This window comes from Microtus oregoni, unplaced genomic scaffold (genome assembly GCF_018167655.1).
Source record: "Microtus oregoni isolate MIOR12 unplaced genomic scaffold, Mior012 000006F_ref0000085, whole genome shotgun sequence".
Classification (NCBI taxonomy): Eukaryota; Metazoa; Chordata; class Mammalia; order Rodentia; family Cricetidae; genus Microtus; species Microtus oregoni.
This window is the reverse complement of record NW_024543065.1, coordinates 39,483,361-39,555,449: the sequence shown is the minus strand read 5'-3', so window position 1 is coordinate 39,555,449 and position 72,089 is coordinate 39,483,361. Positions and strand designations below refer to the sequence as shown.

At 38.8% G+C, this 72,089-nt stretch overlaps 2 protein-coding genes and 1 pseudogene across 3 annotated transcripts; 1 reads left to right on the top strand and 2 right to left on the bottom strand.

Annotated features, from left to right (window-relative positions):
* Positions 1–6,288: 6,288 nt before the first annotated feature.
* On the bottom strand, positions 6,289–18,120 carry LOC121449212 (zinc finger protein 708-like). Its single transcript, XM_041653498.1, has 6 exons — positions 17,942–18,120; positions 17,000–17,127; positions 16,683–16,797; positions 11,850–11,929; positions 9,561–9,687; positions 6,289–8,299 (listed from the first exon to the last, which is right to left on the bottom strand). The coding sequence occupies exons 4-6, from the start codon at positions 11,877–11,879 to the stop codon at positions 6,693–6,695; spliced, it is 1,764 nt and encodes a 587-aa protein (XP_041509432.1). The 5' UTR covers positions 11,880–11,929; positions 16,683–16,797; positions 17,000–17,127; positions 17,942–18,120; the 3' UTR covers positions 6,289–6,692.
* Positions 18,121–47,681: 29,561 nt separating this feature from the next.
* LOC121449529 (zinc finger protein 665-like) lies at positions 47,682–67,873 on the top strand. Of its 2 annotated transcripts, none has more exons than XM_041654015.1 (4): positions 47,682–47,771; positions 57,893–57,954; positions 61,066–61,192; positions 63,414–67,873. In XM_041654015.1, exons 2-4 carry the CDS (start codon positions 57,925–57,927, stop codon positions 66,083–66,085), a joined length of 2,829 nt encoding a protein of 942 aa, XP_041509949.1. In that variant the 5' UTR covers positions 47,682–47,771; positions 57,893–57,924; the 3' UTR covers positions 66,086–67,873. The 2 variants fall into 2 exon arrangements, with proteins under 2 accessions (XP_041509949.1, XP_041509950.1); XM_041654016.1 differs by lacking the exon at positions 47,682–47,771 and adding an exon at positions 47,782–47,898.
* On the bottom strand, positions 50,659–51,242 carry LOC121449530 (annotated as a pseudogene).
* Positions 67,874–72,089: the final 4,216 nt, after the last annotated feature.

Genomic DNA, 72,089 nt, shown 5'->3' with positions numbered 1-72,089 from the left:
CTATTTGGATGCACACCTTCCTGAGTCTGGATGGAGGCAGGAGGGCCTTGGACTTCCCACAGGGCAAGGTACCCTGCCCTCTCTTAGGAATGGACAGGGAAGGGGGAGGATGAGTAGGGGAGCAGGAGGGAAATGGGAGTAGGGGAGGAAGTGGAAATTTTGAATGGTATTATTTATAAAGCAATAAAAATAAAATAAATAAAAACAAACAAATAAATAAACAACAGAACAGGAAAGCTAATTGCTAAACCAGTTTAACACCCAACCTCACTGCCTTCCTCAGTTCACAATTCCTATGCTCAGACTCCAGCACAGATGTGAGCCTTCCAAGTAAATATCTGTGCCTTGTTGGGATGTAGGATGTCACATCGATGTCTCATCCCAGGGATTTCAACATGTATTTTTAACAAAATTGATTTTAATAACTAAAAATTTGCATAGATGGTGCAGAGCTTCAATGCATCCTGCACCTAGTAAACACTATCGCTAATTTACTCTTACATGGTGTGAAAAGGCTTGCTTAATTAATTAACCACTATTGATGCATTATTATTAACTAAGTTTATACTTGAGTCAGAATACCTTTTTTTCCATAATGATCTTTGTCCATCCCAGAAGGCTGTACAGATTACCTATTCTGTCATTGTTATCATGTCCTCTTGGTCATAACAGTCTCCGACTTCCCTTGCTTTTGATGGTATTTGTGAACTGCCCTGTAATGGATTTGTCTGTTGCTTTTCTCATGATTAGGCTCTGGCTGTGTGTGTGTGTTTTTTTTTTGGGGGGGGGGTGTCTGTGTTAACCTCATAGCTGTTGGACATAGCTGTTGGCTTAACACATTTAGATGCTCTTAATCTTGAGCACCTGGCTAGAGAATGTTTGTCAGGTTTTCCACAGTAAAGTTACTCAACTTTCCCCTCTTTCTGTCCTGGTCCCTTCCTAAGTTGCCAAGCAGAGACATGAAAAGTCAGGAGACTTTCTGGTCTACCCATCTGTGAGTGGCACCCTCGCACTTCCACCTCCACAACTCCCACAACCGTGCCTTTCCTGCCATGATGACTTACCTCCAGCAATGTATATTATACCACAACTGCCCGTTCCCTGCTGTGATACCATCCCTCCTGTAACATATGCTATGCCTTCTCACTACGATGACATACCTCTGGTAACATACATCCTGCTGGCAAACTGGCCTGTGATATGTGAGCTCGCTGAGAAGCTAGCGCTACAGCATTGTTACCCCACCACTACTGTTTCAGACTCAGCTGTTTGTCTCAATGTCCCCAAACGCCCTTTGTCTGGAAATGGGCTGGACTCACTAACTGTATGACAGAAAAGAGAAAGGGCATAAAAATAATCCAGGAGATAAGACGTTTCCTCGAGATCAGCTAAACAACCAAGTCTTTCTCATTAGGATTGCTACTGTTTGTCATGTACAATAAGATGCCTGCAATAGGAAGAGGAGCTGGGAATACCACCATAAGGCTCTCGTCCATGGAAAGGATGGAACAGACCTTCTCAACTGGGAACTCCAGCTGACTGCTTCTGTGTCCCAATTTGGTTCCTGTTGGGTTTCCTTGGAGCCCAATGACAATTGATGACATTTTCTGTATCTGTTATTTATTCTTTCACTTGGAAGCCTCATTTAAGGGAACAACTCTCTGCTGTGTCCACAACTCTCTATCAGGAACCCCAGCCGCCTGCCTCTCTAGTCAATTTCTGTTGAATGTTTTGAACATCCAATTTGATTATGTTATACTTTCTCTATATTTATTGAATTCTTGTTTTTTTCTTCCTTTTCCTTTGATTTGCTATATACTTCATAAAGTTATTTATTCTCATAGATCAGTCTCCAGGCCATAGAGAAAAATCGAAACTTGTCCAAAATCAATCGTCCCCTACCTAAGAGAGAGAGAGAGAAAGACACACACACAGAGAGAGAGAGAGAGAGAGAGAGAGAGAGAGAGAGAAAGAGAGAGAGAGAGAGAAGAAGAGGAGAGGAGAGGAGAGAGGAGAGGAGAGAGGGAGAGAGGGAGGGAGGGAAGGAGAGGAGAGGAGGGAGGGAGGGAGAGAGGGAAGGAGGGAGGGAGGAAGGGAGGGAGGGAGAGAGATTCTAAGTGGGGCATGCTGGCACACACCTGTAATCTCAGCATGTGGAATGTGCCAACCTTAGTTAATAGCAAGTTCAAAGCCAGCTGGGCTAGATAAGAAGTGATCTCAGAAATCAAAAGAAAATAAATGAGACAAAGGAAGAGCAAGAAGAGGGGGACAGAAAAGGTAGGAAGAGGAGGAGGAGGTAGAGAAGGAGAAGGGAGCTCTGCTTCACTTCCGGAAGTGAACATATATTGGCTATCCTTTAGAAGTAAGGATAGCAATCTGAATCTACACACGCCTGCATTTCCCTGCTCTTGTAAGATTCCCAGTCCTTCGTCTATGGCCCTAGTGTTGCCATCTATGTTGAAGTTGCTCATACTGACCAGCTGGTGTCAAAAGCTCCACCCCAGACTCTCCTCTAATGCTTCCACAGGCAACCCTGAAAACCTGCAAGTTCAGCCATTAGCCAGCCATCTCTTTCTGTTACCAGTACATTCTGTCTTCCACTAAAGAAATATTTGTGTTCGTCTTCTCTCTGGTCTCATGTCTGACCTTATTCCAAGAGGGATTCATTTTGATCAACACCTGCTGTCTCCTGTCTGTACTTCCTACTTAGTACCAAAAATTTCTCCTGAGACACACACACACACACACACACACACACACACACACACACACACACGGCTAATTTGAGTTGGCTTAACCACAATGTTGGGAGAACAGAACAGTTTCTGCTTGCGCAAATAGACATTCTTGTGGTTTCCCAGCATAAAAAAAAATCGTCCTGTTGCTATTTGTTTGTACCCTGTGTGAATATGTGTTGTTTTGATGTGTTGGTTTTAATACAAAGCTGAACAGACAGTAGCTAGGCAGGAGATAGGTGGGATTTTCAGTTAATCCGAGGAACTCTGGGAGTAATCCTAGGTACAGATATCTTACCAGGGAGTCACGGAGGAAGCAGGAACATTGTATGGAGGAGAGGTAATGCGCCACACGGCCAAATGCAGATTATTATAAATGGGTTAATGAAGGAATTCTTTTATTGTTGTATTATTCAGTAAAACTCCAGAGTCAGATATTGGGGTAAGAGACTGATAACTTCAGAGCAATGAAAAAACAATCAACTGAACTTGCATCTCCATGCTTTCTACAGGAAAAAGGCCACAAATATTTCCAAACCCCTCCCTGTTCCTTCCTATGTTTCTATCACAATCTGGGTCCAACAAAACCACTATGGCTAATTCTAGTCAGTCAATCACTAACTCTACACTGATCCAAAGTTAGCTTTATTGGCCATCTTGGAGTATCACAACGTGAACAAAATATCCCACAACCTGTTAATTTTATATGCCTAAGCTAAGGCTGAGGCATTATTTGGGAGCTGGTGGTCCAGTGAAAGTCCAACTACAAAGTCCTTCCTGCATAGCAATTTCAAATTTGGCTCAGCGACTGTGCATCTTGCTAGCAACTAATCAAGAAATCCTTTAAATAACTGGGATTGAGTCTGTGGTCTTTTCTCAGGGATCATAAACTCCATAACACTAGATATTTTCTACTAACCTACAACTGCTCATTGCAATTTGCAATGATGAAAAATTCTGGAGTCCCTCAAACCTTTTCTCAAGAAGTGACTGATCTGGGAGTGTGACTATACTGATACTGGAGATAGTTTTCTCTTTATTTAGTAAAAATAACACCTTCCCTTGCCGCCTTCTTCTATCAGTATTGAGGCAATCCTTTTCCTGAGCTGTGAGTTTGTGAGACTATCATTTAAAACTTCACTCTTACCTCATGATGGCATATGAGTTGTTCATTCATTATGGACTCCTATCTCAAGGTTGCATCGCGCTTTTGAGGCTATCCTTCCTCTAAATCTCATTCCATGAGGGTAACTATTATTACCTGCCTTTCATTACACAACCACTGAAAATACTCTACATACACATTTCACACAATGCTTAATAAAAGTTTAGTCAGGGAGGCATGTGATGTTCCCCTTCAGTAAAACATGTAGATTAATGCTGGAAACCTTGAAATGAGGAAATACTTTATATAACAATTGATCAATATATATGGCTGTGAGCATGAAGCCACAGGCAACCCAGCCAGTCCATCAAAAGAGGTTGATGAATAAATGATACAATCAGAAGAATGTGTGAATGTCTTTTTCCTAACCCCCTCAGACTGAAAAGCTCTTAGCTTCACCAGTAACACAGCTAGCCCCCGAACATTGAGCTGCCTAGAGGCTGGTCCTCAAAGCAGCAAGACTATTGAAAATATATTTTCCTATATCTTAGGCAACCCCTGTGAAATGGTCTTTTAATTCCAAAGAAGTCATGGCCTACAGGTTGAGAACTCTAGTATCAAGTTCCTGTTTATAAGTTCAGAGAAAGAAGCGAGTTAAGCACATGTTTATGAGACACATTTTGTGGGGAGATGCAACATGCATATGCATCTACTCACCCTAACTGGAAACTCAAAACACAACCAAGTCCAACCTTTTTAATCAAAGAGTTTTATTGGAATTGCTTACAGAAATAAGGGGAGGCAGTTAATTACAGGAGCACGAGAGACTCAAACACAGTTCCTATGATAAAACTCAAAACCTGCACGTGATACAGCTTATGCACAATGCACACCTGGAGCACACTACACATCAGAAGGCAAACCAACAAGTTAAAGAGCATCCTATCTTAATGACCAAAATCCTCTTCAAAGGGACACAACTTCCTGAGTTTCTTCATTTGAGTTAAGAACACAGAATCCTATCAGTTTCAGAGATGTATTGAAGTTGTTTTGAGTGGTGTATTTCCTGCCTTAATCAGCTTCCCTCCAGAATGGATCATTCCGATGTCCAGAAATTTGTTACACAACTACATAAAATTAACATTTATCCATTTGGTCTTTATTATAAAACATTTGAGACTGAACAAGTAAAAGGTTTTGTTGAAACTTGTTCTACATTTTCCCATTTTTCTCTGCATTAACTCCTGATGTTTTCTAAGATTTGAAATTAACTTAAAGGCTTTCCCAAATATCTCATGCTCACAATGATTCTCTAGTGTGGAGTCTCAAGGGTAGCTAAGAACAGACTTGGTTTAAGAACATCCCAAATGATTTTCCATGGTAACTTGTCTCACTGGTATAAATTTTCAGATGTTCTCTTAGACCTGAGAGGCTGGTAAAGACTTTTGCATATACATTACATTTTTAAGTTTTCTCTACCACATGAATACTATGATCTGTTCTCAGGGTGATTTTATAGATAAAAGGATTCTCATATCCACTACTATGGTTGTTTGAATAGGAATGGCCCCAATGTGAATGATTGGCCCATAAGGAATGGCTCTATTAGGAGGGACGGCCTTCTTTGAGTTGGGGTGAACTTGTTGGAAGAAGTGTGTCACTGTTAAGGTAGGCATTGAAGTCTCACATATGCTCAAGCCACACCTAGTACATAGCTTACTTCCTGCTACCCAAGGATCGTGCCACAGACGTCTCAGTTCATTCTCTTGCACTATGTCTGCATACATGTCACTATGTTTCCCACCATGATGTCAATGGACTAAATCTCTGAAATTGTAGCCGGCCTCAGTTAAAAGTTTTTCTTTAAGAGAATTGCTTCATTGCAAAAAAGCCTAATGAAGACAACTACACTTGCAAGGTTTATCTCCTGAACGAATTCTCTAATATACTCTTAAAAATGAGCAAACAGTAAAGGATTTCTCACATTCACTGCATTTATAATGTTTCTCTTTAGTATCTATTCTGATGTGTTCAAGTTGTTTTCCTGTCAGCAAAGCAGTTATACCTGACTATAGTCCTATGGCCCTGCATTAAAAACACTGTTGCTTGGGCTGTGGTTTGGTGGGATTTCTGACTCTGCTAGTACTGGCTGTGGTATAGCCAACAAATGTAGCTTTTACCTAAGTCTCTATTGTTCTATTTACCAATAAGGGCTCAGGACTCAGACATTGGGGTGAAAACATGTGTTGGAGGAGGCCGCTTGTTTGTTCCTGGCTGATCAGCCCCGAAATAACCACACAGAGATTGTATTAATTAAATCACTGCATGGTCTATTAGCTCTAGCTTCTTATTAGCTAGGTTTTATACATTTTAATTTAACCAATTTCTATTAATCTGCATATAGCCATGTGGCAGTGGCTTACCAGCAAGGTTCTGACTTGTCTGTTCTCCAAGCATTCAGTTTTGTTTTCCCGGCCTACCTCTATTCTGCCCTGCCAGGCCCAAGACAGATACTTTATTCATTCATTAACCAATAAAAGCAATACATGTACAGAAGGACTTCCCACAATAAACATGCTGGTTCAGAGAGGCCTAGAGACTCAGCAACAGAGTGTCTCCCCAACCATCTCCAACTGAAAAGACTGTGAAATTCCAAATTGCTCATCTATTCATTATTGTTCATCTCTGCATCTTACCTTCAATTGCTAATTCCTGTTAAATAGTTCTCGGTTTCAGTCCCTGATCCAAGATTAATACTATTAAAACTCGGGCTTCACAGTGTAATCAAATATCCCGGAACGTATTCTAAGAGTTGAACCAACAGTAAAGGATTTCTCACATTCGCTACATTTCTAAAGTTTCTCTAATGTATGTATTCTCTGATGACCTCTAAGATTGGCTTTCCTGGTAAAGAATTTGTTACACTCACTACATTTATAAGGTTTCTCTCCTGTATGAGTTCTCTGGTGAGTCATAAGCTGGACTTTCTGGGCAAAAGATTTGTCGCAATCACTACATTTGTAAGGTTTCTCTCCAGTGTGGATTCTCTGATGAGTTCTAAGACCGTCTTTTGTGGTAAAGGATTTGTCACATTCACTACATTTGAAAGGTTTCTCACTTGTATGAGTTTTCAGATGTGTTCTAAGATTTGAGCCGTATGAAAACGATTTGTCACATTCACTACATTGGTAAGGTTTCTCATCTGAATGACTTTTCAGATGTGTTTTAAGATTTGAGCTACTGGAAAAGGATTTGCCACATTCACTACATTTGTAAGGTTTCTCCCCTGTGTGGAGTCTCTGATGAGTTCTAAGACTGCTTTTTGTGGTAAAGAATTTGTCACATTCACTACACCTGTAAGGTTTTGCACCTATATGACTTTTCAGATGTGTTCTAAGACTTGGGCTACCTCTAAAAGATTTGCCACATTCACTACATTTGTAAGGTTTCTCTCCTGTGTGGAGCCTCTGATGAATTCTAAGATAGTCTTTTGAGGTAAAGGATTTCTCACATTCATTGCATTTGTAAGGTTTCTCTCCTGTGTGGATTCTCTGATGAGTTCTAAGATTGTCTTTTGTGGTAAAGGATTTTTCACATTCGCTACATTTGTAAGGTTTCTCACCTCTATGTCTTTTCAGATGATTTCTAAGATTGGGGTCACTTCTAAAAGATTTGCCACACTCATTACATTTGTATGGTTTCTCTCCTGTGTGGATTCTCTGATGAATTCTAAGATTTTGTTTTGCGGAAAATGATTTGTCACATTCACTACATTTGTAAGGTTTCCCTCGAATGTGGATCCTGTAATGTCTTTCAAAGTCTGATGTGTGACAGAAGCACTTACCACATTCTGAACATTTATAAGGTTTTTCCAGACAGTGGGTTTTGTAATGGACATTGAGTTGTGAAAAATGCAAAAAAGAATTACTACATTTTGTACATTTATAGGTTTTTTCTTTAGTATGGGCTCTCTGATGGCTAACAAGGCTTGAGTAAGTCTTGAAGAATTTTCCACATTTCCTGCAATGGTGTGGTTTCTTCCCATTATCAGTTTGTTTCAATATAATTTCTCTATTAGAGTGAAACGATGGACCATACTTTGTATTATTCTGTTCTTTCTTTCTTTTCTGAGTACTCTGATTTTGGCTAATGATGAAACACAAATTTAAACAACTTACATAGCCTTCATATTTGCAAAGTTCGTCTCCAGCGTCTCCACTTTTGTGTCTATTGAGGATTGTGGTTTCAACACAGGCAGGAATGTGGTTACCAAAACTGTACTTGTAATTTTCTGCATTATTCCTTGTACCATAAGGTGTACATTGGCAGGGTTCATGAATCACTTGGCCAAGCTCAAAACATTTATAAGGTTTCTCTTGAATATTTTCATGATCATGGACAAAAGTCTTTGTGCCTTGGTGCAGGACCTTCTCACATTTATCACATAAATGATGCTTTTCTGAAAAATTAGTACAGTTATGGATAATAGCAATTAATGCACAAATAAAAGATTCAATACCTGATGTTTTCTTAGGTATGACATATAAACTAGTAATCAGAAACAGAAATCTTAACCAAGGAATTTTCTGTTTCACAATCATTAAATGGATGCTCAAAGAATCTCCAATCTGATCTATATCACACTATGGGGACCAATAATAGCTTACTCATTTTTTTTCTTTTAATTTTTTTTTCATTTATTTGACATCCTAATGGCAGTTTCTCTCCCCTCTCTTCTCTCCTGTTTCTTCTGCTCCCCTCCCCTCTGTCCTCCTATCAATTTTTCTTCAGTTTCTGTTCTGAAAATGGCAGGCCTCCCATGGATGTCAAGAAAGCATGGCATATTAAGTTGCAGTAGGACTAAGTTCCTTCCGTTATATTAAGGCTGGGCAAAGCAACCCACTATGAGGAATAAATTCCCAATAGCAAGCCAAAAATTAAGGTAAAGGCAGTGATGTTAGGAGTTCCACAAATAGCTCAAGCTAACAACTGTAATATATGTAGACATCTTAGGTCAGTCCCCTATATAGCCTTCTCATTCTTATCTAAACTCTGTACTTTGAGCCCATAAGACAAACAGGTGTTTGAGCAGTAAAGAACTTTGAGAAAGAAGCTCTGTGAAGGATCATATGAAGAATGTTTCCCTATTTCTTATCTTTTTGAAACAGAGTCACACAGTACAGCTTTCATCAACTAGAAACTCATAAAATAGTTCAGCAGGGAACTCAACATGTTCTCCTGATTCAGCCTCCAAAGTGCAAATATTAAACACATGCTGTGCCAGTATGAAACATAGCAACTCCACATCAAAAAAACAAAACAAAAACAACACTCTTACAAGCAACAGCTCTTTCTCTAAAACCTTTTGCATTGTTTATAATCAGAAATAGGTGGAGAGTTTAAGCCAAAACAAAATTAAAATATTGTCATTATTAAGAGTACTGTACTATTCTTCCTTGCTTTGAATATTCAATATTCTTTGAATATTTAAATTTTCTTTATATATTAGATAGGAGGGCTGAAGATCTCACAGTGAATATAGCATTGGTTACTCTTCCAGAGAATACAGAAAATTGACAATGAAGCACCATTAAATAGTTATGCTGGTAAAGAGAATTTCCCTCATTTCTGGGATTCTCTAGGTTCGGAGAGTTTACATAGATACAAAGTAGGTAAATAAGACGAATGAATAAGTAATTCTATAAGAAGAACATTCTTACCCACAAAGAGTAGATTGTTATAATTCTCCAACATCACATCCATGTACAAAGCTCTCTGAGCACAGTCTAGACATTCCCATTCCTCCTGTGAGAGGTCCACTGTCACATCCCTGAATGTTAACAGACCCTGCAATGAGAAATTACCCATTTACCATGCACTGCTTGACAAAAGACCTACAGATTTAGAGACATGTTCATGATATAGATTAGCCATGGCAATTTTTAAAGGACCAGAGTTTTCTAGAAGTTCTATATTGCTACTTTCAGAGACAATATATAGACTGATGTTGTACACTGCTTATATCCATTAGGTCTCTCACCTCCAAGAATTTACTGGTGATTTCTAAGATCCGAGTAGCAAATAAGAGACTTCCCACAATCACTAAATTTGAACAATTTGTTTCGAGTTAACAGTCTATAATTTCTTAAAGTTCTTGAAAATGAGGTTTGATTCTCAGCACACTTGGGGGCAATACAAAACAACTTAATCTCAGATCCTTGAAATCCAATGTTCTCTGCTGAAGCATAAATATTGGATCTGCCACCAGAGACAGACATGCTGAAACTTTGCCAGTAAGCAACAATGATGTGGTGATACACGGCTTAATGGAGATGGGTTAGTTTAGGATATAAGAGTTACCCAGAAATACACTTAAGCTATTGGCCAAACAGTATTTCAAATAATATAGTTTCTGTGTGGTTATTTTAAGTCTGAGCAACCAGGCACAAACAAGCAGCCTTCTACTACGTGTATGTATGTATAATTGGAATTTTAATTTTTTAAAAAAATACTTTATCAAATATTTGTCTTGATTGTATTTACAATCTCTGTGAACATTTTGATGTAATATTCTATTATATTCTAGATAAATTTTAAGTCACTCATCTAACAGGATTTTACCATAGATAAGTATCATTTATGATTACATCTTCATTTTACAAAAACTAGAATACACAGGGTCATACACTGTCACAAGTGTGCACCGGAAATGTTAATCCGGAGCCTGAAGACGCGGCTCAGAGGGAAAGATACTTTCTGCTCCTGCAGAAAAACCTATTTTAATTCTTTCTAAACACATGGCAACTACTACAATGTCTGACTTCAGGGATCCAGGGGCATAATTCATCATATAGTGTACATAAACATATGCAGTAAACCCTCATGTACTTAAATAAAATATTACTGTAAACAAGGAAATAGAAACATTAAGATAATTCTTCAGAATTTTCACCCTATGTAATACAAATCTCCAGGGAGAGAAAAAAAGAAAAATAAAACATAGGCTGGAGAGGGCCTTCTTTAACCAAAAAAAAAAAAAAAAAAAAAAAAAAGAACAGAGTAAAGTCATTAAAAGAGAATGTCGTTTGTGCTTCAAAACTGATGACAGTCAGTCTTCTATAGAAAATTCTTACTAATATATTCTACCTGATGACATACAAAAGGAGGGACAGCAGTGCTCATGCCCCTTCTAAAAATGAGATAAAAAATAGAGAAAATAAGATTTTTCTTAAGAGAATTAACTGCTGAACTTTGAAGAGAATTTTTCCTGAGATAAGTAAATTTCAGGTATCAACGCACATCACTGTATGACAGAATACGGCAAAAAGACAAACCAGAATACCATAACCTTCTTATCTTCACAGACATATCAACTTTCTGGTAAGAGCAAGCCTTATATTACTTCTATCATCTACACTCCCTATGGTGCTAAAATATTTACTATTAAGGTTCAAGACAATAAGTCTCTTCTAGCCCTACTTTTCTGTAAGTTGCTCAGTGATATCCGTTAAAAGGTCCATGTAATGGCATGTCCATGTCCATAAGCCTGTTCCTGGAAAACTGACCATTACAGATACACAACTATCTGGCACATGAGACCATCTTTCCTAATATAAAAGGATCCAAGTCCATTCTATGTGGAAAATGGCCATCAACATATTTCTTTGAGCGTCATTTACAATAGCTTATGTTTTAGAGCTTCAAGTTTTAAGTCCACAGAAATTCATGGCCTCACAGTATAAAACCACGTGAAAATATAATGGGACCAGTCTCTGCTATACAGTTAAAATATATAAAGACATAAACTTGAATGTAAATGTAATGGGACCAAGTCTCTGCTATACAGTTAAAATATATAAAGACATAAACTTGAATGTAAAAGAAGAAAAAGACAAGTAAATTAGGCAAAAGAAACACTTTCAATAACATTGCCACTGACAGGGAATTTAAAAATTAAGTGGTTTCAATAATAAAAACAATTTTCAAAGAAATGTGAACATGGCACTGACCTGGGGAGCATTTACCACAGACGCATTCATTCTTCTTGTTGTTGTTTCTGACTCTCTCTCAGAAAACAAAGACTGGAATTCTTGTCGAAATTTCCATCAAGGTATCAAAAATACAAAACTAAAATTAATACAACTATATTAAGGTCAATGCCAAACCACATAAAAAAGACTGAAAAAACCCCAAATGATACTAAAAATTTGTCAACATTACTACAGAGAGGAAAGCATGGAAGAATATATTTCGGGTGGTGAAAGGAAATGGCTATGAGCCTGATCATTGCAACCAGAAACATGGGTTCTTAAAATTCATGGAGAAGTGAAGGCATATGAAGAAGGTTATAAATGACATTCAAAATGCACTATAGATCATAATTCGGAAGAAACAAAACAGAACAGTCAGAGATTTTAGCCATAAAAACCCCAGAAAATATGATATTTTACAAAAGTAACACATGAATAGGAAAGCTGGGAGTCAGATTATTTTCAATACAGATATCAGCAGGAGGAAGAAAATTACTATCCCTAATTTTACTCATAAAAATATTTTCCGAACAACCTGCTACTCAAAGGGAGGATCAAGGGTGGAACTCAGAAAAAAAGCCTGCTACAATACAGAGAGGATCAAGAGATGAGTGACCAGCCACCCAGCAGGATACCTGCTCTCTAGGTCCTTAACACGGGGACAAAACCCTGGGCCCCTCCCCCAACTACCCTCAGCTTCTCAAGCCAGGCAGGAGGAGAGTTTCCTCCAGGTAGGCTATCCCAATAACCCACACCATCCATCAACTCTGCAAGCTACAAGCCATATACCCAAACTTGCCTATCCTCCTGCAACCTCGGTAGAACTGTGAAACACAGCTTGCTAAAATGCAGAGAGGACCAAGAAGTGAGTGACCTGGCAGGACATACCACTCTCTAGGTCCTCCATAGTAGGGCACAACCCGGGCCAATTCCCCACCGGCCTCAGCTTCTCCAGTTAGCCAGGAGAATTACCTGCAGATAGGCTGCCCCAATACACCCACATTCACCAGACCCTGCAAGCTACAAATCCGCCACTCTGCACCGGAACCCTCCAATATGCCCCCATGTGTCACAAGCTCAGAGGAATACTGAAACACAAGCAGCAACTACATAGAGAGGACCACGAGAGAAGACCAAAAGAGGAACTCTAAAGCACAAGCAGGAACTGCACAGAGTGGAGTAAGAGGGCGCAGCAGTAGAACAGACCAAGACAGCAGGCTAAGAGAGACCTCAGTGCCTCCATGAGACACAGACATTGACAGTACACAGCAGACCAAGAACACTTCCAAAAGATGCTGACAGCCACTGCAAGGATTGAACCAAGATAGAAAGACACTGCTGGCATCAGCATCAATTGAAGAAAGACATGGGTAAGCGCCAATACAAGAATTCATCCAACAACCTAAAAAGCAACATGGTAACATCAGAACCCAGGGGTCATACAACAGGAAGACTTGATCATCCTAACCCAGAAGAAGCAGAAGAAAACAATTTTATACATAACTTTATGAAGATGATGGAGACTTTTAAAGAGAAAATGAAAAACTCCCTTAAAGATAATGTAGAAAAGACAAACAAAAGTTTGGGGGAAATTAATAAATCCCTCAAAGAAACCCAAGAGAACCAAGAAAAAACAAGTAAAGCAAACAGTTCAAGACATGAAGAATGAAATAGAGGCAATAAAGAAAACACAAACCAAGGGAATTCTGGATGTGGAAAATCTGGGTAAACAAACAGGAACTACAGAGGAAAGCATAGCAAACAGAATACATGGGATGGAAGAGAGAATCTCAGGCATTAAAGATGTTATAGAGGAAATTGATTCTTTGGTCGAAGAAAGCATTAAATCCAACAAATTCTTAACACAAAACATCCAAGAAATCTAGGACACCATGAAGACCAAACGTAAGAATAATAGGGATAGCAGAAGAGAAGAACTCAAGCTTAAAGGCACAGAAAATATATTAAAAAAAAAAAGACCAAAACTTTTCCAACTTAAAGAAGGATATCCCTATGAAGGTACAAGAAACTTACAGAAGGCCAAATAGACTGGATAAAAATTACAATAAAAATTAAAAAGTCCCCTCGCCATTTAATAATCAAAATGCAAAACATATAGAATAAAGAAAGAATATTAAGAGTTACAAAGATAAGAGGTCAAATAGCATATAAAGGCAGACCAATCAAAACTATACTGACTTCTCAATGGAAACCATGAAAATCAGAAGGTCCCAGACAGGTGTACTACAGACACTAAGAGATCACAGATGCAAGTCAAACTATTATACCTAGCAAAGCTTTCGATCACCATCGATATATAAACAAGATATTCCATGACAAAAGCAGATTTAAACAATACCTATTAACCCTACAGAAAGTACTAGAAGGAAAACCCCAACACAAAAATCCTCAGAGTGCAGAGCAAACAAAGACACACAGAGCAAAGCTTGAGTCATCCGAGCTGTGATTTCAAGATGACACCACAGACTGACAGGAACAACAGCACCATGACAGTGGCAGAAGAGCAGATACCTAAAGCAATAAGAGCAGCAGAAAAAGGAAAGTACACACAATAGAGAAAAATTAATAAAATGGTATATGTTTAAATTTTCCTTCAGTGATGTTTGGTAACGTATAAGGATAATATTCCCCAACTCAAACATGAAGATAGGATACAGACTAAAAAGGAGAGAAAAGACACCCTTAAATCAAAATATATACTTTTTATCTATAAAAAGTATTTCCTTCAAATGTAAGGATACAAAGTACTTAGAGTGGAGGAATTCTTTTTCTTTCTGTGAAGAGGGTTGGTAATAATTATGGTGGGTAAAAGAAACGCTAAATCTATAAAAATACAAAAGAAATATTAACAAGTGATCAAATGGTCAATTTCCCAATAGATATAAACCAAAAGAATACATAAGAGACATGTAATTACTGACTCATGGATAGCATGTTCTTGGTGTAGGAGGTCTTTCTGTTTATGTGTTGCTTTCATTGGTTGAATAAAGAAACTGCCTTGGCTTTTTGATAGGGCAGAAGTTAGGTAGGCAGAGTAGACAGAACTAAATTCTAGGAGGAAGAAAGCAGGGTCAGGGATTGCTACCATGGAGCCAGCCACCAGGTCAGACATGCTGAATCTTTCCCAGTAAGATACGTTCTCATGGTGAACACAGATTATTAGAAATGGGTTAAATCAAGATGTGAGAGTTAGCCAATAACAGGCTAGGAATAATGGGCCAGGCAGTGTTTAAATGAATACAGTTTCTGTGTAATTATTTGGGGGCTAAGCTAGCCAGGCGGCGGGACACAGCCCACTGCTCATCCTACAACATGTTCTCATTCAAACATGTGAAGAAATATAAAAGGATATTTGTGCTCTGCAAAGATTCTAAGTAATTTGTACCCAGATCACACAGGCATTTTTATGTAAATGGAGAAAATGTTACTAAGATTTAAAAAATTATGAGAAAACTATGAGAGCAGGATCAAATCTAAAGGCAATTTCAAAACAAAAATTATAGCAATGCTTCCTTTATCCCAATTGGATAGGGGAGCAGGGAAGCACATATCTCAATTAAGGGAGCCATCTTAGGGTTGACAAGAGACATGGACCTAGAGGGGCTCCCAGGTGCCCAGGGCGATGTCCCCAGTTAGTTCCTGGGGCAGCTGAGGAGAGGGAACCTGAAATGACCCTATCCTATAGCCACACTGATGAATATCTTGCATATCACCATAGAACCTTCATCTGGCGATGGATGGAGATAGAGACAGAGACCCACACTGGAGCACCGGACTGAGCTCCCAAAGTCCCAATGAGGAGCAGAACGAAGGAGAACATGAGCAAAGAAGTCAGGACCACAAGGGGTGCACCCACCCACGGAAACAGTGGGGCTGATCTATTGGGAGCTCACTAAGGCCAGCTGGACTGTGACTGAAAAAGCATGGGATAAAACCGGACTCTCTGAATATGGCGGACAATGAGGGCTGATGAGAAGCCAAGGACAATGGCACTGGGTTTTGATCCTACTTCATGTTCTGGCTTTGTGAGAGCCTAGCCAGTTTGGATATTCACCTTCCTAGACCAGGTTGGAGGGGGTAGGACTTTGGATTTCCACAGGTCAAGGAACCCTGACTGCTCTTCAGAATGGAGAGGGAGGGGGAGAGGAGTGGGGGGAGGGGGAGAGGAGGGGGAGGAAGGGGAGGGAAATGGGAGGCTGGGAGGAGGCGGAAATTTTTTTTCAATAAAAAAAATTATAGCAATGCAACCTGTGGAGTGTTGAAGACAGACAATAAGAACATATCAAGACGTAGACAATGTAGATGGAGTCTGTTACTTGGCAAAGATATTAAGCAAATCTTATCAAAATCTTGCTGGGAATTAACTCTATATATAGTCACGAATCCTGAAGGAATGCAAAAATGCTACAAAACCCAGCATCCAGGACAAAGAGGCTTCAATGGCTCTAACTAATCACTGTATTAAAATTATAGTAGTAAACTCACATAATATTGGTATAAAAACATAATCAGTGATGAAAATAGAGGAAGGGCAGCATCATTCTCATGCAAAGAAAAATAAATTTAACTCTAAGGTTTAGTACTTAATAAAGAGTGTCAAACACCTAGAATTGGGCAATCCTGAAATTATTCTCAGTGGAATTCTCTAGAATCATTTCTATAATGAATAATAAATGATAATAGTAATTAAAATAATAAACAGAATGAGGCAAATCCAATCCCACGTCCTCTTTCTACTGTCACTTGAGCCCTTTCCATCCCTTCACACCTTCCTCAATCGCTGTAACATACCTGGATCCTCTCTCTTCACATCCAGGGCTCTTTGTTCTGGCTCACAGGTGAGCAGGACTTATTGACAATGTGAGATCTGCATATGGGAAAGAGACTCCTCAGAAAGCACCTGGACCTTTTCTTGGAGCAACAACAAAAGGTGTTAACATATGCTAAACATGAAGGAGAGAGAAAATATAAAGAACACAGTCTCCTTCTCTTTGGATTTCACTTTATTCTCAAAGATGTGAGACTCATTCACACACGTCTCACACATGTGCGGTTTTCTCAGGAACGCTGAGGAAGAGCAAGGGAGACTGCATGAAAACTATTCTCACCCTCCGAATCCACGCTGCTATACTTCTCCCAATAGAAGGTCTCTGCAAAACGCCCTATGAGCAGGCTATAGGCATTCCCATGCCTCCTGCAAGAAGTCCACAGTCACAGAGATGAATGTCAACAAACCCTGAAACAAACAAGCAAAGCACTTTCGCCATGTGTATGCACATGGGCAGAGAGCTTTTCTTCAACCAAGGAGGTATATTTCTGATACAGGTGTGTAGTCATAATTATTCAAAAGATGCTTTCTAATTTTCTTTTAATCTGAAGGGACTTTGCTAACTATGAAACAGTATATCAGTGTGATCTGATATACTTTAACAGCATGTATGTTGGGCTTGCCTGGACCTAAGGTGTAGCACAAGAACACAGCATATGAGGACGCAATTCTGAATGCTGTATTTACATCCCACACTGCATATATTTCACACGGAAAATTAATAGTAAGTAAAGGGTTTACAACCATATCTGTGGAACTCCATAAAATACATGTTCTCCACAATATATAATCATATGTGCTTGGTTCCTAGTGTGATTATTATCTATATACATCTTTGGCTAGTCTAAAGGGCAAGGGATACTCTCTTAAATAAGCAAGTGGTAAAACAGGGGAGTTAGAAATCATGGATGATTTTAAATTTCAGGAGCGTTGAAATGGCCACAATAGCAAAGAAAACCCTGTTTGCAAACAAAAACAGAATGCAAATGTTTTTCCAGATTATTCTAGGAATTATTTTATGAGAAAATAGTCTTATTTTATGGTTCATAAGGCAAGTGGAAAAAAATACTAATATTAAGACCCACTACATAGGATCTCAAATTTACCGACAACGGAAAGATATCCACAACAAATTTTGAAAGCTGTGTCCTTCTCGGCCGCCTCGGCGAGCACAACCCCTGGTCCCTCCCCTCCCGGGTCCCAGCCCCGCAGCTCCTCTGACCTGGGCCGCCGGGCTGCGGTTCCCCCACTGCTGACTTTCCCAGGCCGCCCCGCGACCACTGCGGCTCCAGGGAGTTTTCAGGTCCCGAGCCGGGTCTTCCTCGCCCAGTTCCGGACAATGCGGCTTCCCAAACCCAACAGGGTCTAGCGGGTTCCCATGTCCCTTCAGCCAGGTTCTTGGAGCGGCTCCTCCTGGCCACGCCCACTACACCGCGCTTCCGGTTACGTGATTCCTGTAAACCCGTCTGCCAGAAGCTCTATTTTTTTTTTTTTTAGTTTTCCAAGTCCACCTCACTCTTTCTTTACCCCTAAATTCCGCTAAAGACGCAGGTGTCCCCACCCCGCCGGACACTCGTCCCTCCACTGGGTGTCAGCTGCCCTGGACCCGCTTTGCGCAGCCTCCCCTCATGCTTGCTGCCAGCCAAGAGCAGATCTGGATCTAGGAGGACGCTGCACCGTGGTATCTGACCCCAACTCTGAGTTCTGAAACTTTTGGATATGTCGCCATTAAAAAGGCAGATGCACGTAGTTAGTATAACAAAAGTTACGTTTTATTGTGCTGGTTCCTTTATTTCTTTAATATTTTGCCATTTACCGTGATATATGACTCCGGGTTTTTATTATTAAGGCCAATTAGATTTATGCTACAATAGAGGTAAAGCCAATGCTTTTCCAGATAGTTCAGTGAATATCCTGGCAACTACAAGACAAATGAAAGGGACCCTGATAAGCCCCGGTCGGTATTAATTAAAGTTTACTGACGGGAGAGAGGTATCCACAATAGAATTCTGAGAGCATGTGTCCTCCTCCTCAAAAACATAGAAACTGATCACCCCTCTGGTCCAGTCTGTTTCACAGTCCTGTTTTTCCTCTATTGGGTTTGTAGTTCCCCAAAGCACAGAATACTCATAATTTCACCTCATTGTCCCACAGGGTGTGCTGCAGCTGATGGGAGTTTTCCAGGACTCCCATCTAAGTTCTGTTTTGTTCCTAAAAATGTAGGCCCTGGATATCACATTGGAAATTCCCATCAGTCTCCTGTGATCTGGCTTTTACCATGCTCTTCCAACAAAGGCTGCTTCCAAGCCCACAAACTGCTTCATTTGCCATCACCCTTCATATATGGTATTTTCCCTGCCCCGCTGATTTGTATATGACTCTCTCTGTCCACGCTCACTTCCACAAAGCTCCAGGCTGTCAGGGTACCTTGACTGGCTTTATTCAGCCCTGCCACATGCTTGCTACCATTGAAGACAAGAACTATGTTTATACATAATTACCAAGTAAAGAAAACAATGTTGTTAGGGGGTACAACATGAGATGCCTTTTCATTGTGTACGAGTTTAAAATTTTACCATGATACTGGCAATCTGTAGAGATGTAGAATAATGCTTTCAAGATCATCAAGCAGAGGTCCCTATCCATTGAACACCTAAAATTGGAATCTCCAGAGTCTATCCAGCCAGCTGCAAACCCAGATGGTTAGGACCAGTCCAGAAACTGAACTCTCCATTGTCTGCTCTCTCAGGCCGAACATCCCTGATGCAGCACCAACTGACAGAAATAGCTTTGAACATTTGGAAAGAAGAGCCTGAATTTATTCAAAATTGTACTAACTGTAGGAGCCAGCCATGATAAACTAAATATGAACAGATCACCCAAAGCAAGTTCTTTACTTCCAACCATTATCACCTGCAAAAGTAGGATTCAACCATCAATAAATTTAATAGAGGCCTAAATCTCAGTAATTTACCCCAAAGCAATACCTGGTTGCAGGAAGAACCACAAGCTGATGTCTACTTAGGTTTGAGATGATCTTGAAGCACTTTCCAAATTTCCTCCATTGGTGTGATTTCCTTCCACTATTGGTTTGTTTTAGCTTGAGTTTATGTTCAAAATCATACTCCATATTTTTGTGTTCTTTTTTTCCTGTGTGGATTCTTTGATGTTGACTAATTATGGAACACAAATTGAAACTGCTTACCTAGTCATTATATTTGCAAGGTTCTTCTCCAGTGTTCCCACTTTTATATCTGTTTAGGTTTAGTGATTCAATATATGCATCTCTGTCATTATCCGATCTGTTTTCTACAGTATCACTTGTGTTGGGAAGTGTACACTGGGAGGATTTGTGAGTCACTTTGCCAAATACATCACTTCTCTTGGATATTCTTATGATTGTGCAGAATATGCTTTGTGCCTTGATCTAAGATCTTCTCATATTTATCATACATGAGGTAGTTCTCTGAAAATTTCAGAGAATTCAGGGAATACTGCACAAGTAAAAGATTCAACAACTGATATTTTCTTAAATTTAATTAGACAAGTAAGTTATAAATTCTCAGAATAGTAGACTTAGTGAAGGCCTTTTTTGTTGCACAATCATTAATTGGATGCTCAGAGGAACCCCCAATTTGATCTATACCAAACCACAGGGACCAGTAATATCCTTCTCATTTTTATCTAAACAGTGTACCTTGCATAAGGTAGGCCAATAGGTGATACAGCAATAATGAAAGGTCCTCTCTGAAGGATCATATAAAGAATAGTTCTCTATTTTCTTATTCATGTTCTTGGGAGTTATACTGTGTAGTCATAGCTTGGAACTAACCCAGACTGACATGGAACTCACCATATTCTCTTGCTTCATCTCCCTACTGCTAGGATTAAAATCATGCTGCTCAAAGACTAAACATAGAGACTCCTAGGCCTTCATTCTTATCTCCTAGGTAAATGCAGAGATCTGCCTTCCTCCAATTATCTTTATCAGCAGGCATTTGGTCCGTGCTTAGGGACCAGGAAAGAGCATTTTATTTAAGATATTCACAGAACTCCAAAGACATAGAATTACTGCCCAAGCTGTTGCTTTGCTTTTATCTCACTCAAAAGATTCCTAACTCCTTATGCTCACTTTCACATCAGTTTACTGATGATTTTAGTTCAGGAAATTTACCACTCATATTTTACTCTCCAGGACAGCAGAGGAAATCATTAACTGCAACCCAGAGAAAGACCCACAACACCCCTGATTAGAATGACTGATAACAGCATAGGCCAGAAATGATCGTTTAGACCCAGAACATTGTCTCTTATTTGCTTAGAGCAGCAAGTCTAACTCCAGACCTAGGCCCATAGAAATTGCAGCTTCTGATATATGTGCTAATCAGACCAAGAGACATGGCCTCCCTAACTATTTATGTAGGTTGCTTGGTTACCTGATTCTATGCATGATGTAAGAGGAAAAAACTGGTGCACTGATTTAAAAAATCTGCACCCTATTCATAATTTTACTGAACAAAAACCTTTTGTCTACCACCTAAAAATGTGCACTAACTTCCCCCTCTAGGATCCCCTGATGATTTTATTCCTTTCTTAACTAACTTTCTCCATTAAGGAGTTCACTAGACATGTGTTTCTCTCTCTCTCTCTCTCTCTCTCTCTCTCTCTCTCTCTCTCTCAAAGAATTTTAGACTTGAAACCTGGAGGGCTGGGCTTTAAGGATATATATGACTAGAAACACTTGTAACAGATAAAAAAAGGAGCAACAAGAGAGAACAAAGGAGAACAAGACAGAACAAGAGAGAACTTAAAGAACAGCTCCAAAGCCACAGAGAAACCCTGTCTCGAAAAAGAAAAAAAAAAAGAAATGAGAAGGAAGAATAAAGAAATAGGGATAGAGGGAAGCTGTTTTCAGTAGATTTCTTACCCCTGAGATCTTAACCCTCAGATTTTTTTAGACCCCCTTTAGCTTATCATGGCATCTTTAATTGAGCCTAGAAAGGAAGTCTTAGAGGCTGGAACTTTAAGGCTGCCATTATTCGACAGAGTCACTACATTTACAAGTTTTCCCCCAGGTTCAGATTCTGTAATGTCTGTTAAAATGCTGCTCAGTTCCTAGCACCCTCATGGCACTACACAACAGATTTTAACTCTAGTTCCATGGGATCCAATGTAGCATACAGAGCACTCAAGTATCCATTTAAGCAAATATACTCACACACATAAAATGAAAGTAAAATTTAATTTCAATAAAAGATACTTTCTATGGGCAGTGATGGCTCACACTTTAATCCCAGCACTCAGGAGGCAGAGGCAATAAATCTCAGTGAGTTCATAGCCAGCCTAGTCTACAAGAGCTGGTTCCAGGACAGCTAGAACTGTTATACAGAGAAATCCTGTCTCAAAAAATTAATAAAGGATACTTTCTAAAGTGATTATATATTATATTTTATTTCTCTGTGTAAACAGTATGACATAACAGTTTTACAATCATCAAACTTTTAGGGAATATAAGATACACATTTGAGGTCTAGATGCAGGAGACTATGTTTAAGAACAATGTTATGAAACAGGATCCCAATGTCACATTTCAGATGGTAGAGTTATGGGGAGTAAAACCATGCTTGCAAATACAACAACTGCCAGCCTTGTTAATATAGGGACACTGGATTAATCCTGCAGCTGGGCCTAATCTGACTCTATTCTAAGATTTTCAGTATAGATCCTGAAGCCTAGGTCCAATGCTGCATCCTTTTCTAGAACAAAGAGGTAGTAACTCATGAATGAATAAAAAGACGTTGTTTTTACTTAACAGTAAAGAGTATAACATTACATTTGTACAATGTTCCAAACAACACATAGAACCAAATCCTTTGTTATTTATGAGAATATTTTGATGAACATGAAGTAAATAGAAAAATCAGTATTAGGCAGCACTACTATTATCTCAATCTTCCTAAAAGTTGACATAACTAATACAGATAAAAACAGCTTCAGAAATGCCACATAGGGGTTCACTACACTATTTAGAAATACATAATGTGAATAAGTGGCATATGTGACAATTCATTCAGATGAAGCAGAAAGATTTTGTATGATTAGAAATGCCATTATGTCTTATAATTATATTCTGTACTAATTTTCAATATATTATGCTCATTATATTGCCTCAATTAAAAATTTGAATGTTATTTCAGCTGTATTCTTTTCTGCATTATTTGAGCTTAATTGTCTAGCATGAATTTAGGTTAAATAGGTGATTATCATTTATAATTCTTCTTTCATTTTTGAAGAAAACAGGAGATTCAGGGTTATATAATGGCTCCCTCATGAATTGCACCAGAAATGTAAATTTGGGTATTATGAAATATATTTCTTAAATGTGTCACATTTGTTTTTGCTGTGGAACATTTGTTTAATGATGTAAAGATGTGTTGCATTCATTTATGTTACAAGTGTTTATTTTTGTGAAGCTGTGTTACTTTGCTATCTAAAACATCAGATTGGTCTAATAAAGAGTTGAATGGCCAAAAGCTTGGCAAGAAAGGATAGGTGGTGCTGGCAGGCAGGGAGAATAAATAGAAAGAGGAAAAGAGCAAAAAGGATCAGGGAGCAAAAAGAGAAAGAGAGAAAGACTCCAGGGGCCGACCATATTGTTATACAGCAAGCTGGAGAAAGGAGTATAAAAAGAAACACAGAAATAGAGAAAGGTAAACAGGATAATTTAAGTTAAAAAAGCAAACCAAGGTAAAACTGGGCATTCATAAGAAAGAATAAGTCTCTGTGTGTGATTTATCTGGGTGCTAGATTCAGGTCACCAAATAGCTAAAAGCAAAAAGTAAAACAACCAATAACACCTGGTGGCTAGAGAGATGGCTCAGGAGTAAGGCTGTTGTTGCAGAAAATAGTTTAATTATATATATATATATATATGACAGCTGGTGAAAATGCCTGACTTCTATGCCAAGGGATTGGTACTTACCTCAGTGCTTTATGAGCATCATGGAGGCCTACAAGTGCACATAAAGATGAGTAATCCTATACTTAAACAAAATTATTTTAAATAAAGAAATGAAAACATATCATCACAACCTTTCTTCTGGATCTTCACCTACATAATACCAAGCTTCAGGGAAAAGAATAAAAAAAAAACATAAACTACCAGGAGTCTTCCTCCTTCAAAAGGAAGGAAGAGAAGAAAGTCATTAAAAAGGGATATTAGTTTATGCTTGAAAATTGATGTCATATACATAGCATCTTATTGATATTATTCCACATAATGCAGTATAGAGGTGGTGACATAACCTGTCAGGGAAAAAACAGGCAGAGAAAAAAATTCTGATTTGTCTAATGAAAACTTATCACTGAGCACTGGAATCAAGAACTCTTCTGCGACAAACAGATTTCAGGTAACAACACAACCATAGATACATTATCACTGAGTGAAATCAAACAGCAAAGAGAGAATCCAGTATACTTAAATCTGCACCTTTTTTTCAGAATCATCATTTTGATTGGCAAGAGCAAGCCACATATTCCTTCCTTCATCTGTGTTTACTGGAGTGCTAAAATATTTACTGTTAGGATCCAAAATAGTAAATCCATTCTAATTCTACTTTTTTTTCGAGACAGAATTTGAAGCCTGACCTGGAACTAGCTCTTCTAGACCACGCTGGCCCCAAACTCACAGAGATCCACATGCCTCTGCCTCCCAAGAGCTGGGATTAAAGGCATGCGCCACCACCACCCAGCTAATTCTACTTTTCTATGAATTGCTCAGTGATATTTGCTAAAAGGCCTTTTTATTTCCATGTTCAACTTTCATAAGTCTGCTTCTGGGAATCTCATCATTCTTTAAATGCAACCTAAGTGGCACATGAAATCTTCCTTCCTCACTAATATATAAGGACACAAATTTATCCTTTGTAAGAACTAGGCATCAATATATTTCTTTGATCATCATTGACAATGGAATCTCCTTCAGGATTACAGGCCTTTACTCCATGAAAAATATATAGCCCACAGTAATAACTAATGGAAAATAATTTGGAATAAAGCTGTGCTATGCATGTGACACGATTTAGAAGCTTACTCTTGGTTTTCAGAGAGGAAAAAGGAAAAAAAAGTACAGTAAATACATTCTTTAGCTAACTGTACCAGAGTCAAAAAATTTCAGGTTTGTATTGTTTCAATTAAAAAAAGGGGGGATACACGACACTTACCTGGGGAGCATTTATTGGAGAAACAGACATTTTCCTGTTACTCTTCTCTGAGTTTTTGTCTCAGGAACAAAGATTAGAACTCTTCTTGACATTTCAAACTAAGGTGTCAAATCTGAAATGCTAAAATTAATACAACTCTGTTACAGAAAATGGAAAAGCACATAGCAAAACCCCAAATCCCCAAATGATTCCTGTTGTATAGTCAACATTTCTATAGACAGGGAGCATGGAAGGTTATATGTGGAATAGAAATGAAATCAACTATGAACCTTGCATCCAGAATCACTGGCTCATAAAATTCACCTTGAAAGAAGTACATTGGAAGAAAATAGCACAGGTCACCCATGTAAGCAATACTGCAAATTATAATTAGTGGGAACTATCCATAGAAAAATCAGAGAGAATTTATCCAAGATAAAACATGTGAATAAGACATGTTATATATGAAACAGATGAATAAATGAGAGCTAGGCGAGTAACAGACCATGTCCAACAAACAAAAATATCAAACTGCTATTTCTAACTAAAAAGTATAAAAATTCTACTAGTAATTTTACAAAGCAGAATTTTTTTAAAAAAAAAAACCATATAAGGAATAGAATTCCTGTAATAAAAATCTCATTAGGAATGGAAATGTCATAAGGAAAACTTCAAAAAGCTTTTTTGATAAACTCCTAATGGATAGTGGAAGAAATGGATTTTGGGCTCATAAACCTAGGCAAAAAGTACAGTGCAGAAAATAAAACAGTATTAGCAAGAAAAGCGTGAGAAGACATGCATTCTCCTTTGTTAGTAAATCAAAAACCATAAGAGTGAGGTTCAGAAATCTTAATAAGACGAAGAATAAAAAGGAGATACAGAGTAGAAAAGCAAGATTTCAAACTCCTTTTTAATGATGAAGTAGTCACAAAACTCTCCACGGATTTGATGGGAAAACCTTAGATTTGATGAGTGTATGAATTATTATTGAAAACTACAGAAACACAGGCTGCAAACTCACAAAGATGACTAAGTTGTGAGGGATCACCCACCCACTGGGACACCCCACTCTCTAGGCCTTCCATACTGGGGCAAAACCCCAGGCTCTCCCTGACCTGCTTCAGCTTCTGCAGCCAGTCAGCAGGCAAGTTACCTGCAGGTAGGCTGCTCCAACACCCACATCCTGTTGATGGACCCTGTAAGCTACAAGTCCCAGTCCATCCCCAAACACAACCTCAGAGGAACTCTGAAACACAGGCGGCAAATTTACAGAGAAGACCAAGGGGTCAGTGGCCACACTGTCCGGATACCCCTCCATACTGGGACAAAAACCTGGGCCCCTGCCGCACCTGCCTCAGCCTCTCTAGCCAGCCAACAAGCAGGTAGGCTGCTGCAACACCTCCATGCCATAGATCGGACTCTGTAAGCTACAAGTTACACTCCGCCCCTAACCCTCCTACCCTTCCACAACCTCAGAAAACCACAAAGTACGTGAGCACCCACCTGGCAGGACACCCCCACTCTCTAGGACCTCCATACTGAGAGAAAAACTTCAGGCCCCTCCCCTACCTGCCTCAGTTTCTCTAGACAACCAGCAGGCAAATTCCTACCAGTAGGCTGTTTAAAGGTCCCCACCCTATGGATCAGACCCTGCAAGCTACAAGTCCACTGTGCCCGCAAACTTTGCTATCCCCTGGCAACAGCAAAAGAAATCTGAAATACAAGCTGGAACTACACAAGAGGACCAAAAGAGTAACCCTAAAGCACAGGCTGAGACTACATAGAGAGAATCAAGAGAGGAATTCTGAAATACAGGCTGTGACTAAACAGAGCTGAACAAGAGAGTTAACCAAGAGACCAAGCCAAGAGAGACCTCAGTGGTTCCCTGAGAAACAGACAGTGACAGTACACAGTAGACCAAGAACAGTTCCCAAAGACATAGACAGCCACTGCAAGGATTGGACCAAGAGGCAAAGACACTGCCAGAACAATTGGAGAAAGAGATGGGTAGGTGCCAATGCAAGAATTCATTTAAAAACCTAAAAAACAACATGGCAACACCAAAACCCAGTGGTCATGAAACAAGAAGACTTGATCATCCTAACCCAGAAGAAGAGGAAGAAAAAGATTTTAAATGTAACTTTAGGAGGATGATGGAGACATTTAAAAAGAAAATGAAATTTTCCCTTAAAGAAATGGAAGAAAAGACCAACAAACAATTGGAAGAAGTCAATAAATATCTCTCAAAAAAAAAACCAAGAAAACCAAGAAAAAACAATCAAGCAGGTGAATCAAACAGTTCAAACTGCTCAAGAATTAAAGACTGAAATAGATGCAATAAAGAAACACCTCTGTTTGAGAGAATTCTGGATATGGAAAATCTGGGAAAACAAAGCACAAATATAGAGGTAAGCATAACCAACAAAACCAAGAAATGGAAGAGAAAATCTTAGGTTTAAGATACTGTAGAGTAAATAAATTCATCAGTCAAAGAAAACACTGAATCCACAAATTCTTAACACAAAACATACAGTAAATCTGGCACACCATGAAAAGACCAAACCTTAGAATAATAGGAATGGAAGAAGGAGAACTCCAGCTCAAGGGAACAAAAAAAAATATATTTCAACAAAATCATAGAAGAAAACTTTCCCAACTTAAAAAATGATATCCCTATAGGTACAGAAAACTTACACAACACCCATTAGACTGAACTAAAAAATGTTTCCTCGCCATATAATAATCAAAATGCAAAACATACAGAATTAAAAAGAATAATAAGAGCTGCAAACAAAAAAGATCAAGTAACACATGAAGGCAGACCAATCAAAATTACACTTGACTTCTCAATGGAAACTATGAAAGCCAGAAGGCCCTGGGCAGATGTGCTACAGACACTAAGAGACCACAGATGCAGACATTAAGGGACCATGGATGCAATCACAGACTGCTATACCCAGCAAAGCTTTCAATCACCATCAATGGAGAAAACAAGATATTCCATGACATCGAGGTTTAAGCAATGCATATCCATAAATCCGGCCCTATAAAAAATACTAGAAGGAAAACCCCAACCAAAGAAAGCTAACTGAACCCACAAAAACACAGGCAGCAGATAACCTCACATCATCAAACCTCCAAAAAGGGAAATACACAAACACTAACACCAAAAAAATAACAGAATATAACAATCACTGATTATATATCGATGGACTCAATTCACCTATAAAAAGACACTAAATAAGAGAATGGATAAAAAAGCAGGATCCATCTTTCTGCTATATACAAGAAACACACCTCAACCTCAAAGACAGACACTACCTCAGAGAAAAGGGTTGGGAAAAGATATTCCAATCAAATGAACCTAAGAAACAAGTGGATGTAGCTATCCTAATATCTAACAAAATGGCCTTTAAACTAAAATCAAGCAGAAGAGATGGAGAAGGACATTTCATATTCATAACAAGAGCAATTGTTCCAGATGAAGTCTCAATCCTGAACATGTAGGTCCCAAATATAAGAGCACCCACAAATGTAAAAGAAAGATTACTAAAACATAAATTGTACACCAAATCTCACACACTAATAGTAGGAGATTTCAACACCCCACTCTCCACAATGGACAGGTCACCCAGACAGACACTTAATAGAGAAATAAGAGAACTAACAGATGTCATGACTCACATGGATTTAACAGACATCTGTAGAACATATGACCCAAACATAAAAGAATATACAGTCTCTTCAACACCTCATGGAACCTTATTTAAAATTGATCACCTATTCGGTAACAAAGCAAAACTCCACAGATTCAAAAAAAAAAAAAGGAATAACCCCCTATATCTTATTGAATTGCCAAGGTTTCAAGTTAGAATTTAACAATAGAACTACTTGCAGAAAGCCTACAAACTCAAGGAAACTGAACAGTGCTCAATTGAACAACCCCTGGTTCAAGGAAGAAATGCAAAAAGAAATTAAAGACTTCCTAGAATTCAATGAAAATGAGGCACAATATACTCAAATCGATGGGGGACACTATGAAAGCATTGTTAAGAGAAAAGTTTATAGCACTAAATGCCTACACAAAGTGGAAAAAACTCACACTAGTGACTTAGCAGCACACACATTCTAGAACAAAATTAGGAGGAGTGACAGGAAATAATCAAATTAAGGACAGAAATCAACAAAATAGAAACAAAGAAAACAATATAAGGAATCAATGAAACGAAGAGCTGGTTCTTTGAGAAAATCAACAAGATATACAAACCCTTATCCAAACTACTCTAAAGGCAGAAAAGAACATCCAAATTAACAAAATCAGTCATAAAAAGGGGGACATAAAAAAGATACCGAGGAAATCCAGATAATCATTAGGTCATAATACAAAAGACTGTATGCCACAAAATTAGAAAATGTAAAAGAGATGGGCAATAGTCTGAGAAGGTACCACACACCAAAATGGAGTCAAGACCAGGTGAACAATTTAAATAAGCCTAAAACCTGCAAGGAAATGGAAGCAATCTTCAAAAGCCTCCCCACAAAAAAAAAAAAAAAAACCAAGGCCAGATGGTTTCAGTGCAGAATTCTGCCAGAACTTCAAAGAAGAGCTAAGATGTATACTCCTCAAAATGTTCCACAGAAGAGAAACAGAAGGAACATTGCCAAACTCTTTTTTTATAAGGCTACAGTTACCCTGATACCAAAACCACACAAAGACTCAACCAAGAAAGAGAATTACAGACCAATCTCACTCATGAACATAGATGCAAAAATATTCAATTAAATACATGTAAATTGAACCAAGAACACATAAAAAAATCAGTTACCACGATCAAGTAGGCTTCATCCCAGAGATGCAGGGTTGGTTCAACATCAGTTTAATCCACCATATAAATAAGATGAAATAAAAAACATATAATCACCTCATTAGATGCTAAAAAGGCATTTGACAAAATCAACACCCCTTTATGATGAAGGTCTTGGAGAGATCAGAGATACAAGGAACATATCTAAACATAATAAAAGCAATATACAGCAAGATGACAGCCAACATCAAATTAAATGGAGAGAAACTCAAAGCAATCCCACTAAAATCAGGAACAAGACAAGTCTGTCCCGTCTGTCCATATCTATTTAACATAGTTCTTGAAGTTCTAGCTAGAGCAATAAGACAACAAAAGGAGATCAAGGAGATTTAAATTGGAAAGGAAGATGTCAAACTTTCGCTATTTGAGACAGACACCTGAAAATCTTACCAGTAGGCCACAGCCTCGTGGCAATATATAGATTAATAGGAATGAGTTAATTTATGATATAAGAGCTAGCTAGGAAAATGCCTAAAATATTGGCCAAACAGTGTTGTAATAAATACAATTTCTGTGTAATTATTTGGCTCTGGGCAGCTGGGAACGAACAGTCCAGTCAACATCCTTGTCGCCATCTAAGTTTTTGTTTAAATTAATCTCTTCATTAAGTTTTATCGCAATAGTACACTATAGATGAGAAATGTCTCCTTCTAATCTTTGGAAGTTATTAAGTGTCTGCAATTAATCTCTCCTAACTTGCCTTTACCTTATGTTTTTGATGGAATTTTTCATTTCCTCTTTAAGGGTCTCAAACATTTTCCTAAAGTTATTTTTAAGGTCATTTTCTTCTGCTTCGTCTGTGTTGGGGTGTTCAAGTTATCCTGTTATAGATCCACTATTTTTTGGTAGTGTTGTGTTGTTCTTTTTGTTATTCAGTGTGTTCTGACTGTGTTGTCTACACATCTTTTCCTCTAATTGGTGAAGCTGAGGTTGTTTCTCCAGTGATCACTCCTCTCAGTGCCTTTGGATCCAAGAATCATGTGGTCACTCCTCAAGGTGGAGTCAGGGTTACAGTTCTAGTCACTCAGGACTCCCAGGGTCACTTGGTGCTCCCAGAGGTTATTCAGTCCTTCTTACCTGTTTGCGGAGGTGGTATGGGCCTTGTTTGCCTGATCCTGGAAGTCACTCGGGCCTTCCTTGATCTTTCCTAATTTGCAACTCTTGGGACCTAATTTTTTATAAATCTATTTTGTAACCTAAATAATTAGTAGATTCTCCTCTTTGTATTTTTTTTTCAGGAGCAATTTGTAATTCCCAACAAGACAAAATTTTCTTTACTTCTTCAAATATTCATTCTAAAGTATCTTCACTTGAATCAGATAGCAAGTGTTGCCCATGTAATGGTAAACTATAGATTCAGGAAATAGCTTATGCATTATTTCCAATTGCTGATTTACAAAATATTTAAAGGGTAGTGATATTTAACATTCCCTCTAGGAGAGCCTTCCATTGATTTATTGATTTCTTTCAGCAGGCTGAGAATTATTATACGTAGGTGCTGTGAAGCAAATTTTCTCTGTCCTTTACTTGTAAAGGTATAGTGAAGAAACAACATTTAAATCAGTAACAATAAGAAGCCATCCTTTAGGCAATAGAGAAGGCAAAGTAATTCCAGACTGTAGAGAATCCATTGGCTGAATCACCTTATTACCAGTTCTTAGTTCTCTTACCATTCTCTATTTTCCAGATTTCTTTTTAATAACAAATACAGAAGAATCAGACTGACTGATTCTTCAATATGCTAAACCTTTAGTTGCTCCTTAACCAGCTGTTCTAAAGCCTGCAGTTTCTCTATTGTTAAAGGCCATGGCTTAACCCATATAGTTTTGTCTGTCAATCATTTTAAAGGTTGGACTGTTGGTGCCTTTGAAATATCAGAAGCTGCTGCTCCCTGTTCTTGTACAACCTGAATAGTCAGTGACTGTTCTTTATACCTTGGAATATCTTTCCCAGAAACATACGTTAATTTATGGTTTGTTTCTAAGATTGGGGGAATGTGAATCTGAGTATTCCATTGCTCTAACAAATCACATCTCCACAAATTTATTGCTATGTTAGCCACTTGTGGATTTAATATTTTTATTTGGGCCATATAATTTGACCCATCTTGCACTCTGATAAAGGTCTGATAGCTGAAATCTGAGCATTTACATCCTGAAGGGGCCAATTTGAATCCCAGGATTTTGGAAAAATTATTGTTACATCCACATCTGTGTCTACCAGACCTTCAATGACAGTGTCACTTATTCGTATTTTTAATTTTGGTCTTTGTTTATTTAGAGAAGTTTGCCAAAATACTTGCTTTATGGTTTCTCCTGAATTTTTTGTTCTCTCTTCTATAGATGTTCTGTTTTACAGTGTAGTATGATTTCTTACAATAGGCATTAGGTTCTTTAATTGCTCTGGGAATGAATTTCCTTTATGATGGTAGGGAACTAGTGAACTGGATTTGGCATAGGGGCCTGTGAGAGACCCTTTAAGAAGTTTCCCAACAGCAAAGGAATATCATGAATATTCCTCATTGAATTTCATTCATTAGTCCAATACCTGCTTTTGCCACACTTTCTGTATAACCCATAAGGGATGGGCATTCTAAATGGATTATTCTTAGAAAAATAAAACATTGTTTCTAGGAACACCCTGTCTGCAATCTCTCTTAAGATGACCTTGTTTACTACAATTATAACATTTGGCATTTCATTTTTCCTTCCAACCTCTCAAAATCACCTCTCCTATACATGCATCATCATGGTCATGAGATTCAATATTAATTGTATCTCAAATCCATTCCTCCAAAGGTGCTGACCTTGCCTTTAATGAATCAATTATTCTTTTGCATAGAGAACTGGCATTTTCAAAAGTCAATTATAATTTGTCTAGTTTCTGAAATTGGTATCATTCTATTTACTGCTGATGTCAATTTTTGTAAGAAATCCATAAAGACTTCCTTTGAGCCCTGTATAACTTTAGTAAATGACACAACTTTCTTTTCTATGTCCCTAATTCTGTCCCAAGTATCCAAAGCTTCTGTGCAGCAGAAATCCAGGCTGTGATCATCATATATAGCTTGTCTTCCCACAGTAGCATCATTTCCTTCTGTAAGAATTTTATTGCCAGGAACACAACTTTAATCCTAACCGTTGGAAGGCAGAGGCAGGCAGGTCTCTGTGAGGTCAAGGCCAACCTAGTTTACAAGAGTTAGTTCCAGGACAAGCACTAAAGCTACAGAGAAAAACCCTGTCTTGAAAAACAACAAAAAAAAATTATCTTGGGAAATTTCCCTTCCTCTATATTTACTTTGTTGTTCAATAATCTTACCCTTCTCTCTGAACCAGGTACTCCATTGTAATTGTGAACCAGGATCTAAAATACCTTTAACCAGTTTACCCAGTCATTAGGGATAATTCTATTACAAAATGACCGGGAGTTTAACATTTGCTTTACAAAAGTTGAATGCATACCATATGAGACTATTGCTTTCTTGAATCTCTTTAAATGTAACATTGGCACAGAAGTCAAATTAGCTGTAACAGAAACTCTGAAATTTGGCAATTCCATAAAGGTTGCTGGATATACTGAAGTGGGATATTTGAAAACCTTAGGCAGGCCAGGCAGTGGTGGTGTCCATCTTTAATCTTTGAACTCAGTAGGCAGAGTCAGGAGAATCTTTGTGATTTAGAGGCCAGCCTGGTCTACAGAGTGAGTTCCAGGACAAACTCCAAAGCTACAAAGAAATCAAAAAGTAAAAAAGAATTTAGAAAAAAAAGAGAAGAAAGCTTTAGACTGTTCCTCTGTAATCTTATAATGCAATGCTAGAATTTGCTCTCCATTAAATTTCATTGCCTAAATTTGAATATGTTTCTAATGTGTTTTATTAAGATATTCTGAGCCTTATATCTTAGCACTGAGTTTAAAACATTTTAGTGTTAAAAAAATGATAAAATTGATAATATTTTAAATTAACATTACATAAATCCCATTTAAATTTAATCATTCCATTTCCAAAGTGCCTGGTACGTTATCATACAGAGACCCAAATCCCTCCATTGCAATAGTTTTTCCTTTTTGGATGTGGGAGAAACTCTCTTTTTAACTAATTCCTCCCTTTAAGAATTCCCAGTTGTCTTACCAAATCTACTAAGGATATTGATGAAGATGTGAGTCTTATTGCTGCTGCATAAAACAGTAAGTGCCTGACTGGATTTCATGGTAGCTACCTAGTTTGGCAGTAGTTCAAGAAGGGAATGAATTCAGGCAGAGCTCACAACCCAAGGTGAAGACTGAGAGGTAGAGACAGAGAAAGAGTGAGGTGGATCTCTGTGATTCAGAAGACAGCCTGGTCTACTGAGCGAGGGTTAATTTGAAACAGATCTTTATAACTTTAAGTTTTTATCATTATATAGAATATATGTTAAAGCAGAGTTGAATTACGTATGCAGTATGTTGTACAAGATTTAATCATAAATTTATTATTACTTAAAAGTACTTACAAATTTAAAATATTTGAGACTTATTGCTTTTTTAGTCTAGAGGGAGATGAAATGAACAGAGCTTATTAGGATTGCTTAAAACATTTTTTGAACAGTAAGTACATTTACATATACACACTGTTGTATTTAAGTTACACATAAAAAAGTTAATGAAAAGTGAACAAGAGAAAACAGGCTTTTTTAAAAAATTTTGATTGGCATTGTGTAACAAGCAGTCAGGAATATAAAGGGATAGAGAAAAAGAAAGTGGAGAATTAAAGTCGTCAGAAACAGGAATGTAGAATCATTGTGAGGGGGAAGCAAATGTACTGAGGAGGTGGGTCTCTGCAAGTAATTGACTTCTTAGCGGACCCTGACAAGGTGTACCATCACACAAACATATGTAACAGAGCATAAAAGTAATTTTTAAAAACATAGGTAATGAGTTAAAGCAGGTCATGTGGTGCAACCTACTGCCAGCGCCGTTAGCTAGGAGCAGAACCTCATGAGTCTGTGGCTCCTGCCTTTCTTATTTATGTATTTATTTGTTTGTTTGTTTATCATTTTAATTTTTTATTGTTTTTATTGAGCTTTATATTTTTATCTGTTCCCCTCCCTTACTCTCCCTTCCCTTTCTACCCTCTCCGATGATCCCCATGCTCCCAATTTACTCAGGAGATCTTGTCTTTTTATACTTCCCATGTAGTTTATATCAATTAATGTCTCAGAGTCCTCATTGCTGTCTAAATTCTCTGGGATTATGATTTGTAGACTCGTTTTTCTTTGTTTTATGTCTAAAAACCACTTATGGGTGAGTACATATGATATTTGTCTTTCTGGGTCTGAGTTACCTCATTCAATATGATGTTTTCTAGATCCACCCATTTGCCCAAATGCCCTGTATCTACTATTATTTGAGACCCATCCCTTCCTAAATCCTCCTAATATACCTGGATCCTTTGCTCTTGCCTCCCCTCTCTTCACCATAGCTGTGGTGCTTTATAATGTATGTTTTCTGATTCAATCAAATCTACAGAGGTTACTCGTATGACTAATGTCTAAATAACTCTCCGCAAATGCTTATTCCTCAGGCCAAAGAGCACTCTCTTGAAAAGCCAAGTAGTGGACTAAGGGAGTTAAGAAAGCACGGATGAATGTGAACTCCAGAAGCCTTGTAATTTCCACAGTATCAGAGAGAACCCACTTCTCATGGGAGACGTCCACAGCCACATCCTGGAATGTCAACAGACCCTGGAATGGAAATTATACATTTACTGTGAGCTGCTGGACGAAATGCCTTCCTAGGCAAAAGACCTAAGAAATCAGAGACACTCTTGTTATGCAGGTGAGATATGGATGTTAGTCAAAGTCAGCTCGACTGGCCTCCCCCCCCCCCCCCCCCCCCCCGTCTCTCTCTCTCTCTACCAAACAAAAATAACAAACAAGCAAAAAAACAAAACAATAACAAAAAAAAATCTCTGGTAACGCAGCAACCAGCTGAACGCCAGTAGGGCGGCAGCCAGTTTCTTTAATTTGTAGACGAGTTCGTGTTTGTTAGAACATTTCAATCCCCCTGTGGTGAAATTGCCTCTGGAATGTTGAACACCTCTGACAGCATTTCCTCTCTTTTCTATAATGGGGAATTCTGATTCTCATCAGGTACTCTTCTCAATCATCCTCAACTTTTCATAATAATTTGCTTAAAGGCATAATGTTTCCACCAGGGCCTCGCCACACGTGCACACTCTGGTACAGAGCTCTGTCTTCCAGCAGCCCTGCCATTGTAGCAGTGTGAAGCGGAGTCCGCGTTCCACCACGTCTGTTGGAGCCTGTCTTGGCTGCCTAGGGAGCTCAAGGATAGAGTCTATCTCCCACCCGCCCTGTCTTGTGAGCTGCAGCGGAGCGGAGCCTCTGTCCCTGTCCTGACTGCTTTGTGCAGACCGCCCGCCGGCGGGCCCATCTCAACCCCTGCGGGGCACAGGCTGGGTCCTGGTCGCTGCTACAGCATAGGCGAGCTCAAGTCACCGCCGAAGAGCGGGAAGCTGCACTGCGGCAATGACATCAGCAGTTGTTGTCAGCTACTCTGTCTCAAACTAAGGGATCGGGCGATAAGAAAGAATTCTCAGCTATTTAGTCCTTTCCCGTTCCCTACAAAACCTGTCTGTTCCTGTCTGCTCTCTCACGCCCTAAACTGAATAAATTTCTTATTCCTATGTTTGTTACAACGTGTGTGTGTGTGTGTGTGTGTGTGTGTGTGTGAGAGAGAGAGAGAGAGAGAGAGAGAGAGAGAGAGAGAGAGAGAGAGACTTATGCCCTTCTCCCACCCACGCAGCATCTAAAGCTGCTCCTTTTCTGTCTTACTGTTCCTTCCCTTGTGGGCACCAGTATGCCGGTCTAGCTCCTACAGCCTCCTAAACCCGCATGAAAATCTCCTCTCCTGCTCTCCCCCTTTTCCTTTGTCCTTTCACTTCCTCTTCCCACAAAACCACAGGAGTCTGTGCACACACCCACAACTCAGGGCGTGTTTGAATACCAGACCCTCTGCTCACTCCCTCCGCTTACTCCCACAATCCACCAGAAAAATTCAAACCTGCAGAATGCGTTTGGCTGCGCCTTGGGCTTCCAGCAGAATGGTCCCTCTCCTGACCTCCTCCTCTCCTGACACCCTCTTCCCATGATTCAGGGATGACAGACAGTCTAGCAGCAGACATGACATCTCAGGGTTATAAGGGAGGTCCAGGAATGGGGTCAGCTGGGGCCGCAACCCACCCACCCCGCCCCTTGTCCCCCTCCAGCTCGCCACAGCTGGCAACCTGCTGCCACTGGGCACAAGGCACTTTCACAGTAGTGACTCCTATCCTCTACCAGAAACTACAATCCTGTCTACAAAACCCACTAAAGATCGTTTTTCTATATCTTAAAGGTTTATACTAGTAGTCCTCATTGTCCGCTATGTTCAGAGAGTCCGGTTTTATCCCAGGCTTTTCCAGACCCAGGCCAGCTGGTCTTGGTGAGTTCCCAGTAGAACATCCCCATTGTCTCAGTGTGTGGGTGCACCCCTCGCGGTCCTGAGTTCCTTGCTCGTGCTCTCTCTCCTGCTCCTGATTTGGACCTTGAGATTTCAGTCCTGTGCTCCAATGTGGGTCTCTGTCTCTGTCTCCTTTCATCGCTTGCTGAAGGTTAATATTCAGGAGGATGCCTATATGTTTTTCTTTGGTTTCTGATCCTACTGCACGCACTGGCTTTGTGGGAGCCTAGGCAGTTTGGATGCTCAACTTACTAGACTTGGATGGAGGTGGGGGTTCCTTGGACTTCCCACAGGACAGGGAACCCTGATTGCTTTTCGGGCTGGGGGGGGACTTAATTGGGGGAGGGGGAGGGAAATGGGAGGCGGTGGCGGGGAAGAGACAGAAATCTTTAATAAATAAATAAATTTTAAAAAAAAGATTTATACTAGTAACTCATTTCAGGATCTATAGGTTGCCCATTTAAAGAGTTCAACATCTACATAATTTGTAACAAAATATTTCTCCCATGGGAAGTTTTTGTTTGTCTGTATCTCAAGAAAGCTATGTCGTCAGAAAGTTTGTTTGTCTATGCTGGTGTGTTCATAAACGTCGTTTAAGTATGGCATGGAGACAAAATATGTTAGCTTGACTTTGTCACTCTTCCTGTGTCTACAGTCACCTCATGGCTACTCCTTATAGCTGGACCTCAGAATATAACACTGAGCTCTCTGGCCAACAGATACAGAAAAACCAAAGTTTATATATTCTTTTGGTGTAGATAACATTAAAGATGGTTTTGGAGGGTTCTATTAAAAGGCAGTTTCTAGAGTGGAGATCCGTCTCTGCACTTCTCTACATTCAAGCATATTTAAAAGCAGCTCTATGTCTTGTGTAAGGCAGAGCTCCTGACACAGAGTAAGACAGAACAACCAAAAAAATAGTTTATGTAAACATTCTACGCCTCAAGATTTGTAAGTCCATTTTATTGGATTTGGTTAAAAATCTGTAAAAAAAAAAACTATTTTTAAAAAGGTTACCTTAGAACTAGTAAAAAGAAAATATACATAGGTACTCTTAAAGAGATCATATGACATATTCTCATTCTGTCATATAAGCAGCATGTGGCTGGCTGCCATCTCTAAATAACATGTGACTTATCACCAGTTTTTGCTAGGGTTGGAGAAGACAAATGTCATATGACTTCATCACCATAAAACTAAAGTTGACTATGTGGAATGGGCCTACCAAGGAGATAATAACAGGTCTCCAAGATATTTTATATTAGCATGTTTTTTTTGTATAATAGCTCCTGTCTTGTCCTAAAAGCAACATCTGTAAATAAATCCCATTTATTAAATATTAAATAGTCTATGTATTACAGCTTGCTTTTACCTTGTGTGGATTATAATTGTGCCCTCTTGAAGTTTTTTTCCCTCTTGAAGTAAAAAAGGGTACCTCATTTTTGAGAGATATTAAACTTTTTTTAGAAAAAAAATTTAAATCTTACATTAAAATCATAAAAATACTAAAGTTATATTTAAAACAACTTTTGGAAATGTTTGGTATTTTTATGACGATAAAACATCTTAAGTTCATAAAAGGTTTCATTATAATACAATTTGACAATAAGTAGCTTTAACAACAACAAACATCCTTTTCCTTCCCGAAAGCTTCAGCTTCTTTTCTGGTTCTCTTTGTGTGTAAAATTAAGGTCACAGGCCTCACTCTTCTAGAGCTACTTACAAGACTAGACACATGGGCTTCAAGCAATAAGGATACCCCCATTCAACTGGCTTCAGTTAATTTCAACAGTCTTGAAGATGGGCCACAGCTACTATAGAAATGCTACTAGCAGGAAAAGGTAAAATTTTTAGAACAACAGGGAAGAGAGAAAGGATTTAAAGCTTTCCAAGATCAAATTCTTGGCTAGGGCAGTTATGCTGATCCATAGGATCAAGATCTTTATCATGAACACACCAAGATTAACTAAGGCTGTACAAATAGGAGTAACAGACCCAGAAGCCAGATGAATACTTCTTGAATCTCTGACTTCTGAAAATACCAACTTAGATTGAAAAAGATACTTGGGTCTTTAAAGGCTAAATCAGCACCGATGGATGAATGACTCCAGTATACAGTGAGCATAGAGATATTTGACTATAATATTTATGCTTGGGTAGAAGAAGCAATTTCCTGTTTCTGGGAAGGATATTATAATATACTATAAAAAACAGTCACCAGCCATTAATACCATACAAGAACACAAAACAACTAGCAAACCTTCAGAGATAACCTTTAAAAAGGTTAACTGAGAAATCAATATGAGCTAAACAATGGCCTTTAACAGAAGATAAACTGCAGGCTTTAGAACAGCTGGTACAGAAGCAACTAGATGCTCACCATATTAAAGAATCAACCTGCCCTTGAAATTCTCCTGTATTTGTTGTTAGAAAGAAATCTGGAAAATGGGGAATCATAACAGATGTAAGAGCTGTCAATAAGGTACTTTATAATCTGGAATTCCTTTGCCTTCCTTGTTACGTAAAGGATGGCCTCTGAGAGTTATTGATTTAAAAGAGTGTTTCTTCACTATACCCTTACAAGAAAAGGACAGAGAAAACATTGCCTTCACAGTGCCTACTTATAATAATTGACTATAACTGGTGTTGTGCTGTGGTGTGTGGTAGAATTTATGTAGGCTCAGGGATCTCCTTTGGGAAAAAAAATGAAAGAAAATTGAATGGGATAATATGTAGATTAGTGTGAGCTTACTCACACTAATAATAATAGTGAGTGATAAAGTGAATACTTGTGAGCTACTAATTATAGACAATTTACATTGGTATAGATTGCTGATATACAAATTATATTTGTTATATTGATTATACTACTATTTCTGTTTACACTATTTGAATACCAATGCAAAGTTATTTTATCATATTGTATGCATGTATGTTTCTGCCTCTGCTTAAGACATTTTGTATATTGATACAATATTAGGATATATTTATCATATTGTACTATACATTTCTACCTCTAATCAAGATACTTATACATTCATTGCCTGAATATACGTGTGTGTGTGTGTGTGTGTGTGTGTGTGTGTGTGTAGAGTAAAATATGGCATTTAAATAACTTAGGGATCTGTTGATGTGAGACACAATTGTTCTCGGCAGCACCGATCTATTTCCCAGAGAATGTTAGGTACTGAAGACATTCCAGTTGGATCTTGATTTCTTCTTGGCAAAATTGGCCTTTGGGCAAAGAACTGCCCATGCCTCAACCACTGGCAAAATACACAGTGTTCAGACAGAACAAGTAGAATACAAGGAAAAAAAACTGTCAAACCTTTCCAAGACAAAGTAAGATGGTTTTGAAAATTTTCCTGCCTCTGAAAATGGTCTGTCAATTACTCTAGTCCTTAGCCAAATTTGGTCTCTCAAATGTTGCAAACGAGACTTTGGGTGATTGCCTAAGTAGCCAGTTGTCTTTGTCATTTATTGCACATTTTGGAAGTTGCTTGATTGTAATTCCAGTTTACTCAAGCAATATTATTTCCCTTCTCAGGTCTTTGATGGGATTGAAGAATAGATAGGCATAGTTACTTTCCTCTCATGACTTAGCCATGCCATTTCTAATACAAGACTTAGGATAGTTTAACTATTAAAACATTTAGCATATGCTTCTTGCTTGATATCACTTATGCTGGTTGTAATTCTAATTTTTTTTTGAGACAGAGTTTCTCTGTAGCTTTGGAACCTGTCCTGGAACTAGCTCTTGTAGACCAAGCTGCCTTTGAACTCACAAAGATCCGCCTACCTCTGCCTCCAGGTGCTGGGATTAAAGGTGTGAGCCATCACGGCCTGGTGTAATTCTAATTTTTACACTTGATATATGTTCTTATTATATACAGTTTTGTATTAGTCTTAGAACTCTCTTATTTAGACAACAGGGGAGGTGCTGTGGGAACTCCTTCAGCAAATAGCCTTTAAGACACCAGCCCACTTGGGCATGGCCTCTTGTACTATAAATGCAGATGTAAAGCTTTCGTGGCCTCTCTCTCTCAGCTGCTGAATTTGGTTCCTGTTCCAGGCTCATACAGAGGACTGTTCATCTGTGAGTCTATCCCTAAATAAAGAACCCTTTATTATTTTCAGTTCTGAGCTAGTGTAGGACTACTTTATCGTGTCCATTTACACAAGTAGAGAATTCAAATCCAGACATGCTCTTAGTTAAATGACTCCAAAGAAAAATGTTTTTATTCCTTTTCTTGACTCAACTAGGATGTATTATTGGTGACATGGAGTTAGTCATTAATGTGTTTAATCCATATATATATATATATGTATATAAACTATTAGCTGGTAACATCATTATTTTTCTGTATGGAGAGAAACAATATGATTTGCCCAAGGTGAAACAAGCAATCCTGTAATCTGAAAGGTGTTCATGAGTTCAGAACTTTGTGCTGTAAAGAGACCCTAAACTCTGCATTTGTTTTTCTGTGTGCTTACTTTCCTGCAAAGCTAGGATGTCTTTTTACCTGTCATGATTATTGAAAATAGTTTAAACCTTAGAACATACCATAAAAACCTGTCTTCATTATAATCATGACAAAGCTACTTCTTAGCTAGAATCTCTAAAGGGGTTTGAATAATTCTTAAGTCTCATTTCCTTAGCCTATGCAGGTGGGCATGGGTGTACACAGAGAATAGGGGGCAACAAGCAGAAGAGCATCTGTGGTTAAATAGCTAAACAGTATAGTATGTAGGATAATTTTATTTCTAGTATATTTCAGAAAAGTATAGAATCCTTTCCAAAGTGGCTTCTCTCATTTACACTCCCAAAAGTAGGGCATAATAGCATCCCTTTCCTTACTTGTCAGAATTTGTTATAAATCCTGGTGATGGCCATTTTGACTGGGATGACTTAGAATATTAAAGGGATTCAGTTGCATTGTCCTGATAGCTATGTATACAAGACTTCTGTCCAACATGACTTGAGAAATACCCAAGCTAATTGCACAAGCATATCTGATATCCATTGATTTTTAAAGACCTTATGGAACTAAACTAAGAACTATAAATGACCCGAGCCAATGACCTCCCGACCTTGCCAGAGCAGGCCTAAACCAGCGAACTCTACTGGAGCAGGCTCGAACCAGTGACCTCTGCAGGAGAAGGCCCAATCAAATGATCTCCATGGGGGCAGACCCCAATGACCTTTGGGATTGCAGAGCGACTTCTGGGAATGTCAAGTGACCTCCATGGTGATTGGAACTGTGACCTTGACTCTACCATGAGGAGTAACCATCTGAGCCTTGGATCCATTGGCACCTAGAGACTAATCACCAGAGACACTGACAGCCCCAACCACACCAATCAGAGGAAAAGATGGATATACAAGTTAAGAACACACTCAGTATCACAAAGAGCAACATGACACCAATAAAAAGTGGCCCTACAACAGCAAGACTTGAACAACCAAATATAGATGAAACAGAAAAAAATGACTTAAAAAATAACTTTAGGAGAATGCTTGAGGCCGTTAAAGAGGAAATAAAAAATTCTCTCAAAGAAATGGGGAAAAAGACAAACAAACAAAAAAAAACTGAAAGAAATCAACAAATTTCTTAAAGAAACTTTAGAAAAAGCAATCAAACAGATGAAAGAAACTATTTGAGACTTGAAAACCTAAATAGAGGCAATAAAAAAAACCCACACAAAACAAGGGAATTCTGGAAACAAAAAAAAAGTAGTAAAATGATCAGAAACCACAAATGCAATCATAAACAGCAAAATATAAGAGATGAAAGAGAAAATCTCAAATGTTGAAGATATGTTAGAAGAAATAGTCTTATTGGTCAAAGAAAATGTTAAATCTAACAAAAGCTTAACACAAAATATCCAGGAAATATGAGAAACCATGAAAAGACCAAACCTAAGAATTATAGGGATAGGAAAAGGAGAAGTCCAACTCAAAAGCACAGAAAATATATTCAACAACATAGAAGAAAACTTTTCTAACCTAAAGAAAGATATACATATGAAGATACAAGAAGCATACTGAACACTAAATAGACTGAACAAAAAAAGAAGTCCCCTTGCCACATAATAATGAAAACACACTATAAACACAAAATAAACAAAGAATATTAAGAGCTGCAAAGGAAAAGGGCCAAATAATCCAATAAAAAATGGGGTACAGACATAAACAGAGACCTCTTAACAGATGAATCTACAATGGCTGAAAGACCCTTAAGGAAATGCTCAACATTTTTAGCCATCAGAGAAATGCAAATCAAAACAACTCTGAAATTTCATCTTTCACTTATAAGAATGGCTAAGATTAAAAACAGTGATGACAACTTATGCTGGAGAGGATGTTGGGTAAAGGGAACTCTCCTCCATTGCTGGTGGGAGTGCAAACTAGTACAGCCCCTTTAAATATCAGTAAGATTTCTCAGAAAATTAGGAAACAGCCTAACTCAAGACATAGAAATACCATTTTTGGGTATATACCCAAAGGAAGGTCAATCATAACACAAGGACGCGTACTCAACTATGTTCACAGCAGCATTATTTGTCATAATTAGAAGCTGTAAACAACCTAAATGTCCTTGACCAAAGAATGGATAAGGAAAATGTCGTACATTTACACAATGAAAAAAAATGACATCTTGAAATTTGCATGCAAATAGATGAATCTAGAAAATATCATATTGAGTGAGGTAACCCAGACCCAAATAGACAAATATCATATGTACTCACTCATAAGTGGCTTTTAGACATAAAGCAAAGAAAAACCAGCCTATAATTCACAATCCCAGAGAACCTAGACAACAATGAGGACCCCAAGAGAAACATACATGGATCTAAACTACATGGAAAGTAGAAAAAGCTAGATCTCCTGAATAAATTGGTGTCAGCGGTCAGCCTCGACAAAAATACATTTCTCCAGAGTGGAGGCATGGGAATTCAGAAATATAGTAAAGAATACAAAAACAAGAATGAAAGTAATAAAACGCAGAAACATATAGGATAGTATTGGTAAGAAATTTTTCAGTAAGTACTGAAAATTCCCCCTTGTTTAATTTCCAGCTGGTTAATATACCCCTGGCCCCCAAAGATAGGAGTAAGACAAAAGACTGCATTAATATACCAACGGAAGTCACGGGCTACATTTATCACACTCACACCCTAGAGCAAAAACTCTGTAGGTAAACCACTCCCCGGGTAAAATCCAAAGTTATTTCCATAAAGGGAACTAGAACTTAGTTGTTTTAGGTGGGAACCAACTACTTCCCTATTTCAGTCTGGCAACTAGTCACACCTGTTGACAATACCTTTGGGAGAACAGAACTCTGGTGTACAACTAAGTGGGACCTTTGTTAGAAGCACAATAACCTTGAATGAACTAAAAACAAGTCCCAAACTCTCTGACCTTTGGTCTTTTTGGCCCTCCACAAATTGGGAGCATGGGGATCATGGGAGAGGGTAGAAAGGGAGGGGTGAGAAAGGGAGGGGAGCTGAGAAAAATATATATAGCTCAATAAAAACAATTTTAAAAATTAAAATAAAAAACTCCAAAAGAATTTATCAAATCTTCTGATTCATAACACACTCCACAGTTAAACCAACATGAATTAATTCAAGAGATTTAGAAGCAGTAGCAAAAATGAAACAGCACTAAATACATCCTGATTATAAAGAAAAGCCTAGAAGCAGATTGATTCATTACAGAATTATGTCAGAATTTCAGAGAAGTTATCTAAAGTATTCCTTGATGTAAAATGAAAGCAAGGCTTCCAGATTCTTTATGAAGTTTATAGTACCTGATATCAAACCAGATAAAATGGCAAAATGAAAAAAATTAGCTTTTATTATTATCCTTTTCCCATTTCACATGATACACCTTGCTTAGTGCTCACTCTGATCCCTTACTCCGTATAATCCTGGTCCATACACATCCTTCTCTTATCTTCCTCCTTCTCTCCCACCATCACTTTCTCCCACATTCCCTAACTCTCTTTCATGTTTATTTCTGTTCATTTTGGTTTTTGATCCACCAAGATTAACCATGACCTCTTGTGAGACTGTATGTTTGGAGCTGTGTGCTGTAGCCTGGTGGGCTCAGCAGAAGAGACACAGCTAAAGACAGTGATTTCCCTTCCCCTAAAATCTATCCATAGCCAGAGTTGAGAGGTAAAGGGGGGGCTCTGTGAGCCTCCTGCTTCCTAGACTGATTGTGACTAGGGCTGGTCTTGAGTGAGCCCAGTGAAGGTAAGTACAGTTGCTCTGGGTTACTGATTCAGCAGCTGTATGGAGTCTAGAGAATAACATATCATGGCCATGTCCCCATCTTTCTTTTCTTACCTCCTTCACACCTTCCTCAGTATTCCCAGAGCCGTAGATGGCACGGTGGAACTTACTTGTTCAGGGCTATGTCCATATGTATTCTTGTTTTCTTCATTTTGGTTAGCCACAAGTTTCTACATCCACCACTGAGTTCTTAAATTGAATTTTCTGTGTTTTCCATAAAATCACTCACATAATGCTTCCCATAAAACAATCTTGTTTCTCTGAGTTAGCGCATCCACCGCATCATCATCTCCCAGCACAGGATGACTTCAGTACTGGACTGTCGTTAATGGCCTGACTGAGTATCGACTTTCAGAGACACCTATTTCCTTTCTAAACCCGAGTTCCTGAAATGTCTTCCCCCAGGTCAAAGTTGATAATAGTTAGTGGTGGATTTTTGACTGGTAAGAGTGGGAGTCTGACAGGACAGGATAACGATGGATTTTCAGTGTCACTTCATTTGCATAGTGTTGATATTGACTATGCAGCTTCCAGTAAAGCTCTCCAGAGTGAGTTACTGTCTCAAACATTTAAAATATTGCAAATAAGTTATAACATGCATATGGAACTTCACTTTTACCGTTAACTAGTCCTACTTGCATGGAACATTTTATTTTCATTATTTTCTTTCAGTGAGCCATGCATCTCCTCTGCCTTATCTTGAAGCTTGATATTCTGTTTACTAACGGATTGATCACTTTGGATTATTATTAACCTTATTGCATTTTTTATTTCTTGTTTCATTTCAGTTTGGGTTATGTATGTGTGTTTCCAACTGCTTATTGAACTCAGTTTTCATAGTGTACACTGTCCTCATTTTCTTCAGTTATTTGCTAATGTGTCCTTGTCCATGAACCATTTCGTTCCTATCCTATTTAAATTGCTTCAAACACACTTTTCATTTTTAATCACCTTGAACACGACACAGTGTTTTTGAGTTCTGTATATTGAATATCATTTAACTTGATCTACTTAGGGGCTATAGATATGGTTTGTGATTTGAGCCAAATGCTTTTTTTATTTATTACGCATACAATATTCTGTCTGTGTACATGACTGAAGGCCAGAAGAGGGCACCAGACAGATGGTTGTGAGCCACCATGTGGTTGCTGGGAATTGAACTCAGGACCTTTGAAATAGCAGGCAATGCTCTTTATCTCTCCAGCCCGCCAAATGCTTTTTAATCTTAGTTCTAATTTGTTTTGCGAATGGGACAGAATTTAGGGTATTTGTTGCATTTTGCTGTGTTTTTTTTTTAACCCGGGAGGCTGGTATTCCAAGATGAGAGACTACGCAGGATGTAATAAGCCTAGTGAACAAATGCATTTTATACTTATTAGAATATTTATTAAGAATCCCCAATACATCCAAGGCTGCACCTGAAACCACAACTTAAGGACATCATCCACTCAGACACAGTCCTAAACTCCCTGACTCCCACTGGACAGTATTTAAACAGAGACAAAGAACAATCCTCTGCTCTGCACATCTGGAGAGTCCATTTTTGTATGCCCAGCGTCAAAAAAAAAAAAAAAAAAAAAAAAAAAAGTTTCCCTAGGATGCGAACCATCGCTTTAGAGACTGGGCCTGACCTTCAACTAAGATACACCACACAGGTGAGCAGCCTTGCATGTGTACCTTATGTGAAGACCCTCAGCATAATAAAATCCAATTTTAGTATACTATGTGCATATACTGTGTGCATCTACTTTCTTGCTCGCGACACAGGATAACTTGTATCACAAGGTTTCAGAATCCAGGCTGGAGGTCAGATACCAGGGTGCAGCGTTCTCCTGGATCCAGTTCTGCTCTAGGCTGGCAGCAAGCATGTGGGGAGGCTGTGCAGAGCGGGTCCAGGGCAGCCTGACAGCTGGAGCTGTGTGGAAGACGGCCTGAGACGGAGTGGGCGGGACGGGCCCAGGATAGGGGCGGGGACACCTGTCAATCAGAGCAGTTCAAGGGAAAAGAAGCAGTCCCTGTACTTCAGAAACCAAAAAATAGCGCGCCTTAGACGGGTTTAGAGGAAGCACGTCACCGGAAGCGCCTTGTGCTGGGCGGGGCCAGCAGGAGCCGCACCAAGGAACCAGGCTCCAGAACGGAAATTCCACCATTCGGGGTTGGATTCGGGACCACGGTTGTCTAGAACTAGGTAGGGAAGACACTGCTGGGTGTTCGGGGACCGAAAACTCCCCGGGGTCGCGGTCGCCGCGGGGCGTCCTGGGAAAGTCAGCCGCGCCGTGACGGGAACCGCAGCCCGGGGCCCTGGAACCTCCCAGGTCAGAGGAGCTGCGGGGCTGGGACCCAGGAGGGAAGGGACCAGGGTTGTGCTCGCTGAGGCTGCTCAGAAGGACACAGCTTTCAAAATTCTGTTGTGGATATCTTTCCGTTTTCTGTACGTTTGGGAGCCTATGAACTGGTGTTTTATCATGATTTTCCCACCTTTACTGTCCCCAGAGTTTTGTTCAGAGAGTGTTATTGTCTCCTGTTTGCAAACAAGGTTCCCCTTGCTATTGCGACAATTCCGAAGCTCCTGTAATTTAAATTCATCTGTGCATTCTAACTCCCGTTTTACCATTTGCCTATTCAGGAGAGTAGACTTCCGCCCTGAGGAGTTGGCATTCCCACCGAGCTTTGTCGGTGTTGATCACATGAGGATCCAGTGCAGATTTGATTGTATCAGAAAATACACTTTATGGAGGGCTCCAGTTATGGCTGAAAACATTAACATTTGCTGAGTAAAGTTTTTACTGCCCATCGTTCTTTCGAGATACATGCCGTCTAGATGTAAATACTGCATTCAGAAATGTGTCATCACATGTGTTTTCATGCTACATCCTAGATCCAGGCAAGTGCATGGTCCAGGCAGTATGCATGCTGTCAGAGTATTGTCAGGCCACAGTGTTTTATAGCTAGCATACTTATGAAACAAAATTTTAGAAAGCATCTTTTGAATAATTATTATCACTCACCTGTATCAGACAAAAAAATGTAACCTAGGTTAAAGAAAAGCACTCTGCCCATGCACACGTGACCAAACTATTGTATTTTATTTCGGGGTTTCTTGACATTCAGTGCTGTGACTGTGGGCTTTTTGCAGAAATGGGAGTGCCTAGACCCTGTTCACAGGGCTTTTAGCTGAGCTCTTTTTTTCTTGCAGTCTCCCTTGCTGGGCAAACTACCCTGCGTGTGTGTGAACTGTGAGTGAATGAGTCTCACTCCTCAGAGAGTAAAGTGAAATGCTCAGAGAAAGAGAGATGTGTATGTGTGTGTGCGTGCGTGCGTGCGGGTGTATGCCTATGCGTGTGAGAGAAACAGAGAGAATTTCTCTTCCTTTGGCATGTGTTACACATCAATTTTTTTTATTGATATTTATTGAGCTCTACATTTTTCTCTGCTCTTCTCCCTGCCTCTCCCCTCCCCCTTTCAATCCTCCCCCAAGGTTTCCATGCTCCCAACTTAATCAGGAGATCTTGTCTTTTTCTACTTTCTATTTCCCATGTAAGTCTCTCGTAATGTCCTCATTGTTGTCTAAGTTCTCTGGAATTATGGTTTGTGGGATGGCTTTCTTTGCTTTGTGTTTAAAAACCACCTGTGAATGAATACATGTGATAATTGTCTTTCTGTGCCTGGTTTACCTCACTTAAAATAATGTTTTCTAGCTCCATCCATTTTCTTGCAAAATTCAAGCTGTCACTATTTTTTTCTGCTGTGTAGTACTCCATTATGTAAATGTATCACATTTTTCTTATTCATTCTTCTGTCAAGGGGCATTTAGGTTGTTTCCAGGTTCTGGTTATGACAAACAAAGCTGCTATGTACATAGTTGAGCACATGTCCTTGTGGCATGCTTGACCATCCTTTGGATATATACCCAGAAGTGGTATTACTGGGTCTTGAGGAAGGTTGTTTCCTAATTTTCTGAGAAATCGCCACACTGACATCCAAAGGGATTGTGCCAGCTTGCATTCCCACCAACAATGCAGAAGTGTTCCCTTTTCCACACAACCTCTCCAGCATAAGTTGTCACCAGTGTTTTTTATTTTGGCCATTCTTGCAGGTGTAAGATGGAATCTCAGAGTTGTTTTGATTTGCATTTCTCTGATGACTAAGGATGTTGAACATTTCCTTAAGTGTCTCTCAGCCATTTTAGATTCCTCTGTTGAGAGTTCTCTGTTTAGGTCTGTACTCTTTTTTTTTTTTAATTGGATTATGTGATCTTTTGGTGTCCAATTTCTTGAGTTCTTTGTGTATTTTGGAGAGCAGACCTCTGTCTGATGTTGGGTTAGTGAAGATCTTTTCCCATTCTGTAGGCTGTCATTTTGTCTTGTTGACCGTGTCCTTTGCTTTACAGAAGCTTTTCAGTTTCAGGAGGCCCCATTTAGTAATTGTTTCTCTCAGTTTCTGTGCTGTGGTTCCCTGTGCCAATGCATTCAAGTGTACTTCCCACTTTCTCTTCTGTAAGGTTCAGTGTGGCTGGCTTTATGTTGATGTTTTTGATCCATTTAGACTTGAGTTTTGTGCATGGTGATAGATATGGATCTATTTACATTCTTCTACATATTGATATCCAGTTATGCCAGCACCACTTGTAAAATATGCTTTTTTCCATTTGATATTTTTTGCTTCTTTGTCCAAAATCAGATCTTCGGAGATGTGTGGATTGATATCCAGGTCTTCTATTCACTTCCATTGGTCCTTCTGTCTGTTCTTATGCCAGTACCAGGCTGTTTTCAGTACTTAGCTCTGTAGTAGATTTTGAAGTCAGGGATTGTGATGCCTCCAGAAGTTCTTTTATTGTACAGAATAAAAGAACTATCCTGGGGGAGGACCTTGGACTTCGCACAGGGCAGGGAACCCTGACTGCTCTTTGGACTGGAGAGGGAGGGGGAGGGGAGAGAGGGAGGGAAATGGGAGGTGGGGAGTATGCGGAAATTTTTAATAATAATAAAAAAATTTAAAAAAGAAAATAAATATTAAACTTTTTTTGACGGTCCTAAATTGTTTATTAGGTATGAATTGTACAAACATTACGTATATTAGCGGTAACGGTGGAGCTGCAGAGTGTCCGCCTTCTCCAGGCTGCAAGGCGAGAGTCACCAATAGTGTGGTGGAACTTGTGGCCCTTTCCAAGGCCACGGCTCTTGCGGCCTGCAGACGTCAGCCCACGCATCTCTCTGTGCTTGTGGACCGGTTTGGTGATCCATTGGATGTCAGGGTTTCTTCTGATAGCTTTATGGAATGGATCGATGAGGATAACCTCAAAAAATTTGTATGTGTAATCTTCGCCAACCCAGTAAGAATTCAGGACTCTCAGAACCCCACAGTGGCGTCCAGCTCTCTCCTCAGCAACAGACTGAAGGCTTCGGCAAACTTTAGCTGGTTCACACCATGATGGACTGGCTTGCCGTAGGTCGCTCCCTTGGGCACCGGGCGTTTGTGGCCACCACAGGGGACTCGAATCCTGTACAGGACCTTAACCTTGCTTGGCCTTGTTGCTGAGCCTCCGTGCTTTGTCAGGCTGGGTGGGGCGGTACTGCCAGCAGTGGACCCTCAGCAGGAAGCGCCTCATGTCCAACTGCTTCTTCCGCCACAGCTCCTGGATGTACTTCTACGCGCCCATCTTGGCTCACCTGATGGCCGCCGTCAGAGGAAAAAGCAAATATTAAACTTTTTACAAGGAAAAAAAAAACTATCCTGGGTTTTTTGCTTTTCCATATGAAGTTGAGTACCGTTCTTTCGAGGTCTTTGAAGAATTTTGCTGGGATTTTGATGGGCATTGCGTTGAATCTGTCATCAATTATTTTTGTTCATGAAAAGTTCCGGGTGTTTTCTGAAGAATCTCTTGCTCCTGTGCAGTCTCACATTGTCAGTCAGTTCTGCTCACCTGGGAATCAGAACAAAGAGCCCTCTGTGGAGAACAGACAGTAGCAAAGGATCCAGGAATGTTAGAGGGACTGAGGAAGGAGTAGGGAAGGACTCAAGTGACTGTAGCAACAGGGCATTCAATTGGTTTCACCAGATTCTATTTCATTCAAAATTTATTTATTTATTTATTTATTTTGTATATAGTGCTCCTCCTGTGAGTATGTCTGCAGGCCAGAAGAGAACATCAGATCTCATTACAAATGGTTGTGATCCACCATGTGGGTGCTGGGAGTCGAACTCAGCACCTCGTCAAGAGCAGCCAGTGCTGTTAACCTATGAGCCATCTCTCCAGCCCCTACTGTGCTCTTCTTTCTACTTTCTGAACACCAGACATAACCAGCTTGAGATCTGTGTACTGTATACAGTTCATGCTCAAACAAGTGCTGGTGACCTATAGGTGTCCAAGATCTCTGATATTCTTGCCCATCCCATTTATTGCTTGGGTCACATGCTCAGCACCCTTTGAATAGAAGTCACTGAGGTGCAAAAATATATCTGTTTAGAGGCATGTCTGTGTTTGAGGAAATAGCTCACAGGTTTTTAAGTTGAAGCCCTAGACAGGGAACTTCATGTTAGAAGCATGTAAAAATCATTTGTTTCTTATTGTACCCCACTATGGCTTTTCGTCTATTCTCTGTGAAGTAGAAAAATGTAGTTATAAAGTTGAAGTCATGGACAGAATTAGAATTAAATCATGGGACACATTCTCCTTCCATATTAAACATTGGTGAATTTGAAGCACAGCATCTGTGACTTGAGCAGGGATTTTTTATGTTCTTTCCGAGAGAGGTGACAGTAGTACTCAAGCTGAATGTCACAGGTAAAGGTCACTAAGTGAAGCACCAAGTGAAAATGTCCTGATTTTTTATCTTCAAAATTCATGCACTGCCATGCCCACATTTCTTTACCATCCTGATGCTGGCCATGAATCCCCCATGCATGGAATGTTAAATATTGTAAATTCACAACAACATCATAATCATTCCTGGCTCTCAGAATTCTGTTGTACTTATCTTACTGTTGTTGGTAAATTTTTGATATCAACTGGCGCTTTTCCTGATGTTTTCATTGATATTATGGTTGTTAGACTAATACAGAAAAATATCCTGGTAGCGGGTTTGTGGTATCTTTTTTCTTGTTGTTTATTTGCTTGCTTGTTTTTGTGATTCTTATAGTGATAGTTTATTTGTGTTTTAGTAAATAAACTTGCCTGAAGATCAGAGGGTAAAACTAATCCTCTAAAGGTCAGGCAGTAATAGCTCACATCTTTAATCCCAGCACTAGGGAGGTGGTGACAAGAGTGACAAGAGTGGGTGGAGAGAGGAATATAAAGGGGAAGAAAAAGGAAGTCATTGGAGTAGGTGGAGTCTGAGGTTGTTGGGGAACGTTGCAGGATCACCCCTTTTTTTTTGTCTGAGACTTGGTAGAGATAAGAGCTCTCTAGTGACTTGTCTGCTTTGTTTTTCTGATCTTCTTCTTGAACCCCAATATCTGTCTCTGGCTTTTTATTATTTGTGCTACAGATTGTGGCTATTACAGTGATCCTGGAATTTAGAATCATCAATGCTTTCTAACTCCGTTTTTTTCTCACTTGAATTTTAAACAGAATGGCCTTTGTACCTGGCTCTCCCCTTTTTCTCCCAACTCCCACCCCAAGAGCTTGCACCATTACCCTATTATCTTTATCCTATCCACGGTTATCCACATTTCCTTCACATTCTTACCCCTCTTATTTCATGTACGTTTTGGGTGAGGTTTTACACAGGTAGCCTGGCTCTTCATGTGTTCATAATTCCAACTGCCATGTCATATGACAGTACCAGTTCACACCCCATCCTCCAGACTTTTTGTGTGTGTGTGGGAGGGGCGTCGTTCGAGACAGGGTTTCTCCATGTAACAACCCTGACTGTCTTGGGACTCGTTTTGTTGACCAGGTTGGCCTCAAACTCAGTAAGATCCACCTGCCTCTGCCTCCCAAGTGCTGGGATTAAAGGTGTGTGCCACCCCCCATTCTCCAGATTTAATAGTCTCCACACCACCTGTAATGGTTCCTGAGATTTGGATGTGGTAATATGGGTTTTTCCATCTCTGGATATGCATTCATCAGTATCTGAATAAATGTTTTCTGTTTCAAATGACGTTCCTTGGCTGAGTCTGAAAGCAGCACCAGGCTGTGGTGTGAGCAGAACCTGCAAAATGTCAGGCGTAGATTCTCTCCAAGGGCCTGTAACCTTTCCATTCATTGTCTTTTTGCCAGTTTTCATAACAATCTGTATATTTCCATTGTAAAACTGGCCTTAGATCACACCAGAAAGCTTTCTGTTACCTACAAAATAGTCTTGGCTGTATTATACTAATGGCATAATATGCTTGGGAAGTTGACTTTGCAGTACACAGTGTCATTGTCTGTGGACTCTGATCATCTCTCCCAGCAGTCTGCAGAGTACATTTAGTGGTTTGAATGCTACACCAGGATTTCAAGACATCTTTAGACACTATAAGTTGTTTGCTGATTTCTCAGCATCTTCTATTGGAATATAGAAAAGGCAATGCTGTTTGTGGATTTTATATGGCTTCCTGAGACTGTTTTCAGATCTGAGGTTTCTCTTGGAACATGAAAGATTTGGAAATTCAGAATTACATTTCTTGTAACTTGGGACAACTTGCCTTTCTCAGTGTCTTCATTTTAAGCATTGAAAATTTTCTTTCCTTGCTCTGGGTGAACTTGGATGCACTCTGTTGAGTTAGTGTGGAGGGAGTGGACATCTTTGTTCCTTTTTATGATTAGAGCAGAATGATGGTATCTGTCCTCGTTCTGTGTAATGTCAGGTTTAGGTTTTTTCTTTTGTATTCTTTATGCTGAGCTGTTACTTTTCTCCTCATATTCTTTAGTTTTATACTGAACAAATGTCACATTTTCCCACAGATCTTCCATTGATCTATTGACATGATCATGTATCCTCTCTCACTGAATCTGTGTATTTTGTTCCTTGAATGGATTGGTTTGTGGCTATTGAAACAGTCCTGCATTTCTTGCATGAAATCCTTGCATTCCATTTCCACATTTATCAGGGACAGTAATGTCTTGGAAAGTGGTCTGAATTTTTTTTCCTATGCTCATATATTTGTTGTCGTCTGCTTGCTTTGTGTATCAAAATAAAGCAGCTTTGTGTGATGACTTTGTTGCATTCCTTTTCTTTATGTTTCTTGCAGTATTCTCTGTGGAGGATTAGTAGAGTTTTTTTTCTATAGGAATTAGAAGATTCTGTGCTGAATCTGTTCAATCCACAGACACTGTTAAAGGAAACACTGACTGCATCAAGCCCAACATTTGCTTAATACTGTTCTTGTTTCATGATACAGAAGGCTGATTTTTTTCCTTGTTTCTAAAGAAGAACACATCCTTTTCTTTTTCTATTCTGATTTATTTGTATATGACTCTCCACAACACTCCATAAGGTAACACTGGCATCATTGACATACATTGCAATGTCTCATTTTAAATTTTTTTTTTTTTTTTTGGTTTTTCGAGACAGGGTTTCTCTGTGGTTTTGGTTCCTGTCCTGGAACTAGCTCTTGTAGACCAGGCTGGTCTCGAACCCACAGAGATCCGCCTGCCTCTGCCTCCCAAGTGCTGGGATTACAGGCGTGCGCTACCACCGCCTGGCTTCATTTTAAATTTTATTACATGTGGGATCCATTTTCCTATTCAGAAAATGTATAAAAATGTTTTGTATATGTGGGTTTTTTTTTGCTTTTATTTTTTAACTGCAGTAAGTCTGCATTGACTCCTTGTATTCTTCTTTGAGTCTGTATCATTAATTTCTATTATGGGATTCCAATGCTCTGAAATCTGCACACCTATCAGTAAGATGTGCTTTAGAAAGAGGACACATTTTTTCTCTAAATGGTTCATGATGGCCCAACAGGAGTCAGCATCTGCATCAGGAAACTTGGATTAAGGCCTGAGTGTTAATTGTGGTGTAAGCCACAGCCTACAGTCTCTTTCATGTGGTTAATCTGTGAATACATTGAGAAACAAATGACAAGGTTGCAGTTGAGCCTCAGATCCCTACAGCTCATGCATACTCTTCTCTGTGGAGAGTTGCGCCTATGTGGTGCTAGTCACTGGATGTTCTTTCTCCTGTTGCATTTCTCCATCATCACTGTATTGCTGTCCAATTTCATCTTGCTGTTGTGAATTCCACTTATGTTCTCATGGAACCACCTATAGGGAGGACACATACTGTTTCTATTATTGCTCTCAGGTTCTTCCCCTTTTGTTAGTTTAAAAATATGAGTTCTCCATTCATGTGTCCTCTGGTTTCTTCTGAGTAAAATTAGTAAAACTAATGAAATATTTTTATTTCCTTTGTCAAAACTGACAATTTCTCACCTATTCTGTCATATTATTGTAGTGGCATTTCAATTGTATTTTAATAAATAAAGCTTGCTTGGGGATCAGGGAAGTAAGACAGCCACACTGATCAGCCTTCCAACCAGACAGTGATAATATACCTTTAATCCCAGTAGCCACACTCGTTGCCTTAGAAACTGGGCAGTGCATGCCTTTAATCCCAGTGGTGCACACCTTTAATCCCAGAACTAGAGAGCATTATAAAATGGGAAGAAACAGCTCTCAGACAGTCTCATTCTGATGTTCCTGGAGGCAGGAGTGCTCTTTTGGACTGAGGTCGAGGTAAGAGCCAGTGTCTGGCTGCTTTGCTTTTTGGACCTTCAGGTTGAATCCCAATCTCTGTCTCTGACTTTTTATTAATTGTGCTTCATAGTGTAGATTTTAGAGTGACAAGCTGATTTTCATTTTATTGTCTTATTTTCTTGATGAAAGCATGAATATTCTAGATTCATTTAGTGGTCATTCTTTAGTGTAATTGATAAATACACTAAATACTCTTAGAAATAAGGGAAATACTGGTTATCAATATAGTCCTTTACATTTTCTATGTTCTCTGGAGGAGAAACGAATGTGAGATACTGCTGATTCTCTCCAGCCCTCTTTCTTGTTTTTAACGAAAACCTCAAAGTTCAAAGACAATTGAATATTTATGGCAAGGACAGATATTACAGTATACTGTATAATTTTTGTATTTACTATTGAATTAAACTATTCTCCTATTTCTGAACTTTAAAAAAAGGAGAATTTTATTTGTTTCTTTTTAATACATCCCAGTCCCACTTTCCCCTCCTTTTTTTTCCCTCCTATCTCCTCCAATTTCCCTTCTCCCTCAGCTCCAGTCATTTTCCACTTCTTTTCATAAAGGAACAAGCCTTCCAGAGATCTCAACACAGTATAACTAGATGCAATAAGATTATACATAGCAGGGCATTAGTTCATACCCCTTTAATCCCAGCACTTGGGAGGCAGAGGCTGGCGGATTTCTGAGCTCAAGGCCAGCCTGGTCTACAGAATGAGTTCCAGGATAGCCAGTGCTACACAGAGAAACTTTGCCTTGAAAACAAAAATAAATATACAAAGAAAGTAAGGCTAGACACAGTTCCTCATATTAAGAGTGGATGAGTCAACCGAGTAAGAGGAGACGGTTTCTAAAGGGTCCAGTAGGAGGAAAGCAGTCAAAAGAGTCAGAGGTGCCCCCACTCACACTAGTAGGAGTCCCACAAAAACACCAAGCTAACAACTGTAACATACATGTAGAGGACCTAGAACAGACCCATGCTGTCTCCATGATTGCCCTTTCAGTGGTTGGTTCTGAGAGAGTTTGGTTTTTCATTTACATGGATTTGTTTTCAACTATTGTTTTAATTTGGTCATAAAAAATTTGCAGCTGCCTGTTATTTCAATGAGGAAAACAAATAGAGCAGTTCCTGCAAATCATGAGGGATCAGCGTAGGATTGGTCCATTTCATCACCAGGTGTCATCAGTATTTTTCCTCTAGATTGAAATAGTGATTTACTGTGTTTGTGTTTTGGACGTGGTAGTTACTCTTTAGCTCTTCTCTATCTATCTATTCTCTATGTTAAATGTCTTATTTCCTGTGTTGTCCTTGAAAGTTTCTCTCTGAGTTTTCTATGTAGGCTTTGTCTCTAATTAGCAACTGCAGTGCTTCTTGAGTGCATAATCTGTGTTATTTCAAATTTTCTTCAAGTGAACTTCCCTCTGTGAATTTTAAGAGCCCATGTTTCTGGGTGCAATGATACACTCAAAGTATATCCTTCCATGTTCCCTCCCCTCTCTGTAGGAATCTTGTGATGTCCTTTAGTATCTTTTGGGGTTTGGTATCATGTGTAACATTGTGTTAATTTTAGCTTTGTATTTTTGATATGTTGATGTGAAATGTCAAGAAAAGTTCTGGTGTTTGTTCCAGAGACAGAAACTAAGAGAAGACCAACAGGAAGAATGGATGATTGTCCTGTAAATCTACCCCAGGTCAGTGTTATATCTGCATTTCTTTGAAAATTGTTTTCATTATTGAAATTATGTGAGCCTTTATTTCTTTTCCTATTATATTGTCATCTGTGTTAGGATTTCTCTTACTGTGAGGAGACACCATGACCACAGCATCTCTTATAAAGGAAAACATTTAATTTAGGGCTGGTTTATAGGTTCAGAGGTTTAGACCTTTATTGTCATGGCAGCAAGCATGGTATTGTGCAGGCTAACATGGTGCTGGAGAAGAAGCCAAGAGTTCTACATTTGATCAGCAGGTAGAAGGAAGAACTTGACTTGAGCTTCTAAAAACCTCATGGCCTACCCCCAATGACACATATCCTCTAACAAGGCCACACCTACTCCAACAAAGCCACACCTCCTTTGTCCCTGGGGACAAAGCATTCAAATCTTTGAGCCTATGGGGTCATTCCTATCCAAGTTACTAAATTATCTAAAGTGTTTATTTTCTAGTGTTCTTTTTTTTTTCATTTTCTTTTCTGATTGTCAAGATTAAGTCCTTAAATCTTTCAGCTTTGTATCATATTTTTATCCCATTGTACCCTCCCTTGGTTATTTCAGTGAGGACATACTATTTTTAAGGTTTAAGACCTATAATACTGAAAGAGATTCTATTGTAATTGATGATCAAAAAACTATGTTGAGGACCATTTCCTATACAGGATGAACTTGTGTTCTTATATATTAGTGAGGAAGGAAGGTTTCATGTTCAGTATAGATCAGTTTTCCAAATCCAGGTTTATGAAAATAGCCATGCAAGTACAAGAAACTTTGACTGACGTCACTGAGCAATTTATGGAAATGTAGACTTAAAAGAGACACTCTGTCAGGAATCCTAGTACTAAATATTTCAGCGCCTCATAAAGCACAGATAGTGGAAGGAATGTGTGTCTTATTCTTGCCATAAAAACTGATGTTTTATGAGGAGATGCAAATTTCAATATACTGGATTTTCTTTCACATTTGATGTCACACAATGATGATGGGTGTTGACACCTGACATCTTTTCATTTCAAGAGAGATCCTGTTCATATCATTCTCTTGATAAAAAATGTGCAGTGTTCTCAGTACACAAAATAGTAATTTTGACTTTTATTTTAATTTTCAGACAGAATATAAGCACTACTGTCTCTACCTCTATATTGCATCATGTTCAATATATCAGTAAGAATTTTCTAAAGAACATTGACTTGGTGCTGTGTATATGCCGTCAATTTTTATATGTTAATGAATGTCCCTTGTACTGACTTCACTCTCTTCTTTTGGAGGAAGAAGGTTTGTTCCCCCAACCCTAAGTTTTTTCTTTCCCTGGAGCTATAGTATAAGTATATTAAGTATGTAGATACTTTGAAGAATTGTTGCAATGGACAGGTTTTCTTCTCATTCTTTAAAAATATTTTAATTTAAGTATGTGAGTATTTATCTGCATGTTTTCCTTCATGATGCCTGTGGACCCCTAACACTTGGTACTAGAGTCAGGTACTGTATTGAGATACCCTGTGTGTAGATAGAATGAAGTACAATTTCTCTGCAAAAACAGCAAAAGTCCTTTATTTCTGAGCCATCTTTCCAGCCCCCCAGATTTACATTTGTGGTACACACTCAATATAGTACCAGTTTATATCCCTGTGTCTTCTATTTTTGGAAAAATGAAGGAGGAATCATAAATGATTCTTACCTATGCAACCCAGAATCCTGTTAGACAATTCAGCTCAAACGCTGAAGAAAAGAATAGAGTTGAAATTTGAAGATTGTAATTGTGAAGTGTGGGGATGGAGAGATGGCTCAGAGGTTAAGAGCATTGCCTGCTTTTCCAAAGGTCCTGAGTTCAATTCCCAACAACCACATGGTGACTCACAACTATCTGTAATGAGGTCTGGTGCCCTGTTCTGGCCTGCAGGCATACACACAGACAGAATATTGCATGCATATTAAATAAATAAATAAATAATTTTAAAAAAAGAAATTGTCAAGTGTGCCAATCTCATGAGCAATAATATAGTCAAAACTAATAGATAATTAGAATAATTCTCACACACTTAATACATTCATTTCAAACACAGAAAACCTTTTATTTCATCTGAATGTATTGTCACATACAATGTTTATTTGTAAATATTTTTCTCATCCTATAATAAAACCTCATTGAATTTCTGAAATTGTTATTATCTGTATTGGGTATGTCTGCTTTTAGAAATATTTGGATAATATTAACATTGTCTATGGCAGATTTATCTGTTTCATGACTGCAAATATTTTCATAAAAAACTTCAAATAGTTGATTCTATGAGTTGTTTGGAATGTTAGGTATATACATCTGATGTCATACTCTTTACTATTAAAGGAAAATCTCTAACTTAATTCATCCATGAATTTTGCATCCCATATTCTACCTCTTTGTTCTAGAAAGCGTGCAACTTTATAACTAGGACTCAGGATCTGAACTGAGAATCCAGAATAGAGTCATATGAGGCCTAACTGGAAAGAGACAGCATCCATATTTGAGCAAGATTGAGAGTTGTAGAATTTAGAAGCATTTTTGCTCACCCTAACTTTTCCTTGTGAGAGATGACTGTGTAAACATCTTTGATTTCAAGATAGCATTTGTAAAGGTACAATTTTGCATCTAGACCTTAAGTGTGTATCTTCTTTTATTACTTACAAATTTGCTGGTTGTGGTACTATTATGCTATCCTATCTTTACAGAGAAATGAAATATAATATAGTGTATGAGTATTGTAGAAAGTATCTTTTATTAAAATTAACTTTCATTTTTGTATATTTGGCTGAATAAATGTGTGAATGCTGTCTGTGTCTCCTGCCTATATAATTTAGTAGAGAACATTGGATATTATGGAACTGGAAAGCTGCCGTCTGGGTACTGGGAGTCAAACTATGGTCCTCTGGGAGAGCAGCCGGGGCTCTTAACTTCTGAGTCATCTCTGGAGCACATTTAGAAAACTAGTGTGTGACTAATATCCATAACTCACCAGTATCACAAAATATCTCTAACTTTTTAGTTGTCTTTTACCTAGGTAAGCATTTTGTCCAGCAGTTCATGGTAAATGTTTAATTAATTATCCATTACAGGGTCTCTTGACATTTCAGGATGTGGCTGTGGACTTCTCCCATGAGGAGTGGGAATGCCTGGACTCTGCTCAGAGGGCTTTGTATGTGGATGTGATGTTGGAGAATTACAGCAATCTAGTCTTTATAGGTAAAAAATGTTCTTCTTGTAGAATTCTGGGTTATCATGTGTATTTACCTACTTGTATGTATGTAAACTCCCTGAACTGTCTAGAGACTCTTAGAAATAAGGGAAATACTGGTTATCAATATAGTCCTTTACATTTTCTATGTTCTCTGGAGGAGAAACGAATGTGAGATACTGCTGATTCTCTCCAGCCCTCTTTCTTGTTTTTAACGAAAACCTCAAAGTTCAAAGACAATTGAATATTTATGGCAAGGACAGATATTACAGTATACTGTATAATTTTTGTATTTACTATTGAATTAAACTATTCTCCTATTTCTGAACTTTAAAAAAAGGAGAATTTTATTTGTTTCTTTTTAATACATCCCAGTCCCACTTTCCCCTCCTTTTTTTTCCCTCCTATCTCCTCCAATTTCCCTTCTCCCTCAGCTCCAGTCATTTTCCACTTCTTTTCATAAAGGAACAAGCCTTCCAGAGATCTCAACACAGTATAACTAGATGCAATAAGATTATACATAGCAGGGCATTAGTTCATACCCCTTTAATCCCAGCACTTGGGAGGCAGAGGCTGGCAGATTTCTGAGCTCAAGGCCAGCCTGGTCTACAGAATGAGTTCCAGGATAGCCAGTGCTACACAGAGAAACTTTGCCTTGAAAACAAAAATAAATATACAAAGAAAGTAAGGCTAGACACAGTTCCTCATATTAAGAGTGGATGAGTCAACCGAGTAAGAGGAGATGGTTCCTAAAGGGTCCAGTAGGAGGAAAGCAGTCAAAAGAGTCAGAGGTGCCCCCACTCACACTAGTAGGAGTCCCACAAAAACACCAAGCTAACAACTGTAACATATATGTAGAGGACCTAGAACAGACCCATGCTGTCTCCATGATTGCCCTTTCAGTCTCTGTGAGCACCTGTCAGCCCTACCTAGTTGATGTCTGTAGGCTGTGTTTTCCTGGTGTCCTCAACCTTCCTGACTCCCTCACTTCTTGCTCTTATTCCTTGGAGTTCGCTGAGCTCCAGGGGGACAGACCTAATGGAGATCTCCAATTTGAACTCTGTGTAATGTTTAACTATGGGTTCTGCATCTGCTCCTGTCAGATGCTGCTGGTAGCCACTTTGATGACAATTGGACTAGGCGCCAATGTATGACTTTATAAGAATATCATTAGAAATAATTAATTTGAAATTTTTCTATCATAGGTCTTTTGACTATCTAGCCTCAGGTTACTGGTTATCCAGGCAGTATTGGGCATGGGCTTCCCTTCATGGTGAGGGCCTCGAATTTGACCAGTCATTGGTTGGCCCCGCCCAGAAATTTTGTTCCTCCATTACCCCAGCACATCTTACAGGTGGGATAGATTGTAAGTGGAAGGTTTTGTGTCTGATCTGGTGTCCCAGTCCCATCATTTTAAGCCTTACCTGGTTACAGAGGATGGCTAGTTCAAACTCTGAATCCTCTGTTTCTAGGAGTTCTCTCTGGGGTCACCCTCATACAATCCTGAGAGCTACTACTGTACTAGATTTACACATAGACATCACACATGCCAGTGGCCTACAATCTTCCCTTTGTTCTTCCCTCCAAACTGATCTCTCCTGTTTGCATTCCCACCCACCACCATTCCACTCTCAGTATCCATTCTATTTCCCCTTCCCAAGGAAATCCATGCATCCCACTTAGATCCCTTAAAAAGAGAGATTTTAAATTAAAGAAAGATTTTTGGAGGTGAACTTGTTGTTGTTTTTGTTTATTTATTTGTTGTTTGAGATGTGGTCTCTATATTTAGTCTTAACATGGTTTTAATCATAGCAATAGGGAGGAAGAAACAAGAGGTGAGTTTCATTCTAGCCTGGGTTACAAAGTGAATTCCTAACCAAAGAAGGCACATGATGTGACTGTGTCTCAGAAACATACACAAGAACATAGGGAATCTTATGTGATCCTTCAGAGAGCTCCCTTCTCAGAGTTCATTATTGCTCATTCTTTTCTACAAAGTTTACAAACCATGTAGAAAGTTTAGAAAAGAGTGAAAAGGTTATTAGCCTTCCTTGTGGTTTGAGTGGAGGGTCTTCTGAGCTTCCATATAATGATAGTTAAATGCAGAAGACATTTGCTTGAAACTCTATTTTTAAGAATTGTTAGTTTACCTTTCTTAGAAAATTTAAGTTATTGTATCTGTTATTCATGAATCAATTGCTCTAATTCTTAATTGTGTTAATTTTCCAGATAACCATCACATATGTGTTGAATATAAGGACCTTCACCTTTGCTCAAAGCATAATGTCCATAATCACGTGCATAGGCAAAGAAGTGAGAACACAGAAGAACCCTCCAACTGTGAGGACTGTGGAAGCTGTTTAAATTTTTGTTCCAACATCAGTCAAAATCAACAAATCTATTCTGGAAAGGAAGAACAAAAAAATACCGAGAATGATAACTCTTTTGACTCTAATCATAAATTCAGACTGAAAGAAATCCACAGTGGAAAGGAACCACAGCAATGCCAGAAATGCTTCAAGACATACTCAATTCTCAGTAGATACCAAGGTTCTCATACAGAGGAAAAACCTTATAAATGTACAGAATATAGCAATATCTTTCTGCATTTACCACAACTCAAAGTACATAACAACATCCATTATGGAGACAAACCCTACAGTTGTATAGAAAATAGTAAGTGCTTTTATAATTCATCAGAGTTTAAAAGATATTACAGAATCCACACTGGAGAGGAAACTTACAAATTTACTGATTATGATAATTGCTTTATTTGCTGCTCAGATCTTGAAAAGCATCAGAAAATTCATGGAGGAGATAAGTCTCATGAATGCAAGCAGTGTAGTAATTTTTACACATTGTCACACCTTGAATACCATGATAGAAGCCATACTGGAGAGAAACTTGATAGATTTAATGAATGTGACAAATCCCTTTCCACTCTCTCAGGTGGTAAAACAAATCAGAGGATTCACACAAGAGAGAAACCTTACAAATGTACTGAGTGTGATAAAGCATTTATTCAGAAAGCTAAACTTAAAGCACATCAAAGAATTCATACTGGAGAGAAACCTTACAAATGTAGGGAATGTGGCAAATGCTTTACCCAGCAGACACATCTAAAAACTCATCAGAAACTTCATACAGGGGAGAAGAATTACAAATGTAGTGAATGTGACAAATCCTTTTCCCAGAAAGACCATCTTAGGAGACATCTGACAATTCATACTGGAGAGAGGCCTTATAAATGCACTGAGTGTGGGAAAGCCTTTGCCCGTACTTCATACCTTAGATTGCATCAGAACATTCATACAGGTGTGAAACCATACAAATGTGTGGAATGTGGCAAATGCTTTACTAGTAGTTCATCTCTTCGATTGCATCAGAACATCCATACAGGTGAGAAACCTTATAAATGTAGTGAATGTGACAAATTCTTTACCAGTAGTTCATATCTTAAATTGCATCAGAATATCCATAAAGGTGAGAGACCCTACAAATGTAGTGAATGTGGCAAAGGCTTTATCCAGAAACAACAGCTAAGAAGACACCTGACGATTCATACAGGAGAGAAGCCTTATAAATGTAGTGAGTGTGAGAAATGCTTTTCAGTTGCTTCAGATCTTAGAAACCATCAGAAAATTCATGCAGAAGAGAACCCTTACAAATGCAGTGAGTGTAAGAAGTGCTTTAGCAGTAGTTCATCTCTTCGACAGCATCAGAAATTCCATACTGGTGAGAGACCTTACAAATGTAGTGAATGTGGCAAAGGCTTTATCCAGAAACAACAGCTAAGAAGACACCTGACAATTCATACGGGAGAGAAGCCTTATAAATGTAGTGAGTGTGAGAAATGCTTTTCAGTTGATTCGGATCTTAGAAGCCATCAGAAAATTCATGCAGAAGAGAATCCTTACGAATGCTGTGAATGTAAGAAATTCTTTAGCAGTAATTCATCTCTTCGACTGCATAAGAGAATCCATACGGGTGAGAAACCTTACAAATGCAGTGAATGTGACAAGTCCTTTATTCAGAAGCACCAACTTAGGAGACATCAGACAAATCATACAGGAAATAGGCCTTATAAATGTAGTGAATGTGAAAAATCCTTTAGCAGTAGTTCATCTCTTCAATTGCATCAGAACATTCATACAGGTGAGAGACCCTACAAATGTAGTGAATGTGGAAAAGGTTTTATCCAGAAACAACAGCTAAGAAGACACCTGACAGTTCATACAGGAGAGAAGCCTTATAAATGTAGTGAGTGTGAGAAATGCTTTTCAGTTGATTCGGATCTTAAAATCCATAAGAAAATTCATGCAGAAGAGAATCCTTACAAATGCAGTGAGTGTAAGAAGTGCTTTACCAGTTGCTCATCTCTTCAGTTGCATCAGAGGACTCATACAGGTGAGAAACCTTACAAATGCAGTGAATGTGACAAGTCATTTGCCAGTGGGTCCTATCTGAGAATACATAGGAAATTTCATACAGGAGAAAAACCTTACAAATGTGGTGAATGTCAGAAATCCTTTACCACTGGCTCATATCTTAGATTGCATCAGAAAATTCATAGAGGTGAGAAACCTTACAAATGTAGTGAATGTGGCCTATCCTTTGTCAAGAAACAACTTCTAAAGAAACATCAGAAAATCCATACTCGGGAGAAACCTTATCAATGCAATGAGTGTGGCAAATGCTTTAGCCTGAAATTCAAACTTAGAGAACACCAAAGAATTCATACAGGAGAGAAACCTACAATTGTAATGAATGTGGCAAATGCTTTATATGGAAATGACGACTTCAAACCCATCAGTGAATTCATACAGGAGAGAAACCTTACAAATGCAATAAATGTGACAAATATTTTACCAGTGGATCATATCTTAGAGTACATCAAATAGTTCATACAGAAGAGAAACCTTACAAATGTAGTGAATGTGAGAAATCCTTTACTACTGACTCATATCTCATAAAATTCATAGAGGTAAGAAACCTTACAGATGTGTTGCATGGGGCAAAGACTTTGACACTCACGTCTAATAAAACATCAACATAAAATATACATACTGTTGAGAAAAGTTGCCAATGTAAGTAATGTGGCATGTGCTTTTTCCAAGCTATATCCTTAGGGACTACTAGAGGGGCTTCACTAGAGAATCATTGTGAACACGAGAAACTTGTGAAAGCCTTTAAGCAATGTTCAACTCTTAGTACATATCAAAGAGTTAATATTGAAGAGAAATTCTGAAAATGTGACAGTGTGGAAAAAATTCTTCATAACATACTTTTTTAACTTTAAATATTTCATAATGAATACAAAATGGAGAAGCCTGAGTAATATGCTGTTATGTAGGTATTTCCTGTACAGTAAAGCATTCTTTCCTGGAAAGGAAGCTGATTAAGATGAAATAAACTACTCAATAGCTTCAAGAAGTTCCAGAATTTGACAGGGTTTACTGTGTTTAACTCCTGAAACACCAATCATGCTCCTTAGATATGGCTTAAACGAATTGAGCCAGGAAGATAGGGCACCCTTTAACCTGTGGGTACGTCTGCAGATGGGCAGTGTGTTCCCGGTGTCTAGTGTTCATAATCTATGTTGAAGTTTCATGTTGGTAATTACCTTTAAGTCCCTTTGTCCTTATAAATGGCTCCTCAGTAGCCATATTTTTCTTTGAGCCGCAAGCTCACAAATAATGAGACAGAGACTTACTACTTTTGGAACCTCTGCCTATACCTTAGGTTTTTTCTTAACAAGCTCCTATATCTTAAATTATCCCGTATTTTTAGGCTACATGCTACCATGTGGCTTTTTCTCCCTTTCATTCTGTCTCCAAGTTGTTCTGAGTCTTGTTAGCATCTTCTCCATATGCCCAGATTTATCTCCAGTTCCTTTCTTTTCCCAGAAGTTCCGCCTATCCTTCTTGCCTCACTATAGGCCATTTAACTTCTTATTAAACCAAGTACAATAACACATCTTTGCACAGCGTATTAAAATATTTTGCAACATTCCTCCATATTCCTGTAATTAAACTCATTGATTTAACAACATGAGTTTCAGTGGCATCCATATTTGTTCCTGTTGTTAGTCCCCATTTGGGTGGTTAGTTGCGTATGTATTTTACATTTACCCAGGAAACGACTCTCATGCTGACCCCATTCTTCAAAATTGCATGTACACCATAAAAATGATAACAGAGGAAGTATTTGAGTCAAATATACTAGGGAAGATTGTTGTAGTTCACTGCTCCAGGCTTACTGCCATAGTTGTACCTGGTCTAGTTAATGGAGCTTAACACAGACAGAACATATAGGCTTATGGAGCCTCAGAGAGGAGGTTGCTTTCTTTGCTTTCAGGGAGAAGAGAGTGGAGTTTGCAAAGGGGCAAATGAAACTATGTCTATAAAACTGTCAGAGACATATTACAAAATGGGCTGTGTCTATGCATGCCTCTAAATGCTCCAATGAACCTCTGAACACTGGTGCCCATGAGCAAATATTGAGCATCATTGTATCCTTGTTTCCTCTTTTACCTTAGAAATTCTAGTCTACAAGCCATCCCTAAACAATTCAATTTCAACTTTTTGTTAAGACTTTTCAGTAACCATAATGTTGTAGATATACCAGAAAATTCATCATGAAATTAATCTCAAGAAAATGGCTTTAATAAAGACTTACTTTCAGTTTCATTTCATGTGTGAGTTGATCCATACAAATATGAGTAAATTATGAAACAGATGACCTGTGAAGAAGACAATGTGTACATGCTCATGTATGCCTTAGAAATCCTCAGAAATGTGCCTGAAGATCATTTTGAAGTACTGAGAAAAGATGGGGGAGTACTTATTCCAACTCTGAAGCACTATATTAGAATATTGATATTAAAAATAGTGAGATTCAGACATTTTAGACTTAGGCCAAGAAATGTGTTGCAGTGTATTTAGCCATACCATTACATAAATGGTTCAGGGATTTAGTAGCCAACTAATGGAAACGTTTATTAACATTAAGGTGTTCTCAGTATTTCTGTTTGTTGAAATGAAATGTGAACTGAAATAGTACATCTTGTAGTATAGATACTGACTGGGCGGGGAGTGAATCTTGGTGCACATGTGAATGCTGAGAATTTAACCACCAAGATACAGGAGGGAGAAACAAACATCAGGGCTTGACGATAAGATGGGAATTGGATCACTCAATCAAAGAAATGAAAACACAAACTTGAGTTACTATTAGACTTACCGAGTGTTTCATTTTTTACTTCACATTGATGTTTCTATTATATCCAGCTCTGATTTAAGCTGAAGCAAGCATGTACGGTGGTGGTGAAGAGCAGGTCCATTGGCAGCCTGGGAGAGGGAGAAGAGCTATGTTGAAGGCAGACTGAGCCAGAGTCAGAAGTGGATTGGGAAACTGGAGAGAGGAAGTGGTGGCAAGAACTGTTTATGAAGGTATATAAGTCAGCATAGCATAGAGAAATTTGCTCACCCATGTTTACTTCAGAAACATTCAAGATATTGAAGTAGTTTCGATGCCTGTAAAAATTTTGGTTTTTTTTTTCTATAAAAGATACTTTTTTCAACAAGTGGTGCTGGTCAAAATTGATGACTGCATATAGAAGAATCCAAATAGATCCATATTTATCACCCTGCCTGGATCAATAACCTTAAAATAAGGCCAGATACATTGAATCTGATAGAAAAGAAAGTGGGGAATAGCCTTAATCTCATTGGCATGGGGAAGATGGCTGTATATATGAGCAGAACATGGATAGCACAGGCACTAAAACCAACAATTAATTGTATCTCAAGAAACTGATTAGCTCCTATATGGCAAAGGACACCATCATTCAGAAAAGAGACATTACAGTATGGGAAAAGATTTTAACCAACCCCTCATTGGACAGAGGGGCTGTCTTAGGATTTCTATTGCTGTGAAGAAATACTATGACCATGGCAACTCTTACAAAGGAAAATATTTAATTCAAGTGGTGACTTTCATTACAGAGGTTTAATACATTATGGTGAGAAACATGGTGTTGTCTGTATCGATCAAAGACAACAGGAAGTGGACTGTGACCCTATGAGTGCCTGGAACATAGGAGACCTCAAATTCCATACCCACAGTGACACACTTCCTCCAAGAAGGCTAAACCTACTCCAATAAAGCCATACCTCCTAATAGTGCTGTTCTTTTTCTGGGCCATCTTTCAAACCATTACAAGGGCTAATACTCATAATATTGCTGCCATGAAGACCAGTCTTTAGCAGCTCAGGGGCTAAGGGGGATCCACAGAGTTGGGAAACTAATTTCTCAACTTGTCTTTTTTTATATGAGGGAGTAAAACTTAGCTTTCTAGGGGCATTGACAAAGGAAAACACGCACGCACACATACATCAACATTTCAGAATCTCATCTAGGGTGCTAATGAATGGCATGCCTTCAGCCAGTCAGAGAAACAGAAGAGGAGATACAAAGTAGGCAAACTCCTGAATAGACACACAAGGACTTTTCTAAAGGACAAAGCTTAGTTCTTGAAGGTGTAAGTCATAAACAATGCCACACCAGTTTGGAATTATGATTAATAGGGTGGTATTTATTTAAAGGGGAAAAAACTTACAGATCACCGTCAGCCCTCTGCGCAACCAGGAAGGGAGTCTAGTTGCCGGCAGAGCAGGAAGTGAAGAGAGAGAGGAGAGGGAAGTGGCTGCTTTTTTAAAGGGAGAGAGACCACGCCCCAATGGGCTGGTATCTCAGCGGCGATAGGCTGGAGGAGTGGGAGGACCTCCCGTAACAAGTTCTTTTTGTTATTTTTGTTGCTTGTTCTCCTATATTATTCCTTTTTTAATATTTATTTATTATGTATACAATATTCTGTCTGTGTGTATGCCTGCAGGCCAGAACAGGGCACCAGACCTCATTACAGATGGTTGTGAGCCACCGTGTGGTTGCTGGGAATTGAACTCAGGACCTTTGGAAGAGCAGGCTGTGCTCTTAACCGCTGAGCCATTTCTCCAGCCCCTCTTATATTATTCTTATGTTTCCCTCCTGTCTATCTTGATACCTTCCTTCAATGTTTCTTTCCACATCTTTCCTGTTGTTTTCTGTCTCTTGTGTCTATATTTTTTCTTGCACCTTATATACTCCAACAAAAATTTTCAAGTAATATAAAAATTACATGTGGTTATCTTCTATTTTTCAAGTGAATGACTACAAATAAAAAACAGCATGTTTTCCATACCGATTACATGACTAAATATATATTACAGATGAAAAATCACTTGTCCCAAGAACCCACATACATTTATACCCAAGCAACTTGTTAGAGATTAACAACGTGTAGACAAGCAAACTCTTCTCAGTCAGTTCTTTTACTGACAGGTCATATTGTGGTTCCAAGGAAAGGATCAATCACTTCATTATTTACCTTAAAAGGTAATTTTATAAAAAGTCTTGCCAGGTGGTGGTGGTGCATGCCTTTAATCCTAGCACTCGGGAGGCAGATGCAGGCAGATCTCAGTTCGAGGCCAGCCTGGTTTACAAGAGCTAGTTCCAGGAAAGGCTCCAAAAGCTACAGAGAAACCGTGTCTCGAAAAAAAAAAAAGTCTTAAGAGAATCATAAATCTAAGATTTTGTGTATGAAAATCAATTATTCAGGGTGGATACCCACTCATCAACAGTTTATGTTTATTAAATCATATCAGGAAACTGAGGATAGAAATAGGTAAAAGAAATTAATCATCACCAACACATCATAGTAAAAAAGTCATGGCAGCAGTAGTGGCCAGGCTACCATTGTTCCTGCTTCCTGACCTCAACAAGCCTTCGCTCAGCTATTAAAAGTAAAAATTGTTTTCCAAAGCAATTGGCAAAAACATCTTAACCTAACGTTAAGTCATTATTTAAAACTTTGTTTTAACTATGATGCATACCCAAACCTGTGAACATGCTCCCCAACATTAAAATTAAAAGAACTTGAGTTAGCCTATCTTCTGGGACTAAATTGTTTCTCAGTCTATATAGTGTATACATCTTATCAAGAGAAACTCATAACTCCCAGTTGTGTGACACTTCCTTGTTTTTATTTTCTATCCTCTGAAACCCCTGCTTTATCAGAAGCAGTACAGCTTAAGAGGAAATCATCTTCATATAATCAATAGGTAAAAAATGCTCAGTAGAATGGGATATTTCAATAAGAACCACACTACATTAAAGGCAATGGTGATCTCCTCGCACCATGCCAAATACCAGAGAAAAATGGCAGCAGCAAACATTCTGGGGCCAAAACCCCAGGGGCCTCGCCTATCCGAGATTCACCCATCAGTGCTTTGCTACTCATGGGTCAACATCCCCAACTGCAGTTGGCACCAGCTGTTCCTTTGATCTGGCCACCAGCGATAAATAAATAATTCAAAAAATTAGACATCAAGAAAACAACCTAAGTTGGGCAGTGGTGGCATACACCTTTAATCCCAGAACTAGGGAGGCAGAGGTAGATGGATCTCTGATTTTGAGGCCAGTCTGGTCTACAGAGCAAGTTACAGGAGAGTTGGGGCTATTTACACAGAGAAAACCTGTCTCAAAAACACCTAATTTAAAACTGGGGTAGGGCTCTAACCAGAATTCTCAAAGAGGAAACTCAAATGGCTGAGAAACACTTTTAAAAATGTTCAATATCCTTTGCCATCTGGGAAATACAAACCAAAACTGCTTTGTGATTTCATGGTATCATGAAGGTACATATGGTGCTGGAGGAGCAGCTGAGCGTCCTATATCTGTAGGCAACCGGAAGTTGACTGAGACACTAGTCAGTATTTTGAGCATAGGGGACGTCAAAGCCACCACCACAGTGACATGCTTCCTCCAACAAGGCTATATCCTCTACAACAAAACTACATCTCCTGA

Bases quoted from the DNA above. Each gene is read 5' to 3' on its own strand.
- LOC121449212 (XM_041653498.1), bottom strand. From the start codon at position 11,879: ATGAATGCGTCTGTGGTAAATGCTCCCCAG. The intron at 9,688-11,849 runs GTCAGTGCCATG...TTCTCATTGCAG, and splicing joins CTGTGGTAAATGCTCCCCAG to GGTCTGTTAACATTCAGGGA. The intron at 8,300-9,560 runs GTAAGAATGTTC...CTAATTTTTCAG, and splicing joins TAACAATCTACTCTTTGTGG to AAAAGCATCATTTATGTGAT.
- LOC121449529 (XM_041654015.1), top strand. From the start codon at position 57,925: ATGGATGATTGTCCTGTAAATCTACCCCAG. The intron at 57,955-61,065 runs GTCAGTGTTATA...TATCCATTACAG, and splicing joins GTCCTGTAAATCTACCCCAG to GGTCTCTTGACATTTCAGGA. The intron at 61,193-63,413 runs GTAAAAAATGTT...TTAATTTTCCAG, and splicing joins CAGCAATCTAGTCTTTATAG to ATAACCATCACATATGTGTT.